The 72,089-nt window shown below is 43.4% G+C and overlaps 2 protein-coding genes and 1 long non-coding RNA gene across 14 annotated transcripts in view; 2 read left to right on the forward strand and 1 right to left on the reverse strand.

Moving 5' to 3' along the window:
- The first annotated feature begins 1,222 nt into the window (after positions 1-1,222).
- Positions 1,223-36,590, forward strand: arhgef12a (Rho guanine nucleotide exchange factor (GEF) 12a). Of its 8 annotated transcripts, none has more exons than XM_035622326.2 (41): positions 1,223-2,761; positions 15,963-15,983; positions 16,854-16,945; positions 19,022-19,087; positions 21,738-21,836; positions 22,727-22,776; positions 22,980-23,037; positions 23,126-23,298; positions 23,601-23,678; positions 24,059-24,178; positions 24,687-24,794; positions 25,014-25,148; positions 25,295-25,396; positions 25,571-25,681; positions 25,804-25,902; positions 26,252-26,294; positions 26,557-26,662; positions 26,783-26,920; positions 27,032-27,064; positions 27,975-28,089; positions 28,187-28,292; positions 28,374-28,577; positions 28,666-28,804; positions 28,891-28,923; positions 29,015-29,166; positions 29,405-29,551; positions 29,708-29,793; positions 30,584-30,709; positions 30,946-31,060; positions 32,529-32,629; positions 32,826-32,903; positions 33,039-33,114; positions 33,244-33,411; positions 33,582-33,669; positions 33,767-33,844; positions 33,938-34,032; positions 34,174-34,377; positions 34,470-34,706; positions 34,846-35,072; positions 35,207-35,282; positions 35,399-36,590. In XM_035622326.2, exons 1-41 carry the CDS (start codon positions 2,730-2,732, stop codon positions 35,407-35,409), a joined length of 4,326 nt encoding a protein of 1,441 aa, XP_035478219.1. In that variant the 5' UTR covers positions 1,223-2,729; the 3' UTR covers positions 35,410-36,590. The 8 variants fall into 8 exon arrangements, with proteins under 8 accessions (XP_035478219.1, XP_035478217.1, XP_035478215.1 ...); XM_035622324.2 differs by having other exon boundaries at positions 1,224-2,761; positions 23,598-23,678; XM_035622322.2 differs by having other exon boundaries at positions 1,225-2,761; positions 23,598-23,678; positions 34,843-35,072.
- Positions 36,591-37,908: 1,318 nt separating this feature from the next.
- On the reverse strand, positions 37,909-42,182 carry LOC118299014. The gene is made up of 5 exons (XR_004789736.2): positions 42,107-42,182; positions 40,455-40,791; positions 38,614-38,814; positions 38,242-38,529; positions 37,909-38,043 (listed from the first exon to the last, which is right to left on the reverse strand). It is a non-coding gene; the product is annotated as an uncharacterized LOC118299014 (long non-coding RNA).
- Positions 42,183-50,558: 8,376 nt separating this feature from the next.
- Positions 50,559-72,089, forward strand: part of grik4 (glutamate receptor, ionotropic, kainate 4) — a 234,857-nt gene continuing 213,326 nt past the window's right edge. For 3 of the 5 annotated variants that reach the window (XM_035622331.2, XM_035622335.2, XM_035622336.2), the window contains exons 1-2: positions 52,839-52,932; positions 53,778-53,897. The gene's annotated coding sequence lies outside the window, so the exon portion shown is untranslated. Of the gene's footprint in view, positions 51,016-52,837; positions 52,933-53,777; positions 53,898-72,089 lie in introns of those variants that run through there. The other 2 variants (XM_035622334.2, XM_035622333.2) reach the window with 2 other exon arrangements.

The raw sequence follows: 72,089 nt of genomic DNA on the forward strand, positions 1-72,089 counted from the left end.
ATGCTTTCTCTATGGATGAGTTCAGGATGTTTCATTAGAATGGGGGTGTCTTCTTGTAAAGTGAGGACAAAGGACTGGACTGTAAGCTGAAAATAATGAACATAATGACTGTTCTCCCAGACCAACCACAGACAGGCAGAAAGCCACAAAAAAGGAATAATCACACAATAACACACACACTTATCAAGTTAAGCTAAAAGAAAAATGGCAGTGTGCGAAGACAAGTGTGCCCATCACAATAAAGCAAACAGTCAAGCAATATCTGTCGAAGCAACGAGGGCTCTAATAAATAACTATTTTCATGATCAATTATTCTAGTGAACAAAAGAAATTAGGGGAAACATGTCACAAACTAGTTGTTTTGTCTGACCAGCAGTCTAAAACCCAAAGGTATTCAACACAATGCTGTAACCATGGTGATAAAAACAGATTCTCATTTGAAAAAGGAGTGTTGGGCCTTTTTTGGTCGATAACTGACTTAAATGTTTAATCGATAGCCTAAACGGTTGTTGATGAATTTTTGCTGTTGCTCCACTCATCAATCGATTGACTAATAAATGTACCCTCTCCTTTACTGTCTCTCCAGCTCAGATAGGACGTTATTGATGTGTAATAGTCCATTAAACAATTAGCAGATGGACCGTAACGGTCTATCCATGTTAGTGCTGCAACTTACAATATACCAATTACTTCCTCAATTCCTAATATGGACAATAACATGTCAATAAGTTGTGGGGTGTGTGTGTGTGTGGGGGGGGGGGGGGGGGGCTGTCCACCACAACTGTGTTCTTTTTTTTTCTAAGTTTCTCTTAAAACCCATATATTTCAGTTAAAAAAACTCATAAAGAGAAACTTGGACAGTCTTTTAAAATCATTTATTACTTGAGAAAAAAACTCATGGAGTTTTTATTCAACTGTCGAGTAAGGGTTGCCAGTTATTTTACCGTCAATCCGCCAACCCGGACTCTAACTGAATAATGGACTATTCTGCTATAGGTTAACACCGTCTCTATTCTTTTTAAAGCCTTTAAAACCTATACGTACTACAGAAATGCATTTCATACGAAGGTAAAAAAAAAAATGAATATAACACTTCTATCACTAACAGTGGTGGTATATTTTTTTTTCTCCCCCCATTGTCGTTAACTTGTTTGGGGGTTTTTTTTTTCGTGGCGGCCCTGACGTCGCGCTGAAACAAACACAGAGTGTTCACGTCTCCCGGCGGAAGTGGTTGGTGGAAGCGCCACTGGACTCCAACAGCTAGCTGGCTAGGGCGTTGCTAGCGGCAGAAAGTGGCATTTTTTTTCGTCCCCTTTCCTCAAGTTGTATTCTTGTACAAAACAACGTCTCGCGTTCGAGGAGAAGACGCGGCGTTCGGTGCTCTCTCCCAAAGTTCCGTTCGCAACCGCGGGGCCTTTTTAAAAAAAAAAAAAGTATCCTTCTCGTCGTTGTTTGCGGAGGACTGGCTGTTGCGTTCGGTCCCGTTAGCCGGCCACGGAGCCACGGAGCCGCGGAGCTAGCCCCGCTGCTTCCCACCCACGGGAGTTCTGCCCCGAGAGAAAACGACCGAGTCGTGGAAAACATGGAGTCGAGGAGCGTCGCCCGGTGCTAAACCGACTTCACGGGATCTTTCCGCTCGGCTGAAGGAGTCTCTCTCTCTCTCTCTCTCTCTCTCTCTCTCTCTCTCTCTCTCTCTGTCTCTGTCTCTCTCTCTCTCTCTCTCTCTCTCTCTCTCTCTCTCTCTCGCCGGGAGGAGAACACCACGGAGACGCGTCGGACGCCAGTCAACGTCGATGCGTGTGTGTGTGTGTGCGCGCGCGTGTGTGTGTGTGTAGAGTTCGGTCGTTGGCCGGTTCATTGTTGTGAACGGGAGTTTGCACACGAAGCAAAGTTCCCTCGTCGCTCCTGCTAGCTGGTAGCCGGCGAGGTCCGACACGATCGTTCAATTAACTCGTGTGCTCTCTTCTTCTTCTTTTTCTTTTTTTTAATCGCCCATCTAATCGACATTTTGTTTTTGAACCCAGCGCTGCCATTTGTGCAGGTTTAGTTTCCTGTTGTGGCCGTTGTCGGAGTGCGCTGGTCTTGTGTGAAACGGGACGCGAGGGACACACGGCGCCGCCGGCAGCAGGCGACACCAGATGGGACTGGAGGAATCTCCAGCGTCGTCCTCGTCGGAGATCGTGTAGGCGACCGGGGCCCGTTCAGCCCGAGCAGGGGTGGAGGCGCACGGACTCGCACCGCAGGGCCGAGGGGTGGTGGTGGTGGTGGGGGGGCGGGGAGGGGGGGCACGTCTGTTCCGCTGGAATACCGAGTGTGTTCACACGTTTCAATTCGGCGGACATCTTTGGATTCCTACCAGCCCGTGCCAGCTGGAGCGGAACACGTATTCGCCAACATACAGTCCGACGCCGGGGTGGGACGTCACGTCGACATCGGTTCATTCTTTTAGGGGTTTTTTTTTTTTTTTTTTTTTTTTTTTGAAGGGTCTGCACTGTAGATGCCTCGCTGCTAGTGTCTCTTGTGTGTCCCCTAGTCTCTGGACATTGTGCCTGGCCACAGTTTCCCCGTCTCAGATTGAATTGATTGTCAGCACCGTCTAGAAGAAACCCCAAGTCCCTGCCCACTTCGGACGAATGCCAAGAGGAAGGACGCCGCAGGAAGTCGCCTCATCACACTCTGGAAAATGTTAATCGGATGTAATTGGCTGCGAATCTAGACCCGGAAGTCCAATGAGTGACACACAGTCCAGCTTCACTGACAGGTATGGTCCCCGGGCAGCCACTCGCTGCACACGTTGAGCTCCTGCAGGATTCAAACGCACGGGTCGTCTCGTCACGATGCCAGCGGGTTGACACGCAGTCTGTTCAGAAACACGTTTCACCTGGTTAAAGTAAAGCTTTTTGTGGTGTGTGTGTGTGCTCAGTAATAACTGTTACACTATCTAATGACTGAGGCGAAGGACACATCTTAATGGAAACTGTGCTGATCTCAGCGGGGGTAATGGACTTCTCTCCGCAGACAGTAAAGTACCACTTTAGGCCTGCCACGGTTTGTGCCAGCGGACAGTCATCGGTGATCCCCGTACACCTCTCAACATCACCATTACCTCTTAAGCCTTTAAAGCTAACCTTCTCCTGCGCCTATTAAAACGATCTCTGGATTTAGACAAAACCGTAGCCCCGTCAAGTAATCACCCTTATCCGAGGCATCTGTCAACTTAAACCCAAAGGCAGGACAGTGTTGCTAAGACCAGCCGGCTAAATAATGTGTCATGACCCGGAGAACACGCTGAATCATAGAGAGGGATTGGTCTGCAGCGTCCTGATCCATTGCCACATAATGTACGCACACATCATTTGTGTCAACAGCAAAAAAAATGCCCCTTGATTTTGTACCTGGAGAACAAGGAGGTTTTTTCTTCTCAATTTCAAGTGTATTCTGGCCGTGAAACAGAGAAACGAAGCTGTTGCATCACGCCAAGTCCTCCAGCCTGAATCCCACATACCTGCGAGGAGAACAGGTTAATACAGAGGAATGTGCTCGCTGGATTTTGACTGGAGGGAAGCTTATCGCACAGGTTTGGGAAATGAAATATCCTCATGGCTAGAGCTAGAGGCTAGAGCCCAACCCCATTTTACATGACCCCCTTCCCCCCACTGCAATGATGGCAACAGTGGCTGGCACCAACTGCCATTGTGGTGCATTTATTTATTTATTTATTTATTTTCCCACAACACCCTGAAAGGCAGTATGGGCTAGACTGGATAGCTATGATGTTTCTACTTACTTTATTAGTAGAATTGACCAAACCAGTACTGTTCACTGCAGTTCATGTGAAATAAAATGGAAACACCACGGAGACGCGTCGGATCATAAGCACAGAGACACTTGATGCCGAGGAGAACCTAATGTTAAGTTGACATTGCTGTTAGCCAGTGCATTGTTTTTCAGACTCGGATTTGCCGCTACATTGGAGGGCTGGAGACAGACGGTGTTGCACAAATGTGTCTATTCATCTTCCCTTTATAGTTGATATTTTTGACTTTGTTCATCAGCACGTTTGTTTTGGTTTCACAAACCCTCCGTCCTCAAAGTCACTGTGGTTACTCTACCAGAGCGGGATTCACGGCATTACAATAATGCAAAAACACACACATACACACGCACACACATACACACACACACACAAAGCAAAACAGTGTGACAACAGTCCGTCCGTGTCGGTCGGACGGGAAGCTGGTTGGGGTCAATAGACTCGGTAGACTGTGCAAGTGAGTAGCCCGAGTAGTGCTCTTGCACAAAAATGAGTTGCCCTGTGATGAGAATTATTGTTTAGGATGCAGCAGTTTTTGAGGGTTTTTTTCATCCCTGGCTGATGATAATGACTTAATTGATTGGTGGTGCTGTGTGTCTCCCCCTCTCTCCTTACGCCTGTCTATATTTCCCTGTCCTTGCTCTCTCTCTCTCTCTCTCTCTCTCTCTCTCTCTCTCTCTCTCTCTCTCTCTCTCTCTCTCTCTCTCCCCCTCAGTGTTTGGTGTTGTGCATTTTGTTTTCGCTCAGTTGACTATGGTGGGAGTATGCACCCATCATCTATTGGGGTTGGGCGGCCAGCCGGTGGGTCAGTTTAGTGTGCTGTTAGCTCTTTGTCATAGAGTTCTGCTGATCTCCACGTTTTTTCCCACCCTCCCCCTGGGGCCCTCCCGGGAAGTGGTGCTGGTGACATCACTAATAGTAAACAATAGCTTTCAGTGGGAGCAAACTGGCTGTCTGCTGTGTGCTCATGTACAGGTCCATCGATGTAGGTCAGGTACATCTAAGAGGGGGCTGGTTGAGGAGTGTCTTCAATGTAACCTAGTAGGAGTAAAAGTGTTGAGTTGTGTCTGTGGCTAGTTCATGGTAATGGGCTTGCAACTAATACGTTTGCCAAAATGCCCATCACAATTCATTTTTTCTACATAATTTTGTCTAGCCAACAATTAAAAAGAACAAAAAAAACATTGAATATCAACAAATTTGTGATTTTGCAACCAGCAAATGTTTGGTAGATTGAATTTTGAATCTTCAAAATTGTTATCAATCAACATAATGTCTGTTGAGTGTAAAGTAATTGTGTCAACACCAGGAGTTGATATTTGCCTTACTGCAGATAATTTTTTTTCTTGTGATAAATGTTTTCTTGAGTAGTTCTGATGACAGGCCCGTCTGCTTGTGTGCGCCTCCTGCATTTGGCATCCCTGCCCGGTAATGCAGTATGCTTCCACTCCATCTAGTCAGCACTGATACTGAGGAAGCTGTGTCAGCGGCTCTGAACTGTTGCAGGGTGGGGTGTTGGGACGATTTTTGTAATTTTATTTTCTTAATTTAATGGTGTGTGAATAATTCATCTTTCGTAATGCTAGTTAGGACTGGGCAACAAATCCAGGAGCATGGACGGGCATTGTGGGTCTGGGCCTGCCCACTGAGCCACCCTGGACAAACCATCCAGGATTCCAGTCCCGGATTTGGAGTCTGACTAGTTGGTCTAAATCTTATGGATTATGCTTACCAGATGTTTCTTCTCCGTCATAGGATAATGGTGTGGAGGGAACAAGCAGCGCAGGCTTAATCAATGCAGGCCACTGATGTGGATATTTACTCCACTGACATTAGCGACAAAAAGCGACATCTTCTCAGGCTCATATCAGGCCATCGTAGACAGCAGCACCAAACCGATCTAGATAGGAGAAGATTTAAGACGGACATTGTGGTTACTCTGTAGTGCCATAATAGAAGAATCAGACTGTTGCCTGTGTTTTTGTGTTGAGTTGAGTCGATGCCCGTCCACAAATCCGCCGGGTCCGCCTATTATGTGCATTCTTGTTGCACTGATTTTCCATCTTTCTTAAAACAGTTCAGTGATATTTGCTGGAAAGCAGCGTTGTCTTTTAGAACTAGACCAAAGATGCTCTGTTCTGTGCACTCTGATCATTTGATAGTATAGATTATCACCACCTGTTTGTTCTTTTGGTAGCTGCTAGCAGAGGTGCCCTTCATCTGATGCCACCTGACTATTTTTCAAATAGCAATTTAGCCTGTCTTTATAGCTTTTCTAAAGATTTATCGCTTTACACAGTCTGACATTATTATAAACTGAATGTCTTTGTGTTTTGAACTATTGGTTGAACAAAGAAGATACTTAATACTTTGCAATAGCCCTTATCCAACCGCAATGGAAAGAGTGTGATTTTCCCCAAAGGCAGTGATGGTTCAAGGATCCTTGAGCTAAAGTCAAGAGCAGAGGTGAAATCTGAATAATTTCGAGCTGTACCTGGATCCTAGTTATGATAGCCTATGGGCCTTTGTTCTCCATTGAAATGTTAGTTCCACCATTTTCACTACAGCGACAGCTGTGGCTGGAGGCATCATGTTTTTCACGTTGTCTGTTTGCATGGATGCGATTTTTCAAGGACACCTTGAGGGAATTTCTTCCGATTCGGTACAACCATTCAAACGACTCAAAGGTGAACTGATTGGATTTTTGTGGTCAAAGGTCAAGATCACTGTAACCTCACCTCCATCCCATTCTCGTTAACGCAATATATCAGGGAAAGCCTCGAGGGATTTTCATCCACTTGGACTCGAGGCTGAACTGATTAGAACTTGATGGTCAAAGGTCAGTGTCACTGTCACCTCACAAATCATGTTGTTGGCCATAACTCAAAAATTCATATGCTAAATATGAAAATCCACTTAATACCTATATTTGGATTTCTTAGATATGGATGTAAATTGTGACTTGACCAGTTAATGTAGTCACTACAATATTAAAATAATACTAACACTAGTTAGACTAGTAATTCTAGTTTTAGGTCACAGCAAGCTCATGTCAGCCAGAATATCACTCGGGTGTTGTGCGCTAACGCTCTTTATTTCATCAGGGCAACGTTACCTCAACCATGTTGTGCATGATTTCAAGTAAACGTGCATCCGGTTGTGAGCAGTTGTGCTCAAGTACTGTTATTCCTACCCTGCCTGCAGAAACCACCAGCCATGACTCAGTCTTCAATTAAATTTATTTGCCATTTGATGTTAAAGATACATTTATGTTTAAACTTATCAGTTTCCAAAGCAACATGAACACCTGTATGCGTTCAAGCACAACAGTCCTGCAGTAATTCCTGTCTCTATAAACAGTGTCATGCTAGGTTCAGTCCCAAGTGAAGTGTTTCTAACATTTTGTCCTAACTTAAAATAGCAGAAAAGCAAGTAAAGCTCCGAGAGCCCCAGAGTGATGTGGTGCAATTGTGTAGTCAGTTGTCACAAGATGATCTTGCAGCAGAAATGGAGAAGCACTTTTATGGTGAGTTTGATGACTAAGTTGATTTGTACTTTTCTCTAGTCTGGTGTCAAATCACTTATGGATTCTGGGTTTGTGTCACATTCAAAATTAATGTGAATTGTTCTTGTTGGTGACACTAGGACTTACATTAGTATGTATGTTTTTAATTCTAGCAAGAGGCACAGAAAGAACACGCTGAGTCTTAAGTCACCAGTTAGGTGAGGGAGCTGAGTTGAGCTTTAACACTGGTTCTGTGACTCCTTTCTGTAATCACAATTTATCTGTGTTTTGTCGGACCTGGTACATTTCCCCCATCTTCTTAGCGATGTGAATCATGGTTTTCAGAGCAGCAATCAACTTATTATGTGGCAGGCCATTCTACTAAGTTGTCACTTCACCTTGTGCCGCCTTGGAGTTATTCTACTGTTGCACTTAACAACAATGCCCGGTAAAAAAGTTTCGATATTGACAACATGGTTGCACTTTGGTTGAGATGGGCTGCTTTACAGTCTCTATGCAGAAAAGGCTGCTCTAATATTGTCTTGAATATCCCATATAGTTGTTAGGAAAGTTCGGCCTGGAAGCTTGATATTTTTTTTGTTTATTACTTGAATTGTCTATATTCAAACCTGAAAATCTCTAACCTGAAAGGTTGCACAGAATGACTGGCCAGATTCTTAGTCTTGTTTATTTATAGAATGTAAATGAGAACCTAAGGAAGTCTCACACTTGGATGTCACTTTGGCAGGCACACACCAACTCTCACCATACTCTGTTCATTCTTGCCAGGTCTCCTTTCACTCTAATTTCACACATTCACACAATCCCATCAATCTTTTATTCCATTCTTTACATCAATCCGCCCTGTTTTTCCATCATCACTGAGTGTTTTTTTTGATTGATAATTCTTCTTTATCTGAGTCAAGTCGATGCTGGCTAAAAGAAATGGACATTGAGATAGAGAAAGAGAGGGAGACGACAGAGAGGAGAGAGACAGGCGGTGCCCCAGGGGTGGTGATGTTGGAAAGTGGGTGGAAACTGGACATTAGCTGGGGCTCTGAGTACTGGGGGAGTTGGGGTCTGTCACCCAGTTCTATGACGCTGATGCTTGTGGACACCCTCTACCATTCTGCCCCGTTAACCAAGGAAGCTCTAGGGCCCAAACATTACTTTCACTCCACGAAAGACAGGATCAAAACAATAGCGGAAAAAGGGGACAAGAAAGAGAGCTGTCATGCCCGAGTGTCAAGTCCTCCCATGTCCATCTAAGGCTTTGTAGCCATGAACTAGGCTAGTGCCTTCGAGCCAACTATGGCACTTGTGAAGTCATGATATTCTGCAGATATGAGAAAAGGTTTCTCGCTACCAAGTTCTTTTATTATACATAATAATACATACAAACAATACATACTTGTTCTAGTTCAAAAAAGCAGCATCACTGCTGTAGTTGATTGGATGTTGATATATGTGGCATGTTGAGACTTGGACTCAGAATATGGATGCTCAATCTGAATGTTGACACTGAGAGGTAGGGCTGTCCTTCCAGTCGTTTGACTTGCCTGCGTTGTTGAAACTTGTCAGCATCGTCACATGTCGCCGTTGCAGTTTCAGTGCTTGTAACGCTAGAGCTGCGATGCACAAAACTTTCACTATGATTAGATGTGCATGTGTGAGAATAACAAATAATAATTACTGTTGATGCACAACGGATAATGGTGGATTACTGTGGGGATTTTTGTGGTAATGCACATATAATTCTTTATTTTTGTTTAAACGCAGTATGTGATTTGGAAATCGATTGCCATGGTAACAGCAGAAGCTTTGAGGCAGAGAGTCCAGCAACTTGCTGCAGCACTGTGATTTATCTTGCACTGCTTGTTTTTGCTGATTCAGGGGTGACTAGACATTTTAACACACCCCCACTCTTTCTCTTCAAGAACCAGTGTCAGGAACATAAGTTTTGTCACCAACCTGCAGCCGTGCCGAGTGGAAGATGCAGCTTCATGAATGATTAAAAAAAAAATTTGATAGATAGGGGAAAGGCGAGGGAGAGAAAGTTTAAATTACTACACCTCGTTGGTGTGGGTATTCTTGTTGTCCCATGAATGTCCTAATGACAAACTGTTTCCCCTAGTGATGAATCACTCGGTACGTAAAGTATCATCTTGCTTTCACCAAGCTAGTCCTTTTTTTGTGTTAAGTATAGTGCAATAGATGGAAAAATTTTACAGCTTTGGCGAGAATGAAGTGGCAGTAATGTGCTTTTACTTCAGGTTGCATCAGCTTAAATGTCATTATAGGTCTGCATCTAAGAGCTGTTAATAAAGGTTCAGAGGAGTTACTCATTGATTTTAACTCTGGCAGGGCCAGCAGCAGTGTGGACGGTGTAGCATGCTGAACCACTTCCATTGCTTTCCCAGTGCCAGAGGACAGCAGACAGCATAGCGTGAAGAAATGTCTATCCCCCGGCCCTGATGTTAGGAATCCTGATGAGGTTTATTGGGGCAGAAAGGGCACCGTTTTCCCCCTGAGGCTGTAGCTTGAGCTCCAGAGCTATTGCTCTTGTCTCTCTCACACGCACCACACCTCTCTCCCCCCCATACACTTACTTATCTCTCTCTTCCTTTAAAACCATATGGCACTATACAACATGCTACATAGATTCACTTCTCGGGTCACATGTTGAGGGTGACATCAGTGTGTTCATTGGTAGACTACACTGTAATACAGAAAGAGGAAGGCGTATCATTCTGATTGTTTGGGTGTAGACTCTCAGCAGCAGGGAGTGGAAAGCAGTGAAGTCATGCAGGCTGTGTGTTTGTGAGTGCACCCACATTGTGTGACTCAGGTATATAGATTAGATAACAAGCTATGTGTGTTCTCTCCCATTGGCAGGCTGCCGACATGAATCAGGCCGTTGAGGAGGCTGTATAACTACACCATTGAGATAGAATCACAGACCAGTTTTAAAGAGGCGGCATGAATGGCTGGCTGACTGAAAAGGTGATTGCCAGTCCCATCAGCTACTTGGCAGGCCGGTGGCATGACTCAGCACAAAAACCAGCTGAGGACACTGTGCTGTCACCACAGAGTTACATTCCAAATCTGCCGAGCTCTGCAGTATAATCTAACTTCGAACGATTTGTTACAGTGCACAAGGTTATGTTGTATTTCACCTCCTGGAATGGAACACACCTCAGTCTGATCTGTGCAGCCCGCAGGCAACTCCCCAAACCTCTCCCAGTTTCAGACTAGGCCCCACCCCTCCACCCCCGACAACACCTGTGCTGTGATTTGTGAAGCCGTGTGTCTGGTAGGAGACTCCTGACCACTGCGGCAACTCTTTCTCGAACAAGTTACAGCTGCAGCGCTGTCTGACAGGGAAAAGTCAACGGGAAGCTTAGTTTATCAAGCATCCACCTACTTCTTTTCTTAGCTTGCATGTATCGTGCCAGCTCTTATGGCACTTTCACACATAGGGATACAAACTAGTTGGCAACTCATTAAAGACATCACAGGCCCTGTTTATATCTGGTATTGAAACCTGTCTCCAGATATTCAATCACAAGTTGAAAGTTCTAAGAAGGTCACTTCACAAATGCCATTAGGATGCATCTTCATATGTGTCTACATTGACCAGTTGGCGTAAACGCGTAAATAAGCACGTACATCATTTCTATTTTCAAAGACCAAATTATCTTTGTTTTTTGTTTTTTTGTCAGTCTGACTGTTTAGCTGTTGTCAATGTGTCTCTGTGTGAGGGAGAGAGAGATCAGAGCCAGGAGGGGCTGAGAAAATCAATGCACTAAATGATGCTTTATGATAAAATAAGATTTTACCCATTTGAAAAAAAGAGAAAATTAATACGTGGCGGTCAGGTTATTATTGTGTAGGTGTCCATGAACAAATCAATGTATGGGAAACACTTAGTAGTGTAAAAATAGTTTTGTGCCACTGTAGCAGACCACCTCCAAATGTGATCTGAGTGATCAGCTCACAAATGCATCCTCAATGTGTCTTGGCAGCGTTCACACCTATACTTGGTGCCTTTACTCCATTTTGTTTAAAGTTACTGGGCATAGTGGAGGGGAGTAGCAGATTAATCTATGCTTCAGTGTCCGCTTTATTTCAAGATGATTATGACGTGTGATAGTCAGAGCCTGGTTGTCAGATGATATTTGCATAAAGTAGAGGCTTTCCTAACTTTCCCTTATAGTGTAGCTGCTTTCTGAGTCTGTTGAGCTCAGTGGGGAACAGCAGCTGTGTCTGTTATTGTGTTGCTGCTAATTCAACTCTGCATTAGAGTTGAGTTATCTGTCTCTATCGGCTCAGATGGATTCCAAGATAACCAGAAGTGCTTTCCCTGAATCTTGCACGAGTTGGTGTAGTTCTTTATTGTTTACTGTTTTCTTTTCCTCTTCAGTTTGGAAGACCCTTTCACAGAAATGGCTGTGTCAGACTCCTTGCTCCCTCAGGGCTGTTGGTCCCTCCCTCTTTCACTACTTTTTCTCTCTCCATGTCTGGTCTGGTCCTGGCCTCTCTTGCTGCCCCTGTTGCTGCAGTTGGCCCAGCTCTGCCACAGTTTTCCATCAAAACACCAAACCTCAATGGAGCATTCAAGCCCAGGCCCGCTCCACCGCTGCCCCTCCCTCCCTCCCACCCTGTTCTGACTCTTCCTTCTCTCTCCCTTTCTCACTCCCTGCATATTTAAAGGCTCCAGGAAGAAGTCATAGCTCAGACTTAAAAAAAAACTACTTTTACAGCTAGATATGTGGAATTGAATGAACTGAGGAAAATGTATTCTTAAATTTTGTCTGTATGTTCTCAGAGGGGGGAATATTCTCGCTGTTAATAATTCAGTATAATAAATGAGAGAAATTATGAAAAATGGACATTACAGCTGTCCTCTTCAAATAGTTTTGACCAATTAAGTCTAGAAATGTTAAGCCCTCTGTTATAGAAGAAACTCAGAACACAGTCACATCCGAGAAGCAGTTACCAAATAATTTTTCTCACTTTTTGTTCAAAAACGTTGCCAACAATTAATGTATTATTAAAATGGTAGCTGATTACATTTTTGTCAGTCAGCTAATTGATCAATCGACTAATCATTTTAGCTCTGGTATTTTCCTCAATTATTATATAAGTTGCACATTTGTTCTGTGTATGGTAGTGTTAAACCCTTGTGATGGTTTACTGGGGATTTACTGTGAAGTAATGTGTCAGGGACAGTTTTCAGTGGAAATTAAAGAGATCAGTTGCCCTCGAAGTGAGATCCTTTTATCAGACCGGTCAACCTTGCACTGACTTGAGTTAGCGACATTCAAAATACAGGGTTACAGCAGCACACATCTCCCAGAATTTGCTTTTATCACAACTACAGTACAGATATAAATAATTTCCCAGTGGCAACAACAAATTTGTACATACAGAACTGACTGTGTGACTACAGACAAACCTCAGTCACACGTCTGAGAAGAGGGGAAATAGTTCAGTCTGTTCAGCCATTTAGCTGCCCAAGTAACTAAGACAGTGACTCATTTTGGACAGTCATTCCTGGGCTAGGGTTAAGAATGCATGTTGTCAGGTTGCCCCAGTAGCTCACCTGTTTAGGCCCGTACCATGTGTCAAGGGTGAGTCCCTGTTGCAGCAGATGTGGTTTGAATCCAGCCCTGGCCCTTTGCTGCATGTCTTCCCATTTCTGTCTCCTGCCTTTCCTGTCTATCTCCACTGGAACAACTAAAACAAAAATGTTTACTGGTCTGTAGCAAACACATTAATAAACATTATTGTTTTTAAGAGAACAAGAATAATTATAATACTGACCACAAACCCCAGTACCAGTCATTATGACCACAAATGATGAACTGCAATAAATAAAATGTTAATGTGGGGATTTCTTCAGATTGGGCAACTTTCACTTAGACTCTGGATGAACTGATTAGGTTTTGTTGTACAACTGTCAAGGTCACCATAAAACAGGTTTCTGCCCATAACTTAAAAAAATAAATACAGTAAATTATGGGTGCCACTATACCGGTTCTTTGCAACAGAAGCAAAAGAGAATGGGAATTCCTTAGGTTTACTATGTTACTGTATGTTTTTTATTCACTTGCCTGCTACATAAATCAGACATGATGACTTGCGTTGTGAGAAGCTTTGCTTACTAACTTTTCAATGGCACTTAATGTCAGTGCCTTAAAAAAGTTTCATCTTTTTTTGTAAATTCCTAATTTTCAACTAAGGGGACACTGGAGTGAAACTTTTCTCACACAGTCGCTTTGAGCAGCCATTCAATCTGATTTGTTATGGGAGGCACAACAGAGACTGAGGTTTGCCAGTAGAGATGGTATATGGTTAGATACATTATACTTTTGTTTTATTTGTGTGTATAACTATGAGGAGACTGTATGGGCTGCACTGTGTATATACATACACCGTATGTGATAAATGATAAACTGTTTACTTAACGCCATCTTCAATTTTGCTGGTTAAGTGTGAAAATCAATATGACAGCATCACTCTTGTCCACTGAGGCAGAAAGTTTCAAATTTTTTATTAACATTGGAAAAGTGGTTATGAACGATCGCACCCAGATCTTAAAAATGGGTTTACAGTGATCCAGATCTGGTTCAGGGGCGACAAGGGAACTGGAACTTTTACTGTCAAGCCCTGGAGTTGTATGTTAGTGAGTTTTTCCACAAACTTCTTGCAGAGAGGCCTGGCAGTTTCAGGATTCTGTGTAGTGGGATATTTTTGGTAGCCATTTAGAAATGCTATCTGTGATATAAGAAATTCTATAATGTCATAGTGCATATATTATAATGGTTAAAATCATACTATGTTGAATACCTGTCTCTACAAGCCCCACGAATTCAGGTTATCATAATTGTATGCAAATTGGTTTCTTCTCTTCCGACTTGCCAATTGCTGTTTCATGATCACCTCTTTTTGGTTTTACCGCTAAAAGGATTTGGGCTCTTCACTTTTGTATGCCCCTCCACATCCCTACTATTACTATTACTATTCTTACTTATTGTACAGTATTTTTTCATCTTGTGTGTCAGTCTCTTCCTGTATCTCAAACATTTCATTGACCTTTTCTTTCCCTCTCTGCCCTTGTTTTTGTCCTTTGCTGGGTCATTTCATCCGAGTTGTTAAAGTGTAGGGACACTATTAAAAGTTACTGTAGAGGTAAAGCATTATTTCTGAAAGCAAGGTTCATAAGTGTATTTTAACATATACATTATATCCAGCCTGATGCATAATTCTGGCCCTTAGAACTTGACTGTCATGTTTTCATTTGTTCCTCTATGATCTACCAAGAACAACATCTGCCTACTCACTTTTGCCATCCACAAGCTTGTACACACGCATGTCCCAGTTCAATGTGTGTTTATGTGCTGACTTTTCCATCTCTCCAATGCAGAGGTTTCTTAGGGAGTGGGTTACTTAAAGCTAGGGTTTTTTTTCTGCTGGAGGCTCTGGAACTTATTACAGTCTGAGGCATTTTCATAAACGGGCCATTCAGCTGCCCCTGCATGGGTCTGAATGGGACACACTGTCACCAGGAGAAAGAGAGTTAATGTGGGCTAGTTAGTCGTGAGACCTCCCTATTACCGAAGACTGGTGTTCTGACATATGTAATTATTCTTACTTAAGATCTGTATTATAAAACTTTGTGCAATTCGATTTTAAGGATCTTAACATTATCTGTGTATCTCCCTGTAAATGCATGCCGATGAAAAGATTCAGGAATTTTAATAACATTTTTATTGGATTAGTTCCTGGCTGAGACATCAACCTCTTCCATGTTTTCCACATCATCACATAAAACCAAAATGATAATAAAACAAAGTCTAAATTTAGGGTTTATGGTAACAAAAAACCTTTAACCCTATGGAAGTGGGTTTTTTTATACTACATGAAGAAGAATGGCAAAAAATGGCTCCTCCTGACTGTAGAAAAATGAGCCATGCTGACTGTGCAGACCCCACCTGGAATTATGCAGAGCTGAGGGGCTACCCAAATAACCTTATTAGTGTTCAGGAGAGATTTTCCATACAGTGGAAAATGAATTGCAATTAAAAGTTACTATTAAAATCATTCTTTCTTAGAGTCCCTCGATGACTTGGAGAGAAACTAAACGGGAATTAATCACAACTTAAGGATGAATTCTTTTGAATTAACAGTGTAGTACATCCTTTGTACTACACTTTCCAAAAATGTCCAACTTTTTGGAAAACACTGCCTTTCCAACATGGTGCAAACGGTATCCTTGAATTATTTCATCACCACATTACTCTGTGGCAGCAATTGCTCTCAGGGCAGGCTGTCTCAGAGGAGGCAGGCCATGGATGTGATTACGATGATTATTACACAAGTCGTGATGTCTGTGAGGAACTAAATCGTGGCACAAATTGCTGAGATCTGAGGACATTTGACCTGGAAAAGGCTTTAATCCGCAGCTGAAGAACTCTGGTTTTTGATCAGGATTATCATGTTAACCATAATGTGGGTCTCGGGGGAAGCCGTCAGCTAGGCTCCGTGTTTTTCACCCTCCATATAGGCATAAACCGTCAATGGTAGTGTGACATGTAATTCACATGCGATACTGATGGTCATTCCCTTTTCATATTGCAGGTTTCCCAAGAAAGCAAACAGGTAAGAATTTCTATTTTCTCATAAATGCTTATTGGTAGGTAGGTAATCCTGTGGCAACACACACACACACACACACACAAACACACACACACACACACACACACACACACACACACACACCAGGGGTTTGCACACAGAGCTCCAGATCAGGGAAATGAGGCAGGTTTTACTAGGCCTGGAGAGCTGCAACACAGAAGTCCTCAGAGTTTGAACCAAACATAGCCTACACCCTACCCCCTCACTCATGTACACACACACACACACACACACACACACACACACACACACACACACACACACACACACACACACAGAGTGACTGACAAAGGGGTCCCTCTTCTAAAGGCGGCCCATCACTGCCTTTCACTGTGAACAGAACAGTGGCCTTTCACAGTTGGGGCCGGTATAGGCAGAGACAGCCATACATAGCCTCCCGAGGTTCAAGCTGGAGTCTGGCCTTGTGGCACCTCCTCTGAGGAGCGTCCTTTCCCCGGCCTTGCTCTCCGGGCACTCAGCGGAGCGGCTCCACATCCTCCCTGGCTGTCACATTATACAGTAGACACACTCAGCATGATTCATACACTCAGAGGTCCTCTTGCTACACTATTCTCAATGCCGAAGCGAACAATTGTTGGTTCTGTTTGGAGCTGTAATTCCTCCTGAATATTCACTTGCCTGCAGCTTGTGCATATACAGTGCACAGTAGTAGTAGAGCAAGATGAATGCTTTACAATGACATTACAAAAAAATGTTATGTACAAAAGACTACAGTGTTGCATATAGTAAAGTACATAAATGTAAAATAAATGCAAACTTTTTACTTGTTTGTGGCGGGATTACACTTTTTCTCATGGGCGTTCCTCTCTCTAGAACCAGCAGCATTCTCAGTAAAGACCATCCCCCAGACAAGAAACCCAAAAGTGACAAGACCTCACTTCCCTCCAATGAGTTTGACCCTACAGGTAACTTCCTGCTTTCATGCTTATATTCATGTTCTTTTTTTTCAATTCACCCTGTCCGTTTTCCTCTGTCATATACTCTGCTGTTTTCTCATCCTGCCCATCTATTGCTGAATGCATCGCCTTTTCTGACTGCCTCATATGTTTCTGCCTCTCTTGCTCATTCATTTCATGTGCTCTTACTCACTCTCTAACACACACAAAAGCCGTCTTATACATTGTGCTCATGATGGTTTGGAAACGACATGCTGGGATGGTGAAAGGTCTCTGCCTGTCTCCGTCATGCTTTGTGTATATACATTTTTACTTGTGTGGTCTGATCTGAGATAATAGTTTGGGTCTTGTCAATGGAGCCTAACATCTTATTTAGTTTTGTTGGGTTTTTTTGAATCCATTTTTTATTTATTTTGCTTCAACTCTGGACGTTATCATATGACTTTACTGAGTCAGAGCTGCATTATACTGCAGAATATGTCAACTTTTGATCGTTTTGATCACAGAACCTTAAAATCTGCAGCTGCATGTTAAGTGTTCGAATGGTTCTTCCATAAATCAGTGCTCTGTGGGTTTTGACGGCTCAAAATAATTGGGTGGTCTCAATACATACTTGAAGGGCACACAAAGCCACAAAGCCTGTTATGCACTCCAGTTTGCAATTTTATTGCAGCGTGAGATTGTTAAGGGTCGGGTTCAGAAGCAGACTAGTTTGATAGGTCGACACTCTCACCAGCAATCAGGGCAGCTCGATTTGAGATATGGTGTCTGTTTTCATAACAAAAAAAAAAAATCCCCTGCACCACATGGTGACTTATCTCTGTATGATTCAACAGAACATAGAGGAGACTGGTCTCTCAGTGGTTACACAAGACATGCACTGTCTGTTTGTTGTACCAATGTTAAGAACGATGTAGGGGTTAAACAAAGTGCACAGTAGCCATAGATAACAAAAGGATGTTTTACTACATCGAGACCTACATATTTATCTCCCCATTAGGTTATTATTTATAGACATGTTTCATGTTAAAATGTATGTTGTGACCTTTTGCATGCCTGCATGATGTTAGTCAATATTTCTGTTGGTCTCTTTCTAGTTATCTGCTAGTTGCATGAATCATTTCCTGGATGCCTTTTCTGTCATAATTTGCTGGATGGGTTTATTAGGGGTGGGCAGGAATAGTCAGATATTCTGGAAATGGATGTTAAAACGAATGTTAAATTTATGTTAACATAAATACACATGTTTTCTGCATTGTTTATTCTCTAAAAATAAAAAAGTGTATTATATTGACACATTAGCAGATATGAACACAGATACAGATGTGTCTGTGAAAGGCTCTTATCAGCTGATACTATCTGCCAACTGACATCGGTCGGGCTCTAGTTAAAAACTGAGATTCATGTTTCAAAATGAATGGATTGTCTGAAGTCATTTAGCCGAAAATATACTCAACATTTTTTAAAACAATTTAGGCTAATATAATAATAATTGCACCAAGAACCCACTGTTATGAGTTATACATTTGTTTTGTTTCTTTAGCGTCATCTTCTTAAAACGAAGCAAGAGATTGCACTGATATAACTGCAGTGGCACCAGCTGCATATTCAGCATGCCAAAATTCATTGCAAATGGATTTTACCAGAGCTCAAATATAAAGGCGTGGTTTTTATGATGATATATAACATTCTGGTGCATTTTTTTATCGCTTTGTCTAAAAACTGCCCTTAAACCACTTACAATCCTTATTTTTTAATGTGGGATTTATATTGAAGTCATGAAGAGTGACATCTATGAGAGTGGAGGTATTTTACAAAGGGCACTTTCAACTATGCCAAGTAAGTTTTCATTTATAGTGTCTGCACTCCTGCCTGACCCAGCCATTGTGTTTAATTTAACTACTTATTTGTTCATTTAATTTTTCTTCTCCCATGATTGTTTCTCCTTCATGATTTTCTCTTTCCTGTTTTGTGTTTCCTTTCCTTCCGTGTTTGTTCTTGTTTTGTCTGTGCTCGTGTGTATGTGTGTTTGTTTGCTGCTGTGCTGTCTGTGCTGGGGGTCTGCGTGGTGGGGTCTGTGAGCAGAAGCTCTGGTGGTGCAGAAGAGTGGCAGCAGCAGTGTGCTAGCAGAGGGGAAGCCTGAGTCCTGTGGTAAGATGCTCCTGCTGGAATGGCCGGTGTGGCAACTAGCATCTATACATGCTTCAGACCCTGGTGTGAAATTGCCACACAGGCTACATCCATGCGACTACGATTTAGTTTTAAAACACATAACTGCTGCTACGTTTACACTTGGCGTCCACCATTCTCACACACGTTGATTTTTGAGTGACTTAACTTAGATGTTTGGCTGCTCGTCCCATTTTAGTTCCCATGATTATGTGTTGATGACGTTTCTGTTTCCAGGCACCAGATTTTTTTTGGTTTGTTTACCTATCGTTGGTCGGTACAACTAGCTCAGTGACTACTTTGCCAGGTAACAAAATATTTAGCTTTCAAATTTTTCAGAAGTTATAGAAACTATTTAAACCACACATTTGCTTCTGATCATCTCTATGCTCAGTCAAGTCATCTTTCTGCCAAAATACAGCTATACACATCACTTCCAACTTAACCTATGGATGAAAAATGATCACGATTCAGTGATTCATTTACTGTAAACCGTTGCAGCTGAGCTTAGTACTACTTAAAAGATAGATTTTGGATTATCAGGGTGTAGTTGCACTGTTTACTTTTAACCATAAACCCCCACTTGAGTCAGATCCAAATAAATGTGAACTTTCAGTTAAGTCGTCGTCTAAATGTGATTAAGAAATTAAGCTCACACAGAGAATAATACATGCATGCTTACAGGGACTTCGAGTAAAGCCAAGCGCCCACTGAACAATGGGTTTAGTGACTTGTGTTCAGAATCCACATGTTGGCTGGGTCATTATGGAGCCTCTTCGCCCGTGTGGCGTGAGAGCGTCATTATATCCCTGTTCAACTGCGCACTTGTGCTCCTCACATCATCTGCGACGCTTTTTCACATTTTTTCACGGTTGTTGGCCACAGTGGCACGAGAAGGTCTTGGGACAGAAATTGTCAGATAATGTGAATTTTCCTACTAAATGGCTTCTAGTGGGTGCCTGGCCTCACAAGCGGCAAATTGACAAAACAAATTCTTAAGGCAGCTGTCAGAGATGCCAGCTTCTGCTGACGACAGTCTCGTCTCTGTCTTGGACACAGTGTATTAAGATAAGGCTCTACTGTCACATTCAACACAGTATATTTGTGGTTCTTTCTCTTTGAACCAGTTATCGCTATTGTGTTTGGTCTTGCACCAATTTCTGACCGAGAGAATTCACAGACGAAAGAGCCTTTCACCTTTGAAGCTCTTAAAATACTCAGACTTTTAGATTTATGAAAAGTAGTTTGCCCTTTGTATGTGCTTTTCTAATGACTTTCTGTGACTGTGGGGCTCACAGTACTAAAGGTCAGTTTATTCTCTAGAGTACATTTCCTTGTGCTTCAGGAAAGGGTGCTGATTATGGATCAGTTAAACCCCTCAATAATACATTAGCTATAATGGATTAACTTGATCGGTGATCATATCAGTTCTCCCTTTCCTCGTTGTTTTTTAAACACCAACCAAAAGTCTCTATAATACCATCAAGTGTTGGAGACGGCAAAGGATTAACATCTAGAGGCAAATTCACACCAGCCCTTTAACCCATATGGCTTCATCTGTTTTTTTTAACACCCTTGTCCTCTCCCTGTTACCCCTCCCCCTGCTCCCTTAGCTCTACCTCACCCCCTCTTTACTCCCTTCCCCCCAGCCAGGGGCTTTTGGCCCCTCTAACCACTCTCCATGTATTAGCTCCTGTTCCTTCCACTTTTCCAACCCCCACCACCTCACTGTCCTTATCGATCGACCTCACTGGTTGATGCTGCACTGATCAGGGAATCTCAGACACATCAATAAAACCAGGTCTCTTGTATTTGAGATGTTTTAAGATAACTTGCTTAGATTAACAAAAATCTTCTCAGTCCATGTTTTTTGATAACATGGGACAACATTTTTTTTCTGTTGCATTCTTTGCATTGTGTTTCCTCTTGTGCGCACTATCCTGTCAGTGGGCCAGACATTAGATAAGCTCTAATCTCTTCTTGACAATGAAACACTTTGTAAAGAACCTGAAAAGTAGCGTTCCTTCTTCTGGTCTGTTCGACAGCAAACAAAATATGTCTGGGACCATCAACAGTATTTTGCAGGACTTATTGATTCATTATTAATTCATTATTATTATTATCAGGTGACATGTCTTGAACTTACTGTTAAAGGTTCTTTGAGATAATGTCTATCCTAAATTGATAGAATTACACAAATTGAATTGGAAAAAATATTCTTTATATATATATATTGAAATGCAATGGTGGACAAAATGGGGGAACGTATGCAGAAACCAATAATTATTTTACTGTACTTGAAATACACTTAAATCTGGTGTCTGTTCCCATACTGCTTTGTGAAAACTAATTGTTGTGCAGCTTATACTTGGACCCACTTGAAAAATCAAGAGTAAAAGAAATGTTAATTGGCTATGATTGACTTGACAAAATGTGATTATTTTCACATGTGAAATCCCTTTAAAATACGGTTCCTGTTATACATGGGTGATTTTTAGTTTTATTTTTCACATATTTTGCAGTTGATGCACAGACTCAACAGAGTTAAATACATTTTACTTAATAACTTTAGTGACGTTGTCCGGATCCTCTTGAAGACTGTCCTTTCCTGTCCTGTCTGTCTCACTTGCAGGTCTGGTCCAGAGATGTGTAATCATCCAGAAAGATGAAAATGGCTTTGGGCTCACTGTCAGTGGTGACAACCCAGTGTTTGTGCAGCTTGTCAAAGAAGGTAAGGTGAAGCCTTGAACTTAAAAGTGAGGAAAAAGAAGAAAAACTATGGTGTTGCAACAACTACTTGTTCCTGCTTTGGTCTAAGCCATTATAATAGAGATGTGGACTCCTTTCTTCATGCACTGACATAAAACTGTCATGGTAGTCTGCTCTGAACTCAGATATGAGAGGTAACTGGGACTCAAAAACTGCCACCTCCACTTACTTAGAGTAGGGAAGTCATGTGCATTATATTTCTTCCTTAGTCGTTTCATAATAGCTGCAGTTATTGTGTTGTCTTTTAAAAAGGGGACTTTGACAGGATATGGTCCCTAACAAAGCCTAACAAAGTCTTTGTGAAACAAATGAAACCAAATATCTAATCTCATATAGACATAATTTAGTCATGTTGCCAGTCACATCGGCCCTTCAACACCTAGACTGACTGATCAGACTAGATCATGTCCTTAGTTCAGTGACACTGGTTCAAATTTCAACACTAAAACCAAACTTAAGACCCAAAAGGTGCATCATATGTGCATGTGGTGAATTCTTCAAACTACATTTGGTTTAGAAAACAATCTGGCTCCGTGCTGCTGACTCCAGAGTCAGACGTGGATCTCATAATAACCTGTCTCATGCCTAAATCCCTTTGTTTGGGGTGGAGCTGTGAAACAGGTCCTTCTTGTAATATAACAACTGTTATGGTCTTTCAAAATAACACTCCAATAGTCATTTTGCAACATCTGGTCTGTCAAGGCCCTGTGGTGTAGTCATTGTGCAAAAAATATCAACAACTGCGCCACGAAACTGCATGTTCTTTGCATCTTTCCTCTGATCTCACTTCCCCTGATTTCACACGTCCCCTCCTGTTTTGTTTAAACACTCTTTCTCCTCTGCGTTTGCCAGATGGGGCTGCTATGCGGGCAGGTGTTCAGACCGGAGACAGGATCATCAAGGTATTGTGTTCATCTGCCTCTGTGTCTTTAAAGTGCTAACATCACTTGTTTTCTAGTCCAAGGCCAATGCAGAGGCTATAGGCTGCCACCTCCTGGTCAGTCACAGTGCCTACTCATTCTGCTCAATCTGAAAATGGAAGGAAGTGTCAACCTGTAAATCTGGTCCTAGAATGGGAGTTTGTTGACTTCTCGCTGTCTTCCAGGTTAATGGGACACTTGTTACACACTCAAACCACATTGAAGTGGTGAAGCTAATCAAATGTAAGTTCCTCTGTCTTTGCTTAAGCAAAATCGGCAATTTGAAATCCACTCTTAAATTAAATCACATCCCTTTGTTCTCCTTTGCCAGCGGGCTCATATGTGGCCCTCACGGTGTTGGGGCGCCCTCCAGGGCTCGCCCAGATCCCTTTGTCTGAAGCAGAATCTGAAATGCTGGGCGTTAGCATTTCCTCTCCAAACTCTCCAGCAACCGAACGTCCCTACAGTCCTCAGGACCGCTTCTCTTCTACACAACCACCATGGGTACTGATGACTTCAGTTTCTACCATTGTGCTCTTTCTATAACTTATTACCACCAACATCCCTTCCCTCTTCATCTTTCTTCCTCATCATCTTGGGGATTATCTATGTTGTCCACTTTATTTTAAATATGATTGCATTCTTATGGTGGCTTCTCTGCATCCCATCGCTTCTTGCACATTTGTATGCTTCAATATTTTCAAATGCATCTGGATTATGTAGATCTAATATTTGCCTGAATAATTCACAGTTACTCCATTTGCATTTCAACTCCCCCCCCCCCCCCCCCCCCCCCCCCCCAGCAGGATGATAATAGCAGTGTCTGCAACCAGAGGGTTGATGCCTTGCAAAGGATGCTCTTGAAAGAGCAGCAGGAGCTGCAGGTGAGCATAGCAATCACTGTCACACTGTGTTCTCTCTATTACAACACTATTTTCCTCTGTAGATGTTATAAACAAAGCAAGGCACTCTTCATTCCACAGCTTTTTTATCTAAAACCTGGAAATGCATGTTTTGTTCTTATCGCTATTGAAAGTGAAAAATCATCTCCTATCTGTCTTTAAATAGAATATTGTGTAATGGTAGAAGACAGGCAGCACATGTACAGTTGGGAAGACTGACAATTCCTGCAGTGATTTTTAGACATTTTCTTTAAAGTATATACATGTATATATGTAGTGCATCAATTGTCTGACTGTGTACACACAGCAGATTACTACTGGTCCTCATTCCTTGTTTTCCTTAAACTCCTCTTGCTGTCTAGGCCATGAAGGAGGAGTACAGCAGGAACCCCTCCCCCAAACTACTGAAAGACATCCAGGAAGCTAAAAAACACATTCCTCAGCTGCAGGGTCAGCTCTTCAAGGCCACTGGGGCAACACAGGTAAAGCAAATAACAGCCCCCCCACAACTAACTAACTAGTAAATTTAGCCCACAGAATAGGATATCTAGGGACACTGATCTACTAGCAACATCCGAGCAGTCTTTGTGTGATTCTGTGTAGAGCGTTTAGGGACCGTTTCAGACAAACATTAATCCTAATCTTATCAAAGGATTAGGCTATCTCTGTGGGAAGCCACTCTTTTGTGTCTGTGTGACAGCTTATTTTATATACATCGCTCAGTGAGCCTTTTGTTATGTGCATCAACATATCTGTCTGCCCTCTGAATTTTAAAGGAAAGTTAGATTAAAGTAGATTACACTCTTAAAACACCGACAAATCCACAAAACCAAAAAAATGTATTTATTATTCCCATTGCAGCCTGTTTGTTTGCTCACTAGCTTCCGTTAACGATAAAACACATTTCATTCTGGACTTTGTAAATCTAGTTGTTATGTAATCAGATTTTTCACAACTAGTAATGAATGTTGTGTTTACATCAATCCTCAGGAGGCTGTTCCAGGCGGTGATGCAGATGATGGTAGCATGTTTGAGTCAGAGCACACTCTCACCTCTAAGGGAGACAACAGTACAGACATGTCCTGGAGCAGCACTCCTGTGAGTTGTCGCCACAAGCAACTTTATTTAAATTTTGCTTTGAATTTCATAATGAACTGTCACATTGCTAAATTTATTGGATCAGTTTTAATTATCCCTGCTTAGCTTTTGGCACTTTAGGTCTAGACAACGCTAGTGCTACTACTATTGGTATTGATTCTTCATTAAAATCGTTTGTGGTCATGTACAACAACTAAAATGGTTCCATCCCATCTCCAGTTATCTCACAGATTTGGGCCTGGATCTCCAGACAGTATGTGTCTCAGAGACACATCAGGCCCCAGCCCAAAGAGCACGCCCAGGAACAGCTTCAACTCCTGCCACTCCCCAGAGGCAGAGGACACCACTGACCTGGTAGCTCTACCCTTTGACTTTGTACAAATTAACTCAAAAAAAACTCAAAAAGTGGATGGTTGTTAGTGCAAGTGAACCAGATCAGGTCTTGTCCAAACTTTTATTTCTGAGTAAATAAGTAATATATATCAATGTCTTGTCCCCAGGACTCTCTGTCCCCCACCACAGTCAGCAGTTCCTCTTCTTCTCGCCTCGTCTCACAAATCATTGGAGCTGAGGACGACTACTTTGATTCAGACCAGGAACAGGTATTTTACCAAAGGGTAACATTGTCACGCTCTCTTTCATAATATCGTCACACTGAGCTGACATAAACTATATATATTTACTTAAAAACCTGACTCTTTTTTGTAACTTTTCTGGTATGGTTAAAGTAAGATTCTGTTGTAAGATAACAAACTGTTGTACTGAATGTGTTTCAGACAAACGGCCAGTGTCACAGCTTTAACAGCATCGAGCAGCTCAAGTCTCGCCCCGCCCACCTCTCAGCCTTCCTTCACCACGTCATCTCTCAGTTTGACCCCGCTCCTGTGGTAAGACCTCCTTCGTTCACACCTTGTTAAAAACCCTTGTACATATCAATGACCTGTTATAATGCAGCCTGACAGATTTGACTGGTCGCTGTTTTTATGACTTCCAAATCGTCTGTCCTCAGCTGTGCTACCTCTATGCTGACCTCTACAAGCAGACCAACTCCAAAGAGACCAGACGGGTGTTCATGGACCTCCACACCTTCTTCATTGACCGGGGAGCAGTAAGTAGAGTGAATTATGGAGGAAAAACAATATGTCTCTGCTTTTGTTGTTTTCGTCTTTGTCTTTATATCCTCCACAACAACTTAAACACCAATGTCGCACTTACCAGAGAACTATAAAATTTGAAAGTAAGGATCAAGTGATATATGTATCAACACATGATGATGATGATGACGATGATGATGAAGACATGATGACAGGTTCATGAGTGCCTTATTTCATAATCTGCATTCACATTGACATTTCATAAAATTTGAAACTTTTTTGCTTGACGTACTGGATGTTCACTAATTTCTTTTTTTTCCCGATTTGTTTTCAAAGTATAAAACGGTTACATTTTTGTTACAGAATTTGAAAGTTGCTGTTCCTGAATCCATCTCTTCCGATCTTGGTAAGTGTTTCAGGTCATTGTGAATAGGCGATTTGTTACACTCACCTTTTGTGCTCGTGTCAGCTCAATCAAACCATGTGGCCATTCTCATTATACACCCTGTAAGTAGATCACTTACTCAGCCATACACATTCCTGACTAATCAAATGCTCTGATGGTTTGGAAAGTATTGCTTAGTCTATCACCTATTTAGTCTGCACATGCAACAATCCCTCGGTGCTTGGTGTACAGTGTATTTGAGTGTGTGTGTGTGCGTGTGCAGACCGACGGCGAACAGAGCTGATCCCAGAGGAAATAAACCGACAACATGTTCAAACACTGCAGGACTCTCTGCTTCCTGACATCCAGAAGAACCTAGAGGATTTCAGGTAAATATGTCAGCTCCAAATTCTTTAGTTTATCTGGTGTGTTGGGTTCTAATTCATTGCAGAACTCGAGAATTTGGTTCAGTTCTCACGTCGTTGTTGACTTTATGTTGGTACATGTAGGCAGAAGCGCAGTATGGGTCTTACTGTGGCCGAAGCAGAATTGATTAGAGTGGACCAAGAGCGAGTCAGAGACCGGGTCACTCTGGAACGAGAGCGCTCGTGCGCTGAAAACATCATCACCAAGATCGAGGATATCCTGTAAGTACATGCATAAAGACACATGCTGCTTGAATGTAAGATACTCTGAAGTCTCATGTTTCTAACTATTAACAGCCACTAAAACACTGTTTTTCTTGGTATTGTTTTTAGATTAACTACTCAGACCACAGAGGAAGAGAAATGGTAAGCAAACTCACTTGTGATGCATTTGGTTAATAGATATGAAAAGCATCTCTCAATGTGTATGGAGGAGATAATTTGAACTGCCCATATTATCCTTGTTTGGGTTTTCCCTTTTCTTTTGGTGTCCCTGTGTCCCATAGAAGACAGCCCGAAAAACGTCATTTGCATTCTTGGCTCATTTCTGTAAAGTGTCAACAACACCAAGTAACATGTAACATGCTCACCTACCAGCTATTTTGGTCTAACTATTGCCATGGTTACAGCAGCGTTTTATATCCGATCAGGAAGCCTTTCTTCTGACACACGTTCTGAAGGGTTACCTATTGCCAAAGGCAGACAGAGGATGATGAGTGGCACGGCAACAATGTATATTAGACTAAAAATTGTCACGTTGAACATTACAGCATCGAAATCTGTTCCATTTGACCTCACAAATTACCTATAAATGGCCTAAAGATAGGCACTTAAAGGCTGCGAGGGCTTTCATGCCGCCTCAAACCATCTGTAGCTTCATCGCATTCTATTTCACAGTAATCTAAAATAATGAACATGTCACAACATATTTTAAATTATTAGATTATTATTATTCCATCAGTCTGTTCTTTGCATTGTTTTGACCAAGAACACAACAACATATTGGTGTCATCCAAGCCCCTTCCCACATCCCCCACAGTTTACAAAGGAAGCACTTGGCCAGTCCCTCAAAGAAAACATGTAATTTATGCAGTATGTTTATACTGAATAATTCAAAAGTGTGACTGATTAAAACAGTGTAGTTTGAAATGCCATATGGCCGCAGCACAGCCCAGATGGTTTGTGTAGAAATTGTATGAGAATGACATATGGTACATTAGACAACATGGACACTTTTTATTGTTGGTTATAATTGAGAAACTTTGTTGTCATTTAGCACTACAATGCAGTATGTCATCTATACATACATGAAGCACCTTGGTGTGAGGGTCAAGGAACCTCGCAGTCTGGAGTCCAAACGGGTCCGGATCAACTTTCTCCCCAAGATCAAGGTACTTTATATCCTTCTCAGCGCTGTGGGGTTCCTCTCTCTCTCTTTATCCCCTGACCCACTTGACTTGACTTTTGTATTTTTTTATTAAAATACAGAAAAGCATAAAGACAGAAAAGGAAGGAGAGGAGAAGGTGAAAAAGCCCAGGTTTCCCAGTATCCTTGGACCTCAGCGTCGGCCCAGCCGCGTTGAAGCAGGACCAGGTGAGTTTAGATTTTTGCATATGCTAAAATGATGAATCTACTTCTAAATCTTTTTTAATTGACACTTCTCTCTATATTCAGTGGGTAAAGCCTTGGATAGTCGCCCCCGACCTCAGAAACAATTGTCTCAGCCTTCATTGGGTGCAACTGAGCACATGGAACCTGGCCGTTTAAGAGGCAGCCAATCAAGCGAGGGCTCTGAACTCACACACTCCATGTCCGTCAACACCTCATCACCAAACAGCACCACCTACAGCTCCGACACAAGCCGAGACGCTGATATAGGTGAGCGACCGAACAACTCAATGAAACATAAGTAGAAGAAAAAAAATCACAGGAAGTGACGACTTCTAATTTGTTATTTGTCCCTCAGGTGGAACTCCGACCTCAGGCCCCCACAGGCTGAGTGACGGCCTTCAGTCCGACCCTCTGGATGGGCTGCCATACCCCGCCTCGCACTTTGACCTCTACAGCCTGGACCAACTGCAAGAGGACGACAGAGAAAGTGAAAGGTGCCATTACAGTCACATCTGCTTCCTCACATAGAGAATATTTATGTCCAACATTGATTTTTTTTTTTCTGTTAATGTTTTTGTAGAGCCCATGAGGGAACACCAAAGGCAATAAGAAGGTAAGGATACGTGGTCGTTAAGATATAAAATCGAATTAAAAATAAATCGGTTATGAGCCAGATGAAGAGCTAACCTTTTGTCTCGCTGTAGGCTTGAGGGACTGGGTGCAGCTGATGTACAGAGTGAGGACGACCAGGGAACAGACTCTGAGCATGACCCCCCAAACTGGCAACAGCTGGTGGGACAAGAAGTCCTCGCAGGTCTCCGGCCTCATGAGATCAAGAGACAGGAAGTTATCAATGGTGAGAACATAACATTTAAGCTCCATTTCTATTCATCTAAGAATTTCTGAAGTTCACAATGTGGGTGATTTAAAGTACTACTTGTGATATAGCACATACTGAGTAGAGGGGAGGAGAGGGAGAGACATACATCAGAGCATTTACTGGGATCCGACCCAAGTCCCTGTCAAACGTAAGTCATGTCGTGCTGTGTAGATGATCTGCCGTCTTGAGTTATCATCTCGCATTTTGTCCGCAGAGCTGTTCTACACGGAGCGTGCACACGTGCGGATGCTGAGAGTTTTGGACCACGTCTTCTACCAGAAGCTTTCCAAAGAGGGCATCCTCCCTCCTGCTGACATCAAGAACATCTTCACCAACTTGGAGGAGATTCTGCAGCTGCATGGTAGAGACACACACACACACACTGAACTTAATCAAAAATAATTATATATGCATGAAAATTTAAGAAACAGTAAAAACACTCAATACATGCAATGCAGTATCCTCACATGCTATACACACACTGATTGTCCATGGGTGCCTCTCCTCTGAATTTCAGTTTCAATACTGGAGCAAATGGCAGCCGTTCGGAAGAGAAATGAGTCCTCAGTAATTGATCAGATAGGAGACGACTTGCTCTCTTGGGTGAGTACAATTCTTGGGCTGAAATTGTATTGCCTGGGTCAAACATTTTTTTTTAATATTGAATAAATTTCAAGGTGACTGATGTGGTAGGGGAAAAAAAACTTATTGTGCTCAAAGAAATTGATCTGTTGCCCAGAATTGCTTCATGGCGAGAGAAAAAAAATGATGTCGGCAAATGATTGCTTTCCTCAGCCTCACATACGTTTATTCTGACATGTTATATGAGCAAGAAAATGGTAATGTAAAGTTTTTATGCCATAGAGAACGGGTTATTGGCAATGGTTTCATACTTCTTATGTCCTTCACAACAAAAACGTTAAACATGGCACAGTCAGAAGAACTACTCTGTCCTGCTCTCTGACAAAGACATGTCATCACAGTGGAAGCAAATAAATTAATTGGGAACCCATCATCCAGTAAATGTCTGTGTCAGACGTTGCCCCAGATCTGACTGACATCTTTGCATCTAAATATCATGTGATACATTAGACGTGAGGTAGCCACATATCAGTTGGCAGCCACGTCTGAAACGTCTCCATGGGGGATAAGTAGGGTAGGCGGATCCCTGAGGGTCTGAGCATCGATCTAGTCCACATTTAAACTTAAGCTGTCGCTGCTATGAGGACTTAAGCTCGGCCCCCCTTCTGGGAGTAACTGCTCATTATAATGGTTAACTACTTGGCATTTCCATGGCAACTAGCCCCCTGACCCAGATCGACTAAGTGTCTGATGTCTCTGCCCCTGTCCGTCTCTGCTCTGCTCTGTCCTGTCTCGGGTCGGATGGTTCCAGTTCAGCGGTGGGGAGGAGGAGAAGATCAAGCAGGCGGTGGGGACGTTCTGCAGTAACCAGCCGTTTGCTCTGGAGATCATCAAGACCAAGCAGAAGAAAGACTCCAGGTTCACTTCGTTCATCCAGGTACTGACATCACGCGGGCAAATTGCGGATAATTGTCGTTTCGACTGATAATAGTAGATGAAAAATGGTTTTCGGTAGCTGCTGGACTGAGTTAAACCGAAACGTTTGGATCTGTCCTATTCAAAAGATTTGACCGGAATGTCCCTTCTCTTAAGTAAACCCTTGCCTCATTTAGTCTAATAATCCCTTTTTTTTACCGTTATAGTGTAACTTCTAATCTTTTTATTGCTTTGCAGGAGGCAGAGAGCAACCGACTGTGCCGCAGACTGCAGCTCAAAGACATCATTCCTGTGGAGATGCAGCGGCTGACTAAGTACCCTCTTCTACTGGAAAACATCTCCAAGTACACAGGTGCTGTGCCGCTGCCTCATGAACCACTGTGCAGACATTAAGTCCTTATGTTAACCACGTCCTGTCTTTTAAATTGGATTATTGAATGAATTATTAGTCATGTTGAATAACAGTAGAACTTGTCAGACTCGTGTGATTCACGGCAAACAGTGACACATGAGAACACGATAAACCGTTATGATCAATATATTGGCTGACATTAGCTCATGCCAGCTTAGCAGTCATATCAGTGTAAGAACTTTCAGTACAGAAATCCCAAACTAGGTTTGAGGTTATATAGAAATTGTGTCACCTTTATATTATTTGCTCTCCAGATGAAACTCACATGTTCCTTTTTTTTTAGTACAAAAAGTGTGAACCATGGTCACAATTCTAAAAAAATCTGTTTCAGGATTGTCGTTTATGTTTTGTTTCTCATTTTTTTTTTTTTTTTTACTTACTGTCGGTTTGGCTTTACGGTGGATACATTTGAAATGAAGCCTTAATAAAACTTAATAAAAAACATCAACATGCCTATAGGCAGGGCCGCGGGATAGATTTGTGCATTCATGAAAAAAAAAATTATTCATACAGGTAGAAAAACCCAATCCCTCTCCTGCAGTCGCATCCAGACACTTCAAAGTCTGTTCCACTCGCTCTCAAATTAGTGAATGAGTGATTCATTTTGGGAGAGAAACTGAAGAGAGAAAATTTGAACTGCTTTTTTAAACGGGACCGTTTCAAACCGCTGTTATATTTATTCTCTTTATCTTTGAATACAGTTTCTTTAACCTGACTAGTGACACTTCCGTTTGTCTACAGTCCAGTTCACATGCTGGGTGGATCACTGGAACACATCCAGTCTGATGGTTGATGTTGATGTACCTCTGCATGTTACCTCCTCAACTACAGTACCTTTATTGTCCTGTGATCCTCAAAACAACGAGATCCGTGGAGGCTGTCATTTGAATTTGGAATTTAGTTTACTCATTTTGCGAGGAACAATGGGGATGCAAAATACAAGGATAATAATACCTTGTTTGGATTTTTTTTAAATCAGAATGTAATATAATACTGTTGACGGAAATGGAAATCAACTCTTGAGATGGAAGATAAGTGGATAAAAATGAACCAAATGAAGTCTTGAGCACGTTTCTGTGTGGTTACAGGCCGACCATTAGAGAATTACACTGACAAATGGAGAGATCATCATTTCTAATGGTCCTGGGGCGGTAGTGCACATTTTAGGAAATGTATCGCCCATTATTTGGTCCATCATTTTAGTCTGGGGTTCGGGTCTCACACAGAGAGGATGCTCTAATGATAAAGTATAACCGGCTATTATAGGATCATAATGCCCCCCTGCTTCATCATAATTTTTTGCGAATGATGGTTTGTTAATGGAGGGAGGAAATATCAATTTGCCGGACAGCCCCCCTGGATAACTGAGTAGGCCGCACTTCTCATCTGATGTTGTAATGTCTTTCAGACAACACGGTGGAGAAGGACAAAGTGAAGCAGGCGGCAGACTGTTGTAGGAAGATTCTCAATCACGTCAACCAGGCTGTGAAGGAATCTGAGGACAAGCAGGTTTGGTTTTTATTGATTTTTAAAAAAAATCTTTTTCAATTCTTCTTTCCATTTTATGCCATCCTCTCCACTTTTCTCTACATCGCCTTAAGTCTCATCCTAAGTCCTTCTCTACTCCCCAGGCAGCGGCTTCCTTTAAAAAAGTTCTAACTTATCCTCTTTCTTCCGTCTCTGTGTCTCTCCATCCTTCCTCCAGAGGCTGGAGGACTATCAGAGAAGACTGGACCTCTCCTCTCTAAAGCAGACGGACAACCCCATGATCCTGGAGCTAAAGGTGGTTGTCTACACGGAACTTTTTAGTTCCAGCTAAGGCGTACTCACTTTTTAAAAAAATATCTGCCAGGTAAAAATAAGTATGGCTAAATGGAAATGACTCAAAAACGTATTTTCCTCTCCCCTCATTCATCAGAACCTGGATCTAACCAAGAGAACGATGGTGCACGAGGGGCCGCTGTCATGGAAAGTGAACAAGGACAAGACAATTGGTTTGTATTCACTGATTAATAAGAGTTTAATTATTGGCAAGCAGCTAATGGAGTACATTATGTGACTCCAGTTGACTCCTGCCCGTGTTTGACAGTAAATAAAAGTGTCCCCCTCTTGTCTCCTTTCAGAACTGTACACTCTCCTCCTGGAGGACATCCTGGTTCTTCTCCAGAAACAGGACGAGCGTTTGATCCTCAAGTGTCACTGCAAAAACCTGGCAGGCACCGCCGATACCAAACACATATTCAGCCCCATCATCAAACTCAACACTGTGCTGGTGCGCTCCGTGGCCACAGGTCAGTTAACACCCAGTCTCTTTCCAGACATCATCCCATTCTTGCTCTTGAAATTGCTAAAAATACAGCCTGATGATTCCGTGTGAGGAAATCAGTGTCTCCATGCATGAATTGCAGAATAATACTGATTAATCTCCCCCCAAACCTTCTGTCCGCCTTTTCTCTGCCAGACAACAAGTCCTTTTTCGTGCTTTCCATGTCAGACAACGGCGCCCAGATCTACGAGCTGATGGCGCCCACAGTCTCAGATCAGAGAACGTGAGATATATTCTCTTTTGATTGATTCATTTAATGTTTTTTATTGTTCCAGTTGTAAAGTTGAATTAATGACATTCTTATTCCCCTTGCAAAAAAGGTGGCAGCGTCTGATCGTTCAGAGAGCCGATGCCATGAAAGTCAAACCTCACAGCATCATACCGTTACCTCAGAGCGAGTACGTAGTTCATCACCTTTTCTCATTTGATTAGATGAGACGTTTCTCAGGGTCCGAGCTTGTTACTAACCTGAGGTGTCGCTTGTGTGACAGTGGGGAGAGAGACGACGTGGAGATCATCCCCGCGGGTGTTTCAAGGCTGAGTAGAGATGCAGACCGCACGTCCACCGGCAGCACCCAGTCCACCGGTAACCGGAGCCACATGTTACTTTGTGTACCTTGTTAGTTGTTCACGGGGAGGAAAAATGTTCTTCCTTTTGACATAAATATTCTATCCTTCTCAACTGTGTGTCTCTAATGCTGACTCCTCTGTAATTATGCCTCTGTAGATAAAGAGAGCAGTCCAGCCCCTAGAGGCGCGACACAGAGCTCTCTACCTGGTAATAATCCGTTTGAGAGGTCGAAGGCAGAGGAAGAGGAGGTGGAGGAAGGGTTCGTGGACCCAGAGCTTCCTTACCAAGTGGGCGAAGATGGCAGAGAAGGAGACTCGTTTAACGTGTTTCCCTCCAGAGCAGACGAAGCACTGAAAACATGTAAGCACAACGGACGACAGTGAATCGACCAACGTATTTTAATAATTGTCTTGTTAAAAATCACTCACCTGGATCCCTCGCCTGTCCTTCAGTGGCGGCGTTAAAGCAGGTGTTGGTGACGCAGCTGATGTCCCAGGAGGCCGCAGAGCAAACCAAACGCTCCACGGGGGCTCGTCTCCTCAGGACTACCTCTCTGCGGACCCCCATCGACAGCCGCGCTCGCGTGATGGTCCACAACGGCTCGGAGAAGGGCAGCACACAGACAGAGGACCTAGCTCAGGACCTGGGCTCCGGGGACACGGGCTTCTTCGACTCCCCCGACGACTATGGTGAGCCCGGGGCCTCGACGCTGCACCGTAGATTGAAATAGACTGAACTGCGTCACATTCGTACGGTTCAGTTTGATCTGTGCTCTCTGTCCTCTCCTGATCCTCAGTTTTAAATGGCTTTGTTTGATTTTCTCAGCAGGATACCTGGTCCTGGAGGGTTACGGTGGCCCAGGGGAGAGCAGCACGGATGACGACATCTTGGCATCAACCACAGGGAAGCAGCTGAGCACCTCACAAGGCTGCGCCACGGACTCCGGCATCAACTTGAGGTTTTCTTCGACGTCACAGGCCGGCAGCCTCTCCTCGTTCAGCAGACAAGTCCTGTCTCACCTCAGAAACCTCCAGTCCAACCTAAACTATCTGAAGGTATCTGGCATTTATTTCCATTTTCAGCTCCTCAACACACACACACACACACACACACACACACACACGTTATGATAATATAGTGATCATTTTTACTGCATGATCTCACCGCAAATTGTTTTTTTTCCCTGCAGGAGGTTGAGGCCAAGTATAATAATCTAATACGCCAAAGGCCAGAGAGGTCAGCAGCAGACACGGATGGAAACAAAGGTATCTCGATCGATGCTTGCTGTCAACACGAATCACTAGACCATCAACCTATGAATCACTTCCTGTCTCCTTCCATTGTCTGATATTACACTTTCATTTCTGTCTTTTCCCCCCAGATAAGAGATAGTGGAAGTCAAACGCCGCAGCTCTTGGCTCTGGTCCCAAAGAGAAAGTAACCGACTTGTAGTCTGTTCCTACTTCTTGTGTCCTGGACTTTCTGGACCTCCTATAAGCTTGTCCTCTCACTGCTGAGTCCCCCCCCTCCCCCCCCCCCCCACCGCCGTCACCTGCGGTTGCCACAGAGAACGAGAGACTGAGTGGAGCAGAAGCATTTGAAGGGAGGAAGTGTCTTTGTGGAGCCGTGTTCCCCTCTTATCAGCACAAGGCAATCAGGGAGGTGGGATTGCCCCCAAGAAACCTCACCCCTCGACCATCTAACACTCGTTTTCCCCCTGAACTCCCTGCAAGAAAGAGAACTTATACCAAAATGTACAAAGATGTGTGTTTAGAATATATATATATGAAACACAAAACAAGAAAAGGAAAATTTTAAGATAATGTATTAAGATTTTTTTTATCCCAAGATGTATTTATTTTCTTTCTTTTCTTTTCATTTTTTTTTAAGTGTTTCCACATTGCTTGCATGCTTTTGGCCATGGTGTTACCCTTTTTGGCTGCTCTTTTCCTGCTTCAGTCACACTGAAGGGTTTAGTGTGAGTGTTGAGCGCACGCCGGCGCACGAGCTGCACGCTCGGCGAGCGAGCGTAGTCCTGACGGAACGGCAGGAATATATTCAGACTGATAGAGGCCAGAGTTGCACTGGCGATGGATAGATCCCATTGTGTTGAAACTCTTGAAACTGTGTTAAGAGGTGTGGTGTTAACTAGAATGAAGAGTCTGAAGGCTCTGATCTGGTCCTGTTGTGTTTCCTTCCTCCTCCTCCTCACTGAGAGGAGTGTTTTGACTTCCCCTTCTTTTCCCTTTGAACACTACAGGTGTCGTCCTTTTTCCCCCCTTCTTTTTCTCACAGCCCAGTGGCTTTCATGCTATCTATATGTCATCCTTTTTTCATCTGCCTTTGGGTCTCGTGCCCCCCCCCCCCCCTTCTGCGAGGAGCGGTCGTGTTCCTTCTGTATTAGCTTCTGACAGAGATGCTGCTTCTTTCTGCTACTGTTGGCGATTCTGATCCGCCTGCCTGATAATCTAACAATGTCATGAAGTTCAACATATACTGTACAATGATCAAGTTGGAAGGTAATGCATAACTTTAATAAATAAATGGTGCCATGACACATTCAAAAAGGAAAACCGTGGCTGTTTTTTGTTTTTGTTTTTTTTTATACAATGGAATTGGGTACGTGACACACTAAGAATTTAAATCCCAAGAAAAGATTTTAATTGACACTGTCGTCTGGCCAAGTGTATTTTTAATGAAAGTTTCAGTAATGGAGATATGATTGAACACCAATGAATTTCTTTTTTACTTAAAGCATGATGAAGATCAAGGACACCAGAGCATTAGTCATGATGGATCAGCTAAAGGACTTTTTTTTTTTCAAAGAAGCATACCCTTGAATTTTTATTGTTGCAATTACTCCAAGTGACATTTATCAATGAACTTTAAATAACCAAGATGTCACGTCATGACTGTGGGCGTCTCACCCAATTTTTATTTTGTATATCTGGTCGAATTATTGTTGCTATTGGTTCCGTCAGTTTGAACCTACCCTGTCAACATATTATGTCATAACTTGTATGTGTTGATCTCCTGACATGTATCAGAACATATAAATCTTTCATATGTCAGTTTTTCATCAAATGCCTGCTGATGTCCATGCCCTCCACACCGCACATCTTCATGTCAGACTTGAACGACGTGTTTGTCTGTGTTCCCGGGAATTGAATATCTCCTAATCATCTTTACGGGGTTCTTGTTAATTCATTGATTTAGCTTAAAATTTACAATTTATAAAAAATTGATCCTGTAATTCATTCTATTGCGAGAGTTGAAATAGTTGTTGTCGTTGTTGCCTCTGCGTCTTGCAGGGATTCCGTGTATTGCTCATGGCTTAAAGCCTGAGTATCTGAAAGATGATCTCTTGCATGAGAGTTAGTGAAACTGAATGGGGTTTGTTTTTTTTCAACCTGAACCCAACTCAAAACTGATAGGATGGTTGGGATAGTTGGTGGACATTTTGGAGCTTTTTAATTTGATCCTTGTAGTCGCGCGTCAAGAATTCAACTTTTGACCTTAACAGAAAGAAATGTTTTTTGTGGACATTTGGCAGAGCTAAATGTCAGAGGGGGGAAGATAAGTATTTTTCTTTTCTTTCTTTCTTTCAGAGGTTTGATCAAGGACACCAGAGAAGCTGGTGATTATTTCCAGCAGGTGGCAAACTTCCACCATTAAACATCGCGTGGAGACGAGCCACCCTGAAACCTGCAGTGACATCAGTGTTCGAAATAACCCAGGATACCTGCAGATTTTCCAGATGAGTTTGACTCTCGTGTCTGACAAATAAACAGACGAAGAAGTGCCGCTTCCATTTTGCCGCCTCAGTGAGACAAAGGGGAATCCTGGGCAGCATTTACTGGGACTTCTCCATTGCAAGCGGCGCAAGTGGCGGTGATTTCGCTCGGCGTGTCTGGGCGGGAGAGGAAGGAAGCCTCACGGTTCCCGGTGACATGCTCCCTCGTCTTCTCCCCGCGTCACCCCCGACTGTACGCCTGCTGCAGCGACACCGAGAGAGGAGAGGGTGATCTGAGGAGACAATGAGGCGCTCGGCAAGGTATGAATGGAGTAAGAAATGGCTAAGAGAAAAAAAGAAGGGAAGGAGAAAAGACCATCAATTAAGAGTACTGGAAAAGGAAGAGGTGAGGGGCAGAGCGTGATGAAGACACGAGGACAGATGGAGAAGAGAGGGGATGGTAATTGATCGCCTAGTTTCTCCACACGCACCTGTCACCCAACTAATTGGAGTGGGGAAGACAAAGAGGGGGAGGGGTGTCAGTCACACCCAAGCCTTTCAGGATGTTTCATGTTCCTCCTCCTCAACAGTGTTGAGGTTCAGGCAGGGAAAGGAGGCGTCATCCTTCCTGGAGGAATGTGAGACGATAGCCTCCTGAAAGACCTGCACTGGCTCTTTGCTTGTGCTCACCCACCAGGCCTTCCACGTCGTGTCACCCTTTAGATCCAGTGTCACGACAAGACGCAGGGAAGCGTCCGCCCGCGCCCTCAGACACCGTTCTGGATGTAATTTCGGAAGGCACGTTCAAAGGCTAGATATAAAAAAAAAAAAAAAAAAACAGGTCGAGGATTCGATGTGTTTACCTGATGCTGAATTCTGCCGAGGGGGATTGCGGTGGCACGCACCATTGTGGTTGTTGCCATGGATCTTGATTCCGAGATGAAGAGCCTTGACTAAATAACTCGGCTTTGACGGGAAAACAATCCAGGAGGTTTTTCTGCAGAACGTTCACTCGGCATCTCCCTCAACTCTGAACAACACGGCATACAGTTGAACAGAAGTTCCTGAGGGCACACACACACACACACGCACACACACACACACACACACACACACACACACAGTCATTCATTCATTCATATACGTGTGCATGTTTCTGTCTCAAAACAGTTTCTCATCAATATGCTAATGCCCCTACAAGTGCATACATTGCCATTTTGATTTTCCAACTCGTATACATTCACACTTGTCTGTCTGCAGCCACCGTTCACCCTGCGTCACCGTGTGAGGAATCGAATATAGCACTATTGTTGCTGCACGACTGGTCGCCCCAGAATTAACGATCCAAGTATATACTGTCCAGTATTTACACTCGAGTATATACTGTCCAGCATATACGGTCCAGTATATAATGTCCGTATTTACGGTCCAGTATATATATGCTTGAGTATGTACTTACCAGGATCTAAGGTCCAGTATATACATTCTAGTATATACTGTCCAGTATATACAGTGCAGTGAATATGGTCCATTATATACAGTCCAGTATATACAGTGCAGTGAATATGGTCCATTATATACAGTCCATTATATACTCTCCAGTAAATACAGTCCAGACAAAGATCCAGTATATATGCTCCAGTATATATCGTCCAGTAGATACAGTCCAGTATACTGGACCGTATATACAATCACCGGTGTGATTGTGCAAGATTGTGCGAGGGGTAACTTGAGACCAGTCAATAAAAGAATTGTACATATATATATATATTCCACCTTTACGTCTGCTTAGCTTCTCTTGCAGAGTCACGGTGGGGTTGTTTTCCTCAGCAATTAATCACTGTCTACTTGTGTGGTTCACATCAAAGACCCATTATAATGCAGACTGTGGCGTTAATAACTGAAAATAAAGTGGACGGCTCCTGAAAAGTTAGAGTTGGATTCATATTAAGCTGCTACTCAGATGGTGATTAATGGCTGTGACTATTCTCTATTTCTATTTGTATTTTTTTGGGGGGGGGGTAGTTTGTCAAACTAGAAAAATGAGTCTGTCTTCCGCTCCCTACTGTTGTCTTTTCAAATGTTTATTTTTTTCATCATCGATGTTTACATTGAAGACATTTCATCATAAGAGCTGAAGTTCTTCTGTGAAGCGCATGTTTACTGTCCGGCGCGTGTCATACTCGATGTTTCCTTGTAACATGTCGCCTCAATTATAACATGTGTCCCAAATGGGAACCCCCTGACCTTACGGGATCGATTTTGTTATATTGCCCCCCCCCCCATCGACGCAGGAGCCAATGCGAGAATGGATTGGACTGAAGATCAATGTGCTCTCCGCAGTCTGATTAATCCATAGCCCCTCGAGTAATCGCTGTCCCAAGCACAACAATGAGCCAGGCAAGACGTGGGGGGGGGGGGCTGCGTTAAGCCGGCGCTGAGAGACGAATGAACTGAGGAATATGCTGTGGGACACTTCTCAACCCGTCCAATAAGAAAGCGCCACCTGTGGCATCGGCGTTAACCCTGTGAAATTGCCACGCCTGAATTTGGTGGAGATTCTGGCTTCAGCAGGGCCTCAGGGAGGCGATCTGGCATCGGGCCTCCCCGGTTCAGTCTGCTGTGAAACAGAGACCGGAGAGGGCGCCACACAGGCGCCGAGCCGTTGAGCTGCGACCCGGGAGCGCGTCCAGGCTTGACGTACCTCAGCGCCTCGGCGGAAATCGATGACACTGCTGGCAGCCATGCTTCTGCTGACTTTGGTGACCGTCGCTGGCAAGAAGTGCACAGCTGCCGCTTCTGTCGCGCCACGCCGGCCGGGCAGCGGGTGGGAGTCTGGTTTGTGGGCGCCGTCGTCATGCAGGGGAGAGAGAAATAAAAAATGAGAATTGGAAACAAAGTGAAATGTTTCAGGCTCAAGTGATGTGATGTCGACGGACGTGCGGCTGCTCGGTGTCGTCCTCTGCGCTGTGGTGACGGGTCCTCAGCTGGAGTTTTTGACAGCGATGAATGGAGGCCCCGCTCGTTGCTCTCTCCCGGTGCTGGATTTGGTCGAGGGGAGAAATTGATTAGTTGTTTATCGTCCTTAATATATGGCTGCCGCGATCGAGACGCATAAAGAGAAGAGGAGTGATCCGCAGCAGAAGTCAACCCAGTTGAACCCAGAAGATCGATGCCGCTCCCGTGTGTTTGTCTGTCACACAGGTATCACCTGCCCACCGGCGCCTCTGGTGCTATCGAGCTAAGGGTTTTTTCATCTGAATGGGGTAGACGCGTGTAGATATTCCATTAAAATATGAAAATGAAGACATGAATCGACGTTTCCTGCTGCAGAGACAGAGGAGCAACACATACTGTATCACATGAGGAGCTGCATTTGGGACGTCGGAGGTGTCACCACCACACATCCATGTGCCTGCGTAACAGGCAGCTCGCATGAATAAAACAAACAGACCTGAGGAAGATTTACTGAAGGATTAGATAATCGTTGCATGAATCTGAATTATTAAAAAAAGAGGAGCGAGAGGCCTCCGCCGCCTTCTCTTGATTCCCCTTATTACAACTGCATAGTCATGAGTCCCTAAGTGTGAGTCATCTAGGAATCACGATGGTGTCCTCGATTGTGTGATCATTCTCGGTGAGCATGTACAGTATATAAACAGGCTTCGGCGGAACTCAAAGCCTAAATCCATAATTACAACATGCTGTCTTCTTATGAGCCGCTGATGCCCCGCTCAGTTTATGTTTTAAGCATGAGCATGAATTTTACATGGGCTTTGAAGCTGAACAGGGTTTGTTGTACATTGGCAGTATTTGTAAACACCAACAATATATATATATATATATATATATATATATACACATACATACATATATTAAAGAGAGGCTTCAATCTAGCTCCCTCCCTTACCTCCCTTATCCAGAGGTAAGGGAGAAAAATGTGTGTATCTGTCATGTGTAGGTGGAGATCTTTCAAGGAGCCAGGATCTAATCTCTGAGGATGAATTCATTCTTCTTTTAAATGTCACACATCCAGAGAGCCTCACCTGACTCCGATCTAATCCCGCGTTCTTCTTTAGTCTCTCCGTCAGATTGCAATTCATTTTTCGAAACAAATCTAAATAATCAATGTTAACAATTACTAATAGTAATAATGGTGATTTGAGTATGAGCGACTGGTGCATGTGAGCTGTGTGTGGTGTCGCGAGGGAGGGCTCGCATCCCCTCGCTCAGCGTTCACAGCTCCAGCTCCGGCTCCGTCTCAGCATTGGATAAGGAGCAGTAGACGCGCGCCCGTCTGAACGTCCTGAACGGACGCTGAGGGACCACACGGCGGGGTCGGGTGATTCAATCTACCTGACGTGCTCCTGCAGAGTGCTGATCAATGATGGCCCAATGCTGACGTCAACATCGGGAAGGGAAGAATCCACTTGAGAGAGAGAGAAAAAAAAAGAAGAAGCCAAGAGTGAGCAAAGAGAATAACAACAAAGCCTGACTGGAATTGAAAGTTGCTCTTTTGTTTTGGTCGTTCCGTTGCTACTTCCTCCACAGGCTGAAGCGGTGCTTTGGAACACTCCGAGCGGGCCGACCGCCGCGCGCCTCGAGCTCGTCCTCACAGCGTCCCGCCGCCTTCTGAAAAGGCCTCAGACTGGGTGCACGCTAATAATCCCCGGTAAGGCCCGAAGGTGAGCTTCCGCGTCGGAGCGGAGGTTCACCGAGGGGTTTCTGCGGAGGACGAGTCCAGTCGAGAGCCGCGCTAATCCCCCTAAACTGGCTCACAAGGGAGCGATCAGGCGGAGGGGCGGAGGCCACGTACGAGGCGGTGGCCCCGCTGAGAGGCCTCGACTGTCCCAGGGTTATAATCTTCTTATCAAAACTGAACAAAAAGGGACAGAGGGACTGTCTGTCAACCGTCGGGGTATTTTGACCCGTCGGAATAATGCCCTGCACTTCTTCTCCTTCAGAGGAGGAACATCTGTTCTTGAGAGGAATCCCATTTGGGCTAGTAACTGATCAGGCATCGGCCTTTTCACGTCCCCCGTTTATAGAGGCCACGCACTCACTGCTGCAGAGAACCAGCGGCCACGATGTGGTCACCTGGATCTGAAAATGCACTGTCAATGTATAGTAAGAGAGGGGAAATTGAGAGTTCTGCTATTTAACCCCTAATGAAGTCAGGGCCGGTGATTGGCACCTGATCAAGATTACTCCTCAGCCCCGGGGGGGAAGTGAAGATGCGGGAGGACGTTGCGCTGGTTGAGCGTCGGCTCCGCCTGCAGGTTCACCTTCCCCAATTCAAACCCACTTTCTTCACTTGGGGTCAAAGGATGCACCCACGTGAGTCATTCCCTGACTGACGACCGTTGATTCCTGAAAGGCCAGCCGAGGCGACGCACGCTGTTTTTTTTTTCTTATTTTAGCGATGGACGGCGAACAGGAACGTGCGCGCTCCGGTGGCTGCAGTGACTTGAAGCTTCTCCTCAAACTATTACTGTCACTCGAACGCTCACACCCGTCCTCATTGCTCATTTCCCCCTGCCTCGCAGTGAATAGGAGAAAAAAACACTTGACTGCCCATTCGCCTCAGATGAGTGCGATATACCTCCTCTGCGCGCCCGGGTACTGTTTTGCAGGGAGTGACGGAATTGTCCAAACAAAGCACGTACCCTTGGGCCCCCCCCCCCCATCACGCATTCACCACGCTCAACAGCGGCTCCTCGGCGAAGAGACACAACCACCGTAGCACATGCAAGTCACATCCGGGCGGCCTCCAACTCTGCGATCGCCTTCAAAGGTGTCACACACAGTTAGTGTCCGGGCGGCCCGGCTGTGGCACGAACGTGCAAAAAGGAGCTGCTGGGTTTCTGCTCAGAATTCATGTTGCTTAACTACTTGATTCCTTATTGCCCGCCCTCTCTCCATTTGTTCCCCCCTTCCTCCCTCATGTGACGTCTTCCCATCACTGGCTGGCCACTGGAAGAAAGCCAGAGCTATTAGCCTGCTGTCAGTCGGAGGGAGGACGGGGATCCATCCTGTGAGTTGATGCACAAAGAGCAGATGCATTTTTCATACGAGGTTATTTCGGTCACGCAATGCACAACACTGGGGGCCCCGCGGGGGATGCGCGGTGATGCGCTGGAGGCCGACGGACAGACGGGCACTTGTGGACACGGCGCCGCGCCACCTGACTGCGGTGATGCACCGGTGCAGCCGCGGTCTCATTCCTACGGCCAATGAATATTTACCAACCGGCCGTGCCGAGGCCGCGGCTGCAGCGGCTCGCCGGGGGAAACCGAGGTGTCGAACCACTGGTGGCCGAGAGTTGTAAATCAATCTCGTAAAACAAGCGGCTGCCAAGGGGGAGGGTTCCCTCTCCGTGTGTGTGTGTGTGTGTGTGTGTGTGGTCATGCATCAGTGCGCATCGAGGGCTTTACATACATGTACATATATCACGTGCGTGTCCATATGTATGGGGCGTCGGGCGGGCGCTCTGTCTCTCATCGCCAATGGGCTCCGACAAGGTCCAGTGTGACTGAAAGCTGTTCGTCCCGGAGGCCCGTGAAGTCAACATTGGCCATCTGCGCTGTGTGACGCCGTTTTGGTTTCACACCTTATCGTTTGCTCATATACCAAGATCATAGCACAGCAAATGAGTCAAATGTGCCTCGGTGATGCACCGTCTCACACACTGATCGTCGCAGCTCTCCAGCAGCTGGAGCGTCATCCTGTAGACGCAGCCACTCAGTGTGTGTCGTGACCGCATGCGTGAATAATGCAATTACTTTTCGGAATTAGCCGCACCCGAAGGGGAGGCGGCTTCATAAACAAAAAGAAACACGTATAGCAGCAATGGACTTTTTTTGAAAGTGCGATTTCCATTATTTATTACGCGATGTGCAACAGTCGGAGTTGAAACGTTGAAACTGTTAGTTATTATTCATCACTCGTTTGCAAGTCGAAAGTTCAGCTTATCTGCTTCATCAAGAGAGTGTTGGTGCGATCTGAACACATTTGGTTATCTGGGGCCCGACACCAGGAGCCAGCGATTCGCAAATCAAATCAAATCACATTTTGATTAAAATGTTTCTAAATCTTGGTGTAACATAACCCCCCCCCCACACACACACACACCTACTTTAAAGTTGACATAGACACGTTCTGGCTTAAACTTGTCATTATGATGTTTAAACTGACTGCACCATGTAAAGACAATACAAAAACGACACCGTCCACACTCATTTCGGTCCCCTAGGAGTCTTGCCTCCCCCCCATGTGAGTGTCTTGGCCACCGGCAGGCAGTTTTTGCGGGAAAATTACGACTTGGTTCACGGCCGCAAAGGAACTGCGTTACTCAAGAACCCCGGTTGACGGAGGGACAAAAGAAGGCGAAGGCGATCGAAAAAGGGCTAAAACAAGAGTGAGCCTCTGAAGCTCTGGGACTCGAGAGGCCGACACGCAGCTCGTCTTCTTTCTACTAGATCAGCAAGTAACACGCCCGGCCTATAAATATAAATACTACCAGGTGTTTGAGTCGAGGTTATTTGTTATAATTGGAACGATTTTTTTCCGGTGGTTTTCTGCTTTTGAGCATTGCGTTTGCCATGATGTTAACACTGCCGCTACTTAATGCTAGGAGCCGGAAATTAAGCAGGAGCTTCAGTGTGCACACTTCGTTCTTCCCCATGTATCTCCAAAGGGGTGTTGACAACTTCCTAAGGAGTCAACTTCCTAAGGAGTCCTGAGGAAAAGTAACAGTGTCCTTGGCGGCATCTCGCTACTGCGGCGGCCTCACGACAGTGACCAAACCATAATACCACCTGGGACCACTAGGGGCTCTGTTGCCTCTTTAAACAAATGAAAAAAGAGCAAAATGATAAAACTGAGAGCATATATTCCGATAATAGACACAAACTGTTCAGTCTGTGGCAGAAAACACGACAACGTGAGCTCATGATGGCGAGAAGCTGCTTGAAAAGAAGAGGTTTCCGGGTTTTAACCCTCCTAGATAGAGCAACAGAACTAATAACCAGATTTACTGCCGGTGATGAGTGACACAGGATTTCTGGATTACAAACTTCAACACCAGTCGTCTCTCGGAAAACGGAACGTCACAAATTTGACGGGCGGTTGAGCGAGTCGATGCCAGAACAGCCGTCAATCGGGCAAGGCTCCGAGCGGCACCGAGGGAAAATTGCTGACGATCCATGTTTGGACTTGTCAGTGAATTGTGTTCCCTGTTAGTGTACCTCGCCAGCTTAACTTCAATCAATATGCCAGTAGTGATGCACCCACTCTCTGACTACAGCATAAAATGTGTCATCCATTGTGAGTTGCACCACGCACCCTTGTTTGCATCACAGTGAGGTGACTCTACCCTTGTCCTGCCATTTCAGCATCAGCAGCACTACCCGCGTCGCCCGCCCACTCGTCGCTGTGGCTCCTCGGGGATTTTGCCGCGCGGGACTTTACTGCGATCCCAGTGGTCCTGCCTGAGAAAATGGCTCTCGCTCAAATAGGATTTGTTTCGGGTCAGAGGCGGTCACGCAAATATAAATCGTGGCCCGCAGAGTTCACTCTCACTTGTGACTGAGAGACTGGCGGAGTCTGGTTAGCGCACGTTGGCTCGGATGCAACATATTCATGACATCGTCTATATTTATACGCAGGGTTTTAAGGCTTGATCTACAGTTCCAATGCAACTCGTGTGGGATGGCACTCAGTAGAGTATACACTGCACTGGGCCTCGGCAAATGCTTTGCAGCTGTCAATGTGCCAGCTCCACAAGACAAGTCAGATTTTTTAAGCCACAGTCAAGTTTTTTTTCTTCTTTTTTTCCCATGCCTCATTAATAACCTATTTCACATCAGAAGATGCACACTTCTGTGACCGTGCCTCAAATCAGATGCGCTCGTTCATATTCCGGGCACTCTTTAGGAGGCAACGCTGCTCAGAAAATCGGCCCCGTGCAGCAGAGAGCCCACTGCACTGCCCTGAGCTTCGGACGAATCACAAGTGCATTTATGTCTTCGGTGTTCGACTGTGTCAATAATGTAGGAACAGTTTCTTCTCACGTCTGCTGATGGTGTGTGTGTTTGTGTGTGTGTGTGTGTGCACGTGTGTGTGTTTCATCACAAACACACAGAGCTGTAGCAACTACATGGACAAAAGAAGATTTAAAAAAAAGGATCCACTACTTTAAACATTCACAAGTTGAGACGGCATCACTCTCCACTGTGGTACTTTCTATAAATGAAGTAGATGTGTGGCTGAACAACTCATCATATTTTATATATTTGTACTTTCATGTGTATAAAATATTTGAAGTGTTTGAATTTTTTACTGGATAAACAGTTAAACTCTAAACGAACCGTTCAACAGGAAAACACGAATTGTGACCTAACTGTTGTACTTTTTTACAACAGCATTTGAAACTCACCGTCTATAATGAACTATTTCTAATACTTTTAATATGTTTATGTGACACATACTACATATTTTTTTACAATAATTAATAGAAAAAATATTAAAGATAGGACACAATACAAATTCAGTATGACACAAAAGAAAACCGTCTGGTTCTCCTTCTGTTCTCAGCGTAGCTTGAAGGACTTCAGTCCCAAAGATGACGGACTGCCTCATGTGAGCTTTCATGGCTCTGAAAATGTAGTGAGACCAGACAGAGCCACACTGCTCAAAGTGATCAATAGAAATATAAAATTAGTTCTGACAGCGTGAGAATGTTCTGATTGAAATTTTGCTCAAAATATCATGGTTCTCAGCGTTTTTGATCAGACGAGCGGTTTTGAAATCAGTCAACAGTTATGAAGGATCACAAAGATCTGTGGGGGGTTTACTCAGGGGGACGTAGACAACCGTGTGTTAAAGAAAAACAGCCAGTGGACGTAATCTATTACTGAGGGAATACGAAATTGAAATTGTCATTAAAACTGTTTTCTAAAGAAATATTTTTTAAATCTTAAAGCACATTTTATTATGCTCCTAAAATATTGTTTGGATTCCTGTGTATTAATTTGATTCATGTCTTTGTATTGTTTTGATATTGTATAGGAGACATAATGTGACCACAAGGTTACTGACCAAAAAATACTATTGATCATAAAAACCTATAACGTGGAAAAAAAAATATGGGTTTAAGTCAGGGGCATGAGGGATCAGAGAAGCAGAATGGTTGTCTTTTTCCTTTTCCTCAGGAGGTTGTTTTTTAAAAACTTTTAATTAAATGTTTCCCATCCGAGATTTAATATTTTAGTTATTTTATTTGCTTCTTAAAATTGGTGAGGGTCCAAAAGACCAAAAAATGCTGGGGAGAGTTGGGTTATACCCTTTGGTTAAACTTTGTGATGGTCTGCCCGCCCGGATGGGTTTCCCCTGCTCCCAAGGACCCTCGCCTCCCTTGTGTTCTCCTTACGCCTTCGCAGTTTGTCTATGCATGCTGCTGCAGTACTCCTCACTGCATCTGTGAATAATATTTCCTTGTGCTTCACTTATTCATAAGTTGCACCGGCTCGTCATCGCCCTCCTTATATTCAATAGAGAAGCTTCATCCTTCAATCTGTTTTTTTTCTCCGCATTTGGATAAAGAAAAACAACAACAGCTGGTAAGTCGTGATTTGTCTGAAAGCTCACGAGAGTTCACGAGTTGTGGCCTGTCTGCTCACAGTTCAGAAATGGTCGTAGCAGTTCTTTTTTTGTGCTTGTTGTCGATGAATGGAAAAGTACATTTATTGTAGTTGAAGGTCTGCGGAAGGCTTTTCCGAGGATAATGTTGACGTACGCCACAGTCTCATCTTCTCCCTCTGTCATTACGTGACGTGCCCGCTAGCCGGTCGAATTAGCCGCGGCTTCCAGACGACGACGGCCGCGTAGGACGTCTCCGTTGCCCGTGGCAGCGGCGTCCTCTCGACTCTACCACTCGAACGGCGAGCACACTGTGTATTCAACTTCACGTGTCGCAACCACGCGCTCACGAGTTCCAGTCGAAGGTGACGCGCCTCCTTGACACTGAGTGACAGCATGTCGTTCACAAATCCACCGGCTACGGTTACGTTTTGTGACAGCCGGGGACAAGCTCCTCATATGCAAGATAATAATAGTGATTCACCCAATAAGTTCAGGGAATAGCAAATAGCCAGATACATATTCGGCAACGCTTCATGTTGGTCCCGGGGGGGCTTATGAAAAATGTATATCAACTCTGGGCCTGCATTACCAGACACAAATATTCCATTACATCTCCATTCTGGCCACATACAATGAAATGTGGATGATGGGTATCACTTCATTGAGTCCCACTTGAGGTATGCTGATTTCATTTTTTATCAATAATGGATCATAAATTACTCAGCACAGACGGTATGGTAGGGAAATTGCATTAGTGATAACGCACTTCAGGACACGGCGAATCTGCCACGGTGTTTGTGCACATTACGGCGTAATTCATTCATTCGCTGTTACTCCTGAGGGTATATCTAAGCGACGCCCGCGGAAAACCTCCTACTCTGAGTGGCTGCGTGCGGACGGGATGCTCCTCAGTGTGTCTCTCTGCTGTTAAGACACATCTGGCATGATTGGTGGGTGTGTTGGGGGTGGAGATGCGGGCTCGAGGGGGAACATGTCAAGACATTATCCCCCGAGGTCCCTTCACAGCGCTCATTAGCAGGTACATCAACCTGTACCTTTGACTGCAGTGTTGTGCTGTTTAAACAGACATTCACGTCCACTGCCTCTGAGTCTGTGACTCATCCGTGTGTGTCACAGATCTGGACACCCCTCTTCAGATGCACCTCGCCGATTCCTCCACTGCATGATGAACTGGTGACCACCCTGGAGTCTCAACGGGTGCAGGAAATACAGGAACTAACAACCAGTCAAAGGGCGAGACGGAGCAGCACGATGACCTTCTTGTTCCCCCATTAAATCCCCACAGATCTTAGACAGAAGTAGAAGTGCAAGAGGGCTGTTTGTTGACTGGCGATAAGGTCAGTGGGAACTCTTCTCCGGAGGTTACAGTGTGCACGTTGCACCGCGCTCAGGCGGGGAGAGCATCGTGCTGCTGCTGCATGTGCCCTCCATGTTGCTGCTGCATCCCCAGCGGTCGGATTGGTTTAAACATCTCAACCTGGCCTGCACTTGACAGTGAATGCATCAGCCAGTTGCACCAGCGATGTGCTTATGCAAAGACATAGAGTCCAATGTGACGTTTCACACATGTCAGTGCCTTTTTGATGAAGGCCACGAGGTCCTATCCATCTACTGTATCTCCAAGCACCACTGCGCCTTCCACCATGCAGCGTCATTTTTCATAAACAGCTCTAAATGTCGTCAGTTTACTTTCCTCCTGCAAATGCACGCAAGGGTCCCGAGCATCTTCCCTTTTCACACCAGGTCAGCCACGGTGCGAAGAAGCCACCGGAAAAAATAAAAAATAAATAAATGAATTCACTCTGACTGTTGAGTCAGTGTGTGTGTGTGTGTGTGTGTGTGTGTGTGTGTGTGCGCGCAACAGAAGAGGACGAGACTTCGCCTGCACCTCAGTCTGCTCCGCATCTTCCCACCGGACCGCAGTGGAGACAGCGCGCGCAGACTGGACGGGACTGTACACACACACACACACACACACACACACGAGGTGTGAAGGAGGTTCTGGACAGACTGTGGTTTGGAGGAGCACAGCACGCAGCGAATTCACTGCCTCTCTCTCTCTCTCTCTCTCTCTCTCTCTCTCTCCCCCCCCGCCACTGCGCTCTTCCCCTCACTGGTAAGTGGGATGCAGGATACGCAGCATCACCGGTGTCGTTAGAATCAGCCTCACTGACAGACCTTCCAGTCAGTCCGGTGGGCCGATCAGATTCTAGGGCTATTGCGAGAGAAGATTAATACGAAAGACAAAACTCTCTGCCCGGTGCGAAAGGGACTCCTGAGGAGGGAGTTTCTCTTTCCAACAATTTGGGATGTGGATGTTTTTTTCTGTTTCCCGGGCGTGCTGATGCCCCGTGAAGCAGGGATGCGACCGGAGTGCCGTTGATCCCGCCGGTTTACGCAGTGTATCTGCCCGTCCGTCTGACCCGGGAGTGTCCGGTGGTGGAGGCGAGGCGCGAACCAAGACCCAGAGAACTACACGTTACATTTACCATTACGCATTTCCGGCAAGTCGACTTATCCACATCTGGACACTTGTGCCAAACTAAGAGAGAATTCATTTTGGTACCGGCACAAGAAGCAGCACAGGGAAAAAAACAAAACAGGTAAGGCAATTGTATTCTTTTCAAAGTCAAAACCGTGCAGTGGATTAAACGAGCGTGCGTAAAAGGCTTTAACGACCAGACGAGCTGCTCCCACGACCTCCTTTGCAACACTACTGTTTCTTTGCGTAAGCAGAAGTTAAGACGATGGACACCTGCGTGAAATGATGTTTTAACCTGTCTGCATCTCCATCCAAACATCAAGAAGTCGGGGGGGGGGGGGTTGGGCACATCTGCGGTGGTAAACTCTCGCCGGAGCCTAATTGTTGCACGCTGGTCTGGAGGGGGACACTGGCCCTTGTGCAGTAACACGACTCCGGGCCCCAGTGAGGGCGCACAGATCGGCGATTGATAAAGAGGCAGAGGCCGAGGAGGTTCCAGTCGTGACGGACGACAGGGGGGCACACGGAGATAAAGTGTTCACTTCAAGGGCAGTGATACAGATCAGGCGTAACTTCATTATGGTGGTGATCGATCGCCGTCGTGGATTCAGTGTTGATGTAAAACTCCCCGCAGATCCTGCAGTTTGGACTTTCACCGGTTAGATTTCCCATATTTAAGGGGAATACAGAAGGGATGCTCTAATGATTGGAGACCTGCGAGTGAGAGAGTGGTTGGTGGAAACACGTGAGCACATTTCTGGCGCCACCTTGTGGTTCAATCTGGTACCTGCCTTGGCTCCGGTCGCGGCATCCACAGGTTTTTTTGGGGGGGGCTGTTGTTGTTTATGGCGTGATGCGCCAAACCTCACATAATGAGTGTGATGTGCAGTGGTATTGTGTGCTAGGATGCTGGCCCGAGGCAGGGAATTTTCACAACGACAAATAAAAACAGCAGCTTGTGCTTCTAGAATGCACCTGCACACAAATGAACATCTGAAACCGACCACAGATTAATACCAAATAAGACTGAAAGAGGAGTTCCTTGTGTTCCATAGATGAGTGTCTTGTTTATATGTGAATTTGGTTTCCTCTGCACCCCTGGTTATTGTTTTTATTATCCACCATGGAATGGCGGAGGATTTTCTTTATCTCTTGTAAAAAAAAAAAACTGCTTATACTTTATTTCCCGTTTTTTCCTCAGCACACCAGCAACTGAGAAGTTTACTGGCAGCTGCATGACCACCTGTCAGGGTTTCACAGGTGCCAGCCAAAGCTCACATATTATCTGCAAGCTCAAGTGCTGTGTGTTGATCCCAAAATGAATAAATGCTGCATTCATAAACACAAACTGCTTGGCCGGCTCCGTCTTGTTATTAGGCAAATATTCCCTTCACAGAATCAATTTCATGTTCATAAGTTTATCCGCAGCGTGGCAGTTCAAGTTCACGCAGTATATGATGCCAAGCGCCACAGCTGATGCCTCAGAGGGACACTTGAAGTTTGTCAGCTCACTAATGGGGAATGGTGATAATGTTTAATTATGATGATTAATATAATGATTAATTATTGGGATAATGGCATCAAGAATAATTTACACTCATTAGACCATTGTTGACACTAACTACATGTTTGTGCTGCCAGTTATGCAAAGCTATTGAAACTGCTTTTGTGAGATAACAACTACCCAAAGTCCATCCACTGATGAGGTTGAAAACTACTGAAAATTATAGCAAACTGACCTTAGGTTAATTTAGACTGATCAAACTACTACAACAGAGATGCAGAATGAATCTTTACTCTGAACATGTGAGAGTCCAGTTTTCATTTACTGCCAATAATAAAGAATCACCTATTTTAGGCCAGTGTGTTTTTTTAGTGTGATTGTTGTTTTTCCGAGGGCCAGTGAACACATCATAAAAGTACGTTTTTTTTCCCCCGTTACCCTGAGTTCAGGTGAAAAACGTCAAAAGCCAACCGACATTAAAACTCGAAGCAGGAGGTGAAAACAACGGATGAAAGCCGGTCAAGTTGAATTTAGGTAAGCTGTGCTACCTTTAACCAAGTTTCCTGACGGTGGTGAAGAATAATCCATTGGATTGACTTAGTTTGTGGATTAATGTCTGTACCTGTCTGTGGTGCCGGTTTGTTTGTTTGTTTATGTGTTGCTAGTTCACTTGTCCCCTCGAAGCTCGAAGGTTCCGCTTCCGGTCCACCGTTTATTTAGTAGCCTCGAACAGTCGCTCTGTTTTATACATTGATGAATAAATCAACCAAAACCATATAAAACAAAAGAAAAAATCATTGGAAAACAACATGTTATTGTTTGGCAATGTCGCCAGCCGGTTAGTTTAGCTAACTTAGCCACGATCTAGTCGGAGATAACATTACTTTGAAACAATTGTCACGCTAGCTTTGTTTTTCAGAGGTTAGCAACAAAAGAGGGAAACAGAAAAACATTTTAGCTAGCTTAATTAAGTGAATAAACTACATTATTATCAATCAAATTGATGTATAATGCAACAAGCCGCTTCATGTTCATGCATTACATCATACATTACATGTTTTCATGCATATACATTATTCTAAGTGACATGTTTTCTAATATAATAATTCTAAAATGTAGTTCTGTAGTTCTGCTGCCAAAAGGCATTTTATCAATGAGGTTAAAACGTTGACATTAAAAATAACACCATGTACAACACCATGCTTTCTATCAAAAGCCCTTTGATGCAAACGTAAGATTTGTAATTTGAGCTGTGAAATTGACTTTCTGCAGACAGGTGGTGCCTTCAGTTATCTTGACATGCGTTCCCCTTGATGTTACTTTTAAACAAATCATTCACCCATGACGGATTTTTGAAAAAGTTTAATTGGCTTTTGCAGTAAAAGAGAGCAAGGAAGGAGCATCGGTTCAGGCCAGCTTGACCCACCTTGGCATCAAGACGCCACAGATGGGGATCGTCCAAGTTCCAGACCAGCAGTGTTGACAGGAGTGGTCCACGGGTAAAGTCTGATGACGTTCATGCCATGGGGATTCCACTTTTGGATGATCATAAAAATATCAGGTTTCTATTTTTAGTGGCACTAGTACTAAAGCTTTATGGCTTTGTTCTTGCGCTGCACTCGGTGCACGGGCAAATTCTGGTAGATCACCCGATTTCACTCGGTGAAAATTCTATTTCTGTGTCCTCCTGCGCTTGTTTGTGAATTTCATGGCTGAGTTTCATGGCTGAGTTTCTGAGATGTGCGGAGGTCCGCTACTGGCTTCACTCGCCGGCTGCTGTTTAGTTGCGTGCGTGCTCCTCAGTTCAGTCGTTCACAACGCGCTTCGTTATGAAACGGTTCCACTGTTTTAACCGAGCTTAATGGGGCAGTGACAGCTGGGGTACCTGGAGCAGTGGTTGGCAGTTAGCTTCAACAAAGGGCCAGTTTTTCAGCACATTTGGTGCCAATGCTGTTTTATTGTTGCAGCAGGGATAAAGACCTTAATTTTGTTATTTGTTTGAATATTATCATTTGTAAGTATTCAGCTTGTGTAGCCTCTGTAATGCAAATACAAAGGTTAGATTTTGCCCACAGGCTGCAATGTGCCAACTTTTAGACAAGAGTACCTACATGACTGGAACTTGATCAAGTTTTATAAACTCTACGCTTTATTACTTTATGCTGCTATATGTCATACTCAGTATCGACCGCAAATACTGACATTTTAAATTGACTCTGGAAATCTCTAATTTAAGATTTATCATAATGGTATTTCAAGTGCGATCTACATATACTGTTTATTAAATTTTACATGATTACTAGCAAAACAATAGAGCCACTTAAAAGGAAAGGCGCACACCTAATTTACAAGAACCTGCTATTTATTCCGGGGTTCATTGTTATGTTACAGAGAAACACATCCAGATGTCTGGGCAATTGTTCATTTCTGTGAGACATTGCAATATATCGGAGGGGTGAAAGGTCAGAAAGATGGAACAAATTTGCCATTGGTTGAGAGGTATTTAAGTCTCATAGCAATTTATTTGTCAGTGTGTGTTGTCTCTTTGTGTGTTTCCATCTCTCCAGCATTTCACACCCTGGTCAGTCGGAGTCAGTATGACAATATGTACAGTGATCGAATTCCATGACACTGCTGTCCTTAGTAGGCACATTTAACTGCCTGATTCAGTAAGCAATGCAAATTTTCTAATTCAGTGAAACATCCCTTTTAAACCTGACTTTGTTAAATATATTTCAATTGCACAAAACTATGAAATCATTTCAATCAGGTACACTGATCTAATTACGGCACTTTGGCAAAGTTAGTTTGATGCATGCTGAACAAGCTTTGACAAGTGTGAGCTCCATAAAACATAAGCATATGTTAAAGAAAATGAGCTAACAGTACGTGGCTTGTGCATACAGATTACCCAAAAATAAGAAGACAAGGTCAGTAGCTTGAGCTGTTCTGTAGTAAGTCTCGGCCTCAGAATACAGATTTTTGTTCCCCGTGTTTGATCCTGGGTTTCTCTGCAAACCAAATCAACTCGGTATATGTTCAATTATTTTGTATTACCGTAACAGCACTGGTTTCATTTTAGCATGTAAATGAAGTGGAAGTTTGCTTTGCATTTTATTTTTCGTTGACAGGATTACCAAACGTAAGCTCGATATTATTTTCTTTCATTACAGGCGTTTTTCATGGTGACATATGATACCATACCGTTCTCAGGGTTTGTGTGACATTGCTTTCTCAGGTCTTGGCTGATTGTGTTGAAGGTTAATTATCATCACCTCCTCTTCGCCTCACAGTGAGGGACAGGGTGACGGTCACTTGTCCTTAACAAAGTCTCTTTTCCCGAGAGCAGGGGAGAGCAGTGCTGTCACGCTCTGCATCCGTCCTTCTTCATTTAGCCAGCCGTCACTGCAGCATTCTGACACACGTGATTGAATTCAGCAGGCGAACGCTTTTGCATATGGCCTCCATATTTTACATATGTAGCATATTTATTGTGCTAATATAGCCAGAGGAGATCATTGCTCAAGCTCATGATAAACATAGCATCCTCATGGCGCTCAGGTATATCCATTTTCCCCTTGCGTGATTTCCACTCACATTACTGGAGATTTTTCAAGGTTGAGTGTCGAGGGCAAATCCTTGGAGGGCTGCAGTAAAGTTTTGGCTGTTTTAGCTTCAGATGTTTACTGAGGCGGGGGAAAAATCACTCAAGTTACAATTTTTTTAACCTATTGGTACTTAATCTTTCTATTTTCCCCCTATTTTCTCACCCATCCTTCCCCTTTAATGACTTCATCCCAGACTGAATTGCCATTTCGTTTCACCTGATCATTCAGTCAGACATTGCAGCGATTCTGAGGTCTGGAACCAGATTAACTTTGTCCTGCAATACATATTTCAAGTATAATTTTTTTTCTGCAATACTCTTTATGTTATGAAGCCTTGTTTTGTTTTTTGTCTGTGTTTCATGAGGGCAGCCCAGTGTTGTAGTGGTCAGCCCTGTCGCCTCATAGTAAGAAGGTTCTGGGTTCAGGTTCTCCCTGATTCTGTGTGGGTTCTCTCCGGGTACTCCAGCTCCCTCCCACCCAAGACATGCAGTTAGGGGATAGGTGGGTGGAGAATTTAAATTGACCATGGGTGTGAATGTATGGTGATTGGTTGTTTGTCTCTGTATGTTGGCCCTGCGATATGCTGGAGACCTGTCCAGGGTGCACCCCGCCTCTCGCCAAATATCAGCTGTGATTGACTACAGCCCCCCACGAATCTTAATAGATGGATGGATGTGTCGACTCAATAAGTAAATCTTGCGTCCAAAGCTGACCTGAATGTTCAGTTCCATAGTTGATGTAGATTTCTCTGTTATTCCAGAAGCCTTTCAAACTTTGTTTAAAGGCTTACATTACTTTGTAACAGATATATGTTGTAGCTTGCCCACCTGTGGTTCAAGACCGTTGCCAGAAACGTTAGCACTGGCATTAGGTCTGCACAACAAGCTTTCCAACCTTGTTACTTGTTTTTAAATCCAACTTCAGACCTTCAAATTTGCTTTCCACTGTGGAACATATTGTTAGAGATGTTATTTCTCTCCGCCTCTGGTATTTTGTGTGCACAATATTTTGACTGAGATGAATGAGTCGGTATTACTTCGTCACTCAAGCTCACATAGGTCAGCATCAAAATATTTACCACAAAACAAAATATAAAAAGTAGAAATTCGTTCAAGTTCACGCTGACTGATTCACTTTCAGTCAAACTGATTCACATTCAGTCAAAAGTAAATCAACTTTGCTGGAGCAGTAACAATGGTAGCTGTGTATGTTTTTCGGAATAAAGCACTGAGAAAAATATTGCTGCCAAGATTCTGTAGAAAAGTCCAATTCGTAGGTAATTTTATAGGGATGAAAGTTAGGTCATACTGGGTTAAGTTTCTGCAAGCATGGGCTGCAGTATTTTGCTGTATTCAGTGGACTTTCAAACTGACGAAGCGGGACAGGGCGATGGAGCTTTCAATTATCTGTCTCTCAACATGTGGTCAACTGCTGTGTAGGGAAATTTTATCGTGAAACAAATTACCATGGTAGATGACATAAAAAGTTGATTTCACATCCATGACCCCTTTTTTATTGTTATTATTATTCCTAAATGGTGTTGCATAGGACTGCTTGGACATCGAAATAATACCGATTGTGTTGGTTTCTGTGCTGCTGGTAATGATGTCGTCCCCACTTCTTTTACCTGTCGTTGGATAAGGCTTCTATGTACACATTTTCCAAAAATTAAAAAAAAACTCAGTGGGCACTTCTTGGTACACCTTCAAATGTTACACAATACAACGCAACACAGTTGTGTTCAACGTTTACTAAAACAATACTGTTCTGTTTGGATTGACACGGTCAGGTACTTTAAAGGTGGTTTGGGCAATATTCTGTTTAAAACTTTCAAAATATTTGCTAAAATTATCAACAGAATGAGAAGAAATAACAGTTTTGATGTGGTTTTAAAGACTTCCATGTATTGTGTTGCTTTGTCCCTCAAGAGGTGAGAGTGAGTCATTGTAGCTTCCAGTCTCCCGTCATTCCGAAAAGAAGTAGCCGTGTTCGGCTGCAAAGATAAGTGATGTTTGAAATAGAAGGTGAGATATGTAGCAGAATTATGTGATTGTATAAGAGGCCCTTGAAGCAAACAACATTTTAAGCACACATTTATTAAAAAAGTTCAGAGTGAATAGTCATCAATAATTAGCCAGTCTGTCTGTTGGTCTGTTTGTCTGCATCCATCCAACAGAAAGATCTGTAGAATTGCAGACCTGAGAGTAAATAAACCCAACAAGTTCACTCGCAAGAGGAAAAAGTTAAAGAAGTGCAAAGCGTTTTCTGCTTCTATGTTGAGTACGTGCCAGGCTGAGCAAACATGATATTACATCTGCAAGGGCCATTTGCAATGTGCTGACAGGAAAAGTGAAGTGAGATTCATGGTCTCATTGCATTCTTGATCAATTGATGGATTGGACGTGGGAGCACAAGTCCCCAAAGTTGTGAAGGTTAACCAGCTACTGCACATCCATCCTTTAGCCTCTGAAGCATGTACACAGGAACTAGTGACAATGAAGGCAAAAAAACATGTCATTTACCCAGATGCTGTTGTACTTTAGGGGGAATTTGACAACGTAAGAGTGCACAGATGACAAATCCTTTTTCAGATACACTTTGGCAGTGTTCAAAACGTTACAGAAGGAAAAAGGGTGACTACAGGGGTTCTAAAATCACAGATCACTGGAGATAAGAGGTGAACAGCCTGCACAGTTGTGGATTTCGCGGAGGTTGTCACATAACATCGGCCCAGCAGCAAGCGCAGCACAGAGCAGTACCAGGTCATGGCCTGGTCGCCGAGAATCACTGACCTCCGATATGTATGTGATTCCTCTAAGGCTTATTCCTTTCCTCATTTTTCTTATGACAGTGCGTCTGTGTATGTGTGTACAGTGTGCCTTTGGGAGCGGTTCATTTGACTGTCTTAAGATGATCCATACCCACTGCACTACACACCAACTGTTTAGACAGTGATAAACGAGAAGGAGAATATGTGCATGGCAGGCTGCCATTGATAGAGCACCTGCTGGGATTCTGACCTGCCTGTGGTCAAGAGAAAAAGAAAAAACCTAGATGGACACACCAGATATATGAACAGCCAAGAGGTGCCACAGAATCTCAGTCTCTGTTGGTATGAAGATACTTATAGGTATAATATGTAAGTAGCAAGCTGACTTAACTTCATTGTAGTGACATTAGTTGTTAAAAGTCAAAATTTAAGATGCAGAAGAGAAGTCATCAAGTTTGAAGAGCCAAGATTTTAATTGGGATGTAGGTCTCAGTATCTTCAGAAGTTATATTTTGACCAGTGACTTAATTAATCAACTGTTGGCAGGACATTCAGACAGTTGTAGCTGTAGCTGCATCTAAAAATGTCATTTTCATCAGTTTGCCAAACTACAGATTGAAAAACTCGGCTGTCTGCTTAATGTGCTCTCTGCATGTCTGTCAGCATGAGTTATGCTGAATCAAACATTATTTTGACAAGAGAGAAGCACCACAGAGTGCACTATTAAATCAATATTTTATTAAACGTCCACTCAGTTGTTCAACCTTTCTATAGAAAACTCCCCAACTTTGTCATAGAAAGGGGACCAACAATATGAACTTGGAGCTTATATAGAAAATAATTGTATTATATGTACACACACACACACACACACACACACACACACACACACACACACACACACACACACACACACACACACACACAAAGTATATATTAGTGAGTGCATTAAGGTACAATATAAAGTATGTTTATTAATAAACAGACATATTTTTAATGAAGGACAAGAACCTAAGTTTTCATGCAGTGTCTCCTCAGTAACAGTGCATGAAAGCCCCCCCATTTACCACCTAGTGACATGCAATGTGCAAATTAGAGGGCATGTTGATGTTCTCTTGGAACGTAAATGAAAACTTCTGAAATTTGAAACAGACAATTGGAAGCCATTAATTCACGCAGTTTTGCAAAGCCCGTCAGGTGACTGCGAGTCAGGGTGGATTTTAAAGATGGCCTATTCAATGGACTCTGAAATGGCCTGAGTCTCAGTCTCACACATAAGCAAGGGAGAGATGACATAGATAAATGGTCTCCTTGCTGTAGCCTCACCTTCATTATTATGCTACAAGGGAGGTTAGATTTCCCCCACTGCAAATCAATAGCACATTAAAGTTATAAACTAATAATGGATAAGCAAATGGACTGGACAGAGCTTGCTCATTTTTGTCTGGTAATCATCCATGATTAACCTAATTTCACAGATGGTTTGAAGTGCTAGCAGTTTGTTTTTAAGGTGAATACAGTGCAGTATCATTTGCTTGATGGAGCTCTGGTCTTTTTCTTTGTGGTCATGACACGGCCTCTTGAAAAATCTGTGTTTTGACCACTCTTTGTAATGTCTGAGGGAAGTGTAATTCAGTTAGAACAGGGATGAACTTTCCAAAGCTTTTATCCTGCACCATCCAGGCAACCTATTCTGTTGCCATAGCAGCCAGTCCCTCCTTATGACTTTGTGTCATTCTGGTGATTATAGCCATTAAATGCAGGGTAATGCATGCATCCATCAGGAACATGAACACAGCGCATTTAGGCCCTGCCAAGCTGTCAGACGGTGGCTATTGTTTTGCTGGACTAGAGATAGTGCCAAAAGGGTTGAAATATTTTGACATGATGTCCAAAAACAAGTGACCACCATGTGATTTAAAGATGTATCCACTGGAAATGTTCTCATTCAATTATGTTCCCTCTCTCTTTTAAAACATTATCTTGCTTCAGGCTGCATTATGCCGGGCAGGATTTTAGTGTACAGCCATGAATTTAATCAGTTGGTGATAGACAGCCGAAGTTTTTACTATGTCATTTCCAGTGGCTGCAAGATAAACTAAACAAAAGCAACAGCAGCAGCAGCAGCAGGAGTACAGGCTGTGTATGGTCAGCCACTGTGAAATCAGACATTTATAAGAACCTGCAGCAAGTCTGAGCATTCAGAGATTTCTATTCCCGATGTAACAGCCACAAACAACGAGGAAGTGCAAAAATACAAGATAAGACAGTTTTAACAAGTTTTGGGACATGCCCGGTTACCAGAAAGTAATTCAATCTACTGATCTTTCAGGTCCAGTTGCCAAAAAGTATTAAGATTTGATAAAAACTGAATTCAGAAAAACATGAATATATGCAAATGCTTCCACACAGGACACTAGCTATAACTAAACAGTATGATGATGATGTAAATGATTATTGCTATGCCCTTGGCGATCACCGAATCTCAACCCAATCGAGCACCTGATGGAGATTTGAGACTAATGCGTTAGACAACACTCCCACAACATCATCATTTAAACAGCAAAAGAGGGAGTATTATTTTTTACAATTGGTTTTCATCCCTCTAGTTGAGTTGGTGAGACTAAAAAAACTAGACCAAGAAGAACTGACTCCAGTGAGGGCCCAAGGACTTACCAATCACTTTCTTTAATTGGTCACCGTTGTGTGATAACTGCGGTCTGATAACAAAGTCACTTTACAGCTAAATTATATATTCATGTAATATGGTCGGATACATTCACCCAAATGTTTACATGGTCATGATTCTTTACTCATGAATATTATTCAGTCAAAACTCCGGCGTCCAACTAATTTTCGTCCCTGTCTGTCTGACTTCTTTTTCTACTGGTGAATGCAGGGAATGAACATTGTTTGAATTGATCGTGGTACATGACTCCTAAAACTCCCACCTCGTGAAGCAGCCCTCCGTGCCTTCCTAATTTCCCCATGCTGGCCTGTATGCCAGCCAACTCGACTGGCAGCCTTACACTACACTTTGATTTGTGAATGTGAATTTTATCAAACATCAATATGCTCTTTTGAATCAAATCCAAATGGGCCTGTTATAGTGCTGCAGGCTAGGAATGAGATCGCTGCTCAATATTTTCCTATTTCCTCGGACTGCTAGACCACCTCTTATTCCCTCTCTAGTTCTTTAAGATGAAAATTAGAACTCTGCTGGCTTTAACTTGGCCACAACGAGACAATCTGTGTGTAGTAGACTATATTTCTATGGATTGTGCTTTTGTAAGTGTAGCCCTGATGCCTTAGACCAGAACATCCTCTTTTTCTTCTCTTGGAAGCAATTCACAGTAGAGTAGGATGCTTCATGCTGACTGAGGGAGACTTGTGTTGCACAATAAATTCCTCAGTCCCCAGACTGTACTCCATAGTGGAAAAAATTGCACTCATTTCTCATGTAGGTTTTAAAAACTGCTGTGATTTGTCTTGGTGACAAAGGGCGTTTTAGGATGTTGGAGCTGGAGCCCGACCGATATATCGGTTGGCCGATGATCTATATATCAGCCCATATATCGGTATCAGAAATGTTTTACTCCCTAATATAGGTCAAGCTCTTGTTGGAGCATGCTCCTTCTTTACCATGCTCCCCTTTCTGTGCCTTTTCTTCACTCCGATTATCCATTTCCACCCATTGTTTTCTCAGGGGCCTTGTCACTGCTTGTAGCCCCACTAGTCTCTCAGGAATAACACTGGGGTTGCCTCTGTGTTGCGGTGTTCATACACAAAATTTGAACCACTGATCCCACCGTCTGTTAATTTTTGTGCATCAGTGGTAGCGCCCTCGTTTCATCAAATGGAAAACTCTAATTTGTAGAATATCTGTTATCCATACTTGGTCCGACACTGCATTTATGAACTGAAAATGAAAGTGTCTGGTTCGTGCAGCAGCAGAGTAGAGTTGTATTACAGAGTAATGCAGCAGGGATGATGAGGATTTGGTGTAAAAGGACAGTAGAAAATGTTAGGGATGTTTTGAAGGTCCACCGGCTCACCGACAGATGGGTCAGTGTGTTCGAAAGAGTGAGAAAGTGAGCGAGCGACAGCGGTGCTGAACGCTGCGCACAACTCTACAATGAATCAACTGCACAAAACACTAAATCTAGGTACTTAATGGGAAATACTGTGCACGACAAGTGAGGCTGCCCGCAGTGACATCTAATGTTAGAGATCTCAGTGAGCGTTCTTCAGATAGTGAGCCTACACCTCTTGAAAAAATGTCCAGAGTAATCGTTTACGCCTGTGTTTTCACAAGCTTATCACCTGCTGGGAAAATTTCCACACCATGGCATCCCTAAGTAACACAAGCACTACGCTTTCCAAGTCCCTGGCCCTAGATTTATTAGTTTGCATGGCAGACTCCACTGCACTGCTTCGTCTACAAACACTTTTCCCTGCTTCCTCTACTCTGCCCAATCCGTCTCTTTTTATGGAGATTTGACTTCCAGTGGTTTGCCCCTGAGGACTAGAGATCAGTTGCCACTGACTCTTCCTTTCTCCATGTCATGCCTCAGTCTTGTAGAGCAGAAGAACTCTCTCTCACCACAGTCCTCATTGGCATATACTTGTTGTTCTGTTAGACCCCACTAGTAGACCCTTTACTGTACGGCTAATGCTATGTGGATTTCCAGTCACTATAATTGGCTAGTGGGGGTCGTGAGTCAGTGCACATCTACAGCTCACAGCTTGATTGACATGCGGCAGCAGGGACTAGTCATATCCCAGGTGCAGAGGCACTATGTCCTGGACACTTTTTAATCATGTCCTCCAGGCTGGCGCCGATAAGAGATGTAAGGGTGATTATGGTTCAAGGAGGACGTCCTTGTGCAGGGGCCTTGGGATTATGGCTCTTCACTGTGTTCTGACTGGGGGAACGAGTACATCAGTATTCAGATGGTAGCCTCCTCAGGGGTTACAGAGTTACCGGAGAGATCTGCAACAGAGAGGGGAGACTCACTCTATCAGGGAACTCAAATCGAAGGCTGTTGGATTGTGTGTAATCTGTGAACTCAGTCCATTCTGATGAGCAAAGCCGATGACGGTATGGGTGTTATTAGCATTTTAGATATGATGAGCTCGGCTGACCTCAAAACTCTGCTCTCACTTCATTTAAAAAATATGAATTGCAAAGATATGAACCGAGGCAATGTTCCTGTGTAAAAGGTGTGAGGAGTCACTTTATGTCCTTCTCTGATAGTTTCGATCAGATTTCCAGGAAAAAATTGTATTAAACAGAGCAAGATCAAAAATAGCAGCACCATTTTTGCTAAAATATCCTGGCTAGAAAGGCAGAACAAGAGGTTGTTTGTCCTAATGTACAATATGACCAATCCCCAGCTTGAAAACATTTCACCCAAGTAGATAACCTTATTGGTCACAATAATTTAACCACTTCCTGTCATAGTGTTTACTTTTTGAAGCTCTGACAAAACAAGCTGGACTGGTGCATCCGCTCAGGTCACCTCATGTCTGCTGTAAGCAGTTGCTCTCACCTTAAACACAGCCAGCTAACCACAGACTAGCACAAATGTTCTGTGCTTTTTGGGTCAGCAAATAAATAGATTGTAGTCCGTATTTCTACTCAACATGAAGATACGGACAAAACAAGCCAGCCAAAAATTCTCATTCCACTGTGAATCAGATTAAACAGTCTGGTCATGTGCTTGGAATACAGAATAGGCTATGTCTTAGTAAAAAATACAAAACAAAACAAAACTGTCACTGGTCTTGCAAAGTTTTGCTTTGCTATGGCGTTGTCAGCCAGTGTCTGTTTTGCTTGAAGAACGGACGAGGCAGGGGTGAAGAATAAAGAGAAGGAGCAATCACTGATTCACGTGGCTGAAGAGCCAATAAATCAAGTGTGGGTCAGTAACACTTGGCTTAATGATGTCCAATGGCTGACTGGCCTGTTTATTTATAAGTGTAAGCTATTTTGCATCTGTTTGTCTATTCTAACTCCAGCCCGCTCCTAGATCTCTGAACCTGTCTTACTGTACAATGCCATGTGGGGGTATGGTTTCATTAAGGTCTATAATACATAAAACCAGGGGCTTAATTTAAACACCTTTTGGAAATATAGCAAAGCCCTGAAGGAACTCACACCTTCAGAAATCTATGAATACACTTCCATTCAATAGATTGGTTTAATCTGCTCTGTATTTGTTTAAACAGCTCTGTATTTCATACATGTCTTTCATGAGCACACATGGGAAGGAATAAAAAATTTACAGAACAACTTTCATAAAATACCTGCAAGTTAATGCTGATCACATTATGACTTGCAGCAGGAGTAGAATAGATAAAAAGTCTTGTTGTGTGACTCCTTTCATTTAGCCCACATTATGTCCACACATGCACACACACACACACACAAAAACACAGACGTACATACACACACACACACACACACACACACACACACACACACACACACACACACACACACTTTTTTTCCTCTGCTGCATGAGATCCTTCATCATTTCCGAGCATTTGCACTGTGCCGGTGGGCATGACCTATGTCGGGTGCTGGGGCGACTACATCAAGCTATAGGAGAACAATGGCAAATACACATAAATACATTATTTTTTTAAATCGCTCTTTAGAGAAGACAACTGATCTATTTAAATTGCTTTGCATTTAATGTGCTTTATATGAGCTGTAAAACAGCATGTCCTAATACTCACGTTAAGATAATCTTTATGTCCCACCACAGGAGCATTTGACGAATCAAAGCTGTATATCTTCAAACGAGAGCTCATCTGCTGCCAAAACCCAGGTTTAAACCAAGGACCTTTAGATCTTCAGTCTTATGCTCTCCTAACTGATGAACTATTTATTAACGCAACATAATAAACAACATGCTTTCAGGCACACCCCAAATGACAGGCACACAGAGAGAAAGAGTAACAAGACTGACGGGACTGGTAAAAACTTAATGGATTTTATGATGGTCCACTGGCCAACCGATGGTCCACCATCCCAACCATGCGGTGGATTACCAGGATTTGTCAGAAAAGAGAATGTGTGGCAGATTGGAGGCTGAAGGGCGTCTGTGACAGAGCAAGATGCTTGTGAATAAATGGTGTCAAGTGGCATTTTATCTGGTCTGTTGTGGGCTAAGAATATCTACAATGTCTAGTTTCACTAGACTAAGCAGGTTTCCTCAGATATTCTCTTCTCCCCATTACCATCTTAATTACTCTAATTAGTGGAGGTGAGAGAAAATAGTGTTGAAAGCTGACGAGTTAGTTGCAGACAATTATTGTGCTGTCCTTTCTGTACTGGCCTTATCTGCTTAAGGGCGGAGATTATGATCAGTGGACCAACGTAGTATGTGCTGTGGAGTCTGGTATCGATTAGAGGAGCAGCGGAAGAAAAGGAGGAGGCTGCAGACAGAGATTAGTGAATCCTGATGTTCGTTACTCATGGGATGTTTGCAGCTACTGCTGTTGTGTTTTCTATACCTCGTTATTGCTTTTTATACAGTCAGTGGAATGGATACGTTAAAGGTCACATGGCTGTTAGCCTGTCTCTCAGTGTCACAACCCATTCATCCACCTGTTTCGCCTCGGCAGGTTTTGTCAGAATTCTGACTGAAGGAAAATGCATTTTGCTTTTGTCTGATCTTAGTCACGCTGTTTTGTTGTCGCAAATTACCAGGGTTGGATTGAAGGCAAAATCCCTTACACTTTAATGTGAAAGCATATGTCACCAAGCCTCAGCTTGTTGTTGTTTTAAAAAAAATCTTATTTTGATTTAATGGAAGTCCCTGACACATGCATTACACATGCATACATACTTTCATTTGCTCTGTTTCCTTCTCACATCCCCAGGCTCCAACACAACCTCTTTTCCACACCACACTGGCAATTTTTCTAGTAGAAATACGGTTTATAAATACACAATCAGGACTTTCCACAAGGACATAGAGTAGCATGCAAGTGAGCATTTAACATACAATATTCCTGAGGGGGCTGGTTTGTCTCGTACAGTAGATTCATGACACTTTGCCTTGTTTGTGGCAAACAAACATAATCACAGACAAAAAAAACGTTATTTTTAGCTTCTCTATAATAATTAGCTATTAGCTTAACAGCATGCTGTGGTGTTGTGAAATATGATAGGAGAATGCAGACAAAACAAAAGGAATAAAAAGCATCAGAGGGGTGACTTAGGGCCTCTCTATAATAAACCATTTATTTATTTTTTTCATCTTAGACTGACCTTTGCACAACTGTCCCTGAATCGGTGATCCAATGACATTTGAATTTGAACGTAAGCTATCTTGTTTTGTATCAATTCTTCTGAAGGGATAAGGCTTCTATTTTTCATTCTTGGCTTTTCACCACAGTACGGAGGTTTATTAGCAATGCCACAATGATTCACGTTTGAGTGTGATTGCCAGTGGGCCTTCTGGGGCAGACAGTGTGTTGTTAAGAGGGCATCTGGCCAAGTTGTGCTAAAATAGGAAGCACACTTAATGAAGCAAGAGTGCAGTATGGGTCAGGTGCATTGGACAATTGCTCCCCAGAGACATAGACCTTTTACCCAACGACCTTTAGGATTTCCCTTTTAGGCTCACATATGCAAGCACTTGTTCACACACTAACACAATAATGTAACATGTTGTGCCCACATTAACGGGTTATTACTCTGGATGTTGATTTTGAATTATTCTTATCAACCAATAATCGATTGCCGATGAGATTAAAATGTAGTATTCAGAATGCATGTCTATGCCACACTGAAAAATACCAATACTGTCAAGACATCCATAAACTTTTACTGTCCTTGGCAGGCAGGCAGAACTCGTCATAACACCTGCCCTGTTACCTGACCTCAAAATGGAATGAAAAGAGTAGACAGCGACCGTGTCTACCGTTTTTTTATTTTTTATGTCGACATGCTGTGGGATTAGTCTGGCGCACAGTCTGTTAGCTGTGAGACCCGCTGTGGCGTATACCTGCTCAAGTGGTACCAGGGATGGTCCAAGTATGGAAGAAATAGTGTCCCGCCTCGGGAAGCATGTCTGAATATATTATATTTTTTAACAGTTTGAGTAATATAATTGGGCAAAAATCATATTATTGGTTAAACGGTTAATTATTAAAATCTGTACATATGATAATCATATTGAACATCTCAACAAAACGACTGATTTAAGTGATGATGAGGTTGTCTGTATGACGTATGGCTCTTTCATCAGGATAGCACCTCATTTGGCACAGGTATTGAGGCAAGTGTACATCCAGCGTATTCCTCTGCCTCCTTTTGCTGACTTCTCATTAGAGGCACGGTCCCTCCGCACTATGCAGTGATGATTATACTACAGGGATGGTTTGGTTTACTGTGATGGAAGGAGAAGGGAGAGAAGCTCCTGGCTGCCTTCTGCTCTCACCTTCAGCAGAGATATGACCATGGGGTTTAATTGTGGTGGCAGTGCAAGAAGGATCTAAAGCTCATTGAATCTTGGACAACATAGCAGCAGTTGTCAAATGCAGCTCTCTATGAGTTAAATATATTTAGCTTTAACAAGGCACGCCCAATTTTGGTACAATGAGAGGCGCATACCTGTGCAGTGAGAAAACACATTAACACATTTTTCCAAAACAAAATTCTGGCGTGTATTTAAAATTCATAATAGGTCATTTACAGTCATGTGCCTTGTGTTTTCTCCGATGCCAGATATTCCTTTTCTACATGGAGGAGTATGGCCCCCTGCATGTAACAGGCGACTGTTGACACACCTCAATGGGATCAGTGCTACTTTCAAAGACCCCCAGTAGTTCTAGCCAGAAGCTGCTACCTTTTTCACAGCCAGACCCTCTGTTCCAAAAATCGGGGAAGTACCCCGCAGCAAGATTCCTTTGCATTTCCTGGCCAGTGAACGACGTTGACCAGTGGAGAGCCAACTTTGATCTGCCAACCCCCTGTAGTGAGCTGCCAGCATCTATAACAATTCAACTCACCATCTATTTGTCATCGAGCAGTTACTTGATAAGCATCAGTTTCCCATTTATTGCCACAAAATCTATTATGACAAGTACCGTGGTTCTCCTGGAGATAAAAAAAAGGAAAATATCACAAGGTCGTATACAATATCTCATATGTATACAGCCCAACTAATACTGGATTTATCTGCTGGTGGTTTTAATGTTTTTTTTTTCTATACCAGTTTTATACCTGTCTTGTATATAATATACAGCAATGCAATATCTGCAGTAAGCTAGTATTGGCCATTATCTAGGCTAGGCTTATTCATCAGTGAGTTTCTACTGTACAGTATACTTGCACTATACTTATACTGTACCCCAGGCATCCTTTCATATGGAGCTGGCCTTGCTACATTTATCTGCTGAGGAATTTTCTGTCTCTTAGAGCTCAGGCTTGGAGTCTTAGTGTTTATGTATCATAGCTTTCTTCCCAGTGGTGTTTCTTGAAGCTGCTCTTTACTCTTTTACACTCCTGCAGGCTCCCAGCCAAGCACAACATGGTGCTTTTAATTAGCCAGAATTTCTGCATACAAAGATAATTGTGAATAATGCAGTTGCAGTACCCAAGGGTGAGCGAACACAGCATTTGGCTCATGGCTTGGTTTCTCCATGGGACATTTCAGGCCATTTTTTTCTAAATTGAAGGTTAAGTGTTATAAGAATGCCGCACAAAGGTGAGAGAAGGCAGCTTGATCATATTGACCCAATGATTCATCTTCCCTTTCCCGGATGTTTTGTGAATTGGGTTTGGGTGTAGTGTGGCTTTGTTCTAAGTGGTAGGACAAGGTGACCTGTGCTGTAGATCAAACTGCCGAACAACTGCTTGGGGACAGGGTCCTGTCCGCTTGACTGGACATCATTTTTCTCCATTTAGCCCCATCTCACACCTGTAATAGGGTGGTCGTCCACATGAATGCTCAAGGTTCCGCTGGGATTGAGCCGTGTTTTTGCTCATATTGCTCTGTCATTAACAACAGGACTCAGAAGATTTACACCACTTGTCTTATGGGTAGAAAAGAGGTTCAATTTCAGTTCAGTGTAGTTATTTCTGAAGGAATTGTTGCGTTTTGTGGGCAGATTTTAACTTGATGTTGGAATGCTTCTTGTTAAAAAATCTAAGCTCATATAATTTTTTTTCAGTCTTGGATACATGTTCAAATTTGATTGCAGTGCCTCAGCTGTGAACAGCATTATGACAATAGCCATCACTTGGTCTGGACTATTGACAGGCGCTGCCGTTGTGGAGAGACGGCCCCTTGGTATTTCTGTCTGTCAGACACATTGACATTTCCGTTGCTGTATCAATGCCTGACCCTCCTCTCCTGAAGAGCAGTACAAACACAAAGACAAGATAATGGAGACACCTATGTTATCTGCAGGAAAGGTGTTGTAGTCCACACAGTCTGTAAATAGTTATCAACATTTAACATCATGATCTGAAGGGTCAATCAGGTACTGTGGGGGAAATACACCCTTGGAGAAGAATTTTGCAGTTAAAGCCCAAATTTGGTCCCTGGCAAATTCTAATGCCAGTAGAACATCATATACATGCATCAGTAAATTAACAACAATATCACGTGTTACTTTTTGTCATGGCGTTCTAAATTAAAAAAAAATTCAATTCTTTTTTTTTTTCAAAAACCTTTTGTTTATTCATTTTTAATTTGCAAAACCGACTGACAAACAACTTTCTTCTTCAGGAAAATGTTGATGTTCAATGCACTCTAAGCTCCCTTTTGGATGGCATCTTTCCCACCCAACTCAACTTTCAGATCAACTTTTTTTGAGCCATTATTTTCTCCCATAGCCAGTAATTGCTGTTAGGAAGTCTGGAGTTATAATGGAGGAAACAGAACTTGTTGGACTCCTCTCCTGAAAGTTGGCTCCTCTGCTTGTCGACCTTGCTGAACACTTAGTCACTTGGGACGTTGGAGCGTGGCGGACAGAGGTATTTTCTGGCCAGTGCAGAAAATCTTTGAAGTTTCTCCTCATTTTTCTTCCACCACTCCAAAGGTCGGGTTCACCTCTCAGCCCCTGGCTCTTTGGGGTAACAGTCCAGTTCAGTTTGGAAATTGTACTGAGTTTTTAGCTGTGTGTCAGTTGCCCTCAGAAGTTTTGCACACAGACTGTCCACAGAGTTTGTGGTGTTTGGGGGATCAGTCCTGGATGTCTCTCTGCTGGATCACTGTTTTACCACGTCATGTGCAGCTTCTTTCAGTCCTTGTCCTTGTTACACCGATCAAGGACTGTTGCCAACATCAAACACTTTGTCTTCTGCTTTGGAGAATAACCTTGTCAGGCGTGGATGCCTGCCGAAGATGAACCTTCCTATTTCAGAATAATTTCCAAAACAGACTGGGGATTACAGACAAGGCATGAAGATAAATCTTCATGCCTTACACTAGGCACAAATGTCTTTGCTAGTTTCAGACTGATGCAGTGGTCACTTCCCATCCCACACCCATGTTATTTGAACAGCAAACGCACCCATAAGTGTGTGGGTCTTAAGATGAGTTGTGATCAGACAAAAACAGAGCCCTCTGACTGGCTCATTTCGAAATCCAAACCAAATGGTTCCAGTGTTTGACCGTTATCCCACTGTGCAGCATATTGACAGCTGATATGACCATGCTCACGAGGATACACATTCATTACACGCTGCTGCTCATACATCCTCTGTAGCTTGTGTAAGTGTTGCATTCCAGCAAGTCTGAACAGCTTGGATGATGCAGAGTGCTGAAAGGCAAAACTCTTTTTGAATTGCACTCAGCCCTTATTTGTAGGGGTACGGAGTGCCCAAAATGACCTGCACTGCTCTTCAGTGTGGCCCGGCACAGCTCCCTGACTGGCAAATCCATTGTTGATTACAAGGTAGAGAGTGTGAGCAGAAGAACTTAAGTCTAGAAGCTCAGTGTGTATTTTCTCAGCATTTCCACAAATGTCTCTTGAATGTACTTTGCTGTATGTGATCCAGGCATAGTCTGGATATTTAACACATCCAGCTGTCCTTTCCAGTCCTTTTATATATGAAATGTCCTGTGGGGCTCCTCAGTGACTCAGTAGTGCCCGACCAGCAGTCAGTTGTGAAAGTGCCTCTTCTACTTAGATCAGAGATGACCTACATCACAGCCTCAGCATGTTTCATCAAGAATGTTTTCATCAAGAAAGAAAGAAAACAGTAGAATTTCTCATCTTTAATTTTTTTTAATGGGTCTGTTGTTTGCCCAATACTTCCGTAATATGGTGACACCACCATTTTA

This window comes from Scophthalmus maximus, chromosome 11, assembly GCF_022379125.1.
Source record: "Scophthalmus maximus strain ysfricsl-2021 chromosome 11, ASM2237912v1, whole genome shotgun sequence".
In the NCBI taxonomy this organism is placed as follows: Eukaryota; Metazoa; Chordata; class Actinopteri; order Pleuronectiformes; family Scophthalmidae; genus Scophthalmus; species Scophthalmus maximus.

Bases quoted from the DNA above. Each gene is read 5' to 3' on its own strand.
- arhgef12a (XM_035622322.2), top strand. From the start codon at position 2,730: ATGAGTGACACACAGTCCAGCTTCACTGACAG. The intron at 33,845-33,937 runs GTACGTAGTTCA...CTTGTGTGACAG, and splicing joins ATACCGTTACCTCAGAGCGA to TGGGGAGAGAGACGACGTGG. The intron at 34,033-34,173 runs GTAACCGGAGCC...ATGCCTCTGTAG, and splicing joins CGGCAGCACCCAGTCCACCG to ATAAAGAGAGCAGTCCAGCC.